Raw genomic sequence first — 72,089 nt, forward strand, 5'->3', positions numbered from 1 at the left:
TTCCTTTTTGATCATGCCGCATCCCTATAAAAAAGACATGTTGCTATATCATTGACAAAATCAAGCACTGGTCTGTATTTTACACTTTCTGACCGCATTGTCTTCTGTACAAGAGCCATGCATTGACACATGTCATGTTGGCGCGATGAAATGCTATTTTCTAATAGAACCAACGTCCTATGATTTTGTCGTGTACAATAGAAGCAGATCGTCAAGCAGATCAAAACCCCTGTCCCCTGTAAAAGCGTTGAATTTTACTGTTGGAGGCTGTTTTAAAGTTTACGTCGTCTCTAATGTTGAATAGCATTAAACTCGCATTCTTCGTATTGAGGTACATTTGTTTTCTTTCACCTGACTTGTGAAGGAGAGTGTTCGAGACTAGTGAAAAATTTATCTTAAGAAGTTAGTAAATGAGAGGAACACTGTTCTCAATCACGTGAAAACTGCCATCAAAAAAATACGAAGACTCTATAAACCCATCCCTTTTGGCAGTTAAACCTGTGCATATTTGACTTCTAAATGCAGACTCGGTAACAACCCATTCGGTATCACGAAACTTAATGCTGTTTGGTACTTGTTAAACGATTATTTCTAATGTAGTAAAGCGTCAAAGTCGACATTGACGATGTTCATAATAGTGTACTTGGAGGCGTCCCTGTCAGTGATCTCCTTCACGTGCTAGCTGCTGCTGTCCTTCAACCACTGCAGGTTTTCCACTGCTACTTGGTTGGGTTACTGGAGGATAGTTCGGCTGTATTTTGAGCACTCACTGCTCTGTCTTCAGCAGATTGTAGATTCTACAACATTGAATTAGAAAAAGCCAGCCTTAGGAATGATTCATACACATGGAAATGTTCGAGTAGACAGAAGCGTATGTAGAGAAAAGCCAGCAGGGGAGAACAGAAGATTGAAAGATGCTGTATGAACAATCTGCATAAGCAGAAACATTTCTGGCCATAGGAGAATCAGTAAGTGTCTAAACATTCATGGTGGTGTCTGTTTGTTCTATATCGTGTCTCCCTACCACTTTCGCGCAACGACGCTTTGAGCGTGTTTTTTAGGGAATTGACTAGTTTGAACCTGGGACCTGTTGCTGGTAAGGAGACGCCAGACCACACATGACATGTAGAATTCAGAAGAGTTCAGTGAGACTAGCGATGATATAACCAAATACTAAATGATCTTAGCGTCAGTTCCACTGCACTCCCTGTAAAAGAATCTTAATACTAACTAAATTTAGTGGAAGGGGTTCAAGGCTTTCCTACTTTTAGTTGTTTGTTGTTGTTGTCTTCAGTCCTGAGACTGGTTTGATGCAGCTCTCCATGCTACTCTATCATGTGCAAGCTTCTTCATCTCCCAGTACCTACTGCAACCTACATCCTTCTGAATCTGCTTAGTGTATTCATCTCTTGGTCTCCCTCTACGATTTTTACCCTCCACTCTGCCTTCCAATGCTAAATTTGTGATCCATTGATACCTTTGAACATGTCCTACTAACCGATCCCTTCTTTTTGTCTTGTGCCACAAACTCCTCTTCTCCCTAATTGTATTCAATACTTCCTCATTAGTTATGTGATCTACCCATCTAATCTTCAGTATTTTTCTGTAGCACCACATTTCGAAAGCTTCTATTTTCTTCTTGTCCAAACTATTTATCGTCCATGTTTCACTTCCATACATGGCTACACTCTACACAAATACTTTTAGAAACGGCTTCCTGACACTTAAATCTATACTCGATGTTAACAAATTTCTCTTCTTCAGAAACGCTTTCCTTCCCATTGCCAGTTTACGTTTTATATCCTCTCTACTTCGACCATCATCAGTTATTTTGCTCCCCAAATAGCAAAACTCCTTTACTACTTTAAGTAAAGCTCTCCGAGAGAGCTACAATGTCATCGGCGAACCTCAAAGTTTTTATTTCTTCTCCATGGATTTTAATACCTACTCCGAATTTTTCTTTTGTTTCCTTTACTGCTTGCTCAATATACAGATTGAATAACATCGGGGAGAGGCTGCAACCCTGTCTTACTCCCTTCCCAACCACTGTTTCCCTTTCATACCCCTCGACTCTTATAACTGCCATCTGGTTTCTGTACAAATTGTAAAAAGCCTTTCGCTCCCTGTATTTTACCCCTGCCACTTTTAGAATTTGAAAGAGAGTATTCCAGTCAACATTTCCAAAAGTTTTCTCTAAGTCTACAAATGCTAGAAACGTAGGTTTGGCTTTCCTTAAACTTTCTTCTAAGATAAGTCGTAAGGTCAGTATTGCCTCACGTGTGCCAACATTTCTACGGAATCCAAACTGATCTTCTCCGAGGTCGGCATCTACTAGTTTTTACTTTCGTCTGTAAAGAATTCGAGTTAGTATTTTGCAGCTGTGGCTTATTAAACTGATAGGGTTATTTTCACATCTGTCAACACCTGCTTTCTTTGGGATTGGAATTATTATATTCTTCTTGAAGTCTGAGGGTATTTCGCCTGTTTTAAACATCTTGCTCACCAGATGGTACAGTTTTGTCAGGACTGGCTCTCCCAAGGCCGTCAGTAGTTCCAATGGAATGTTGTCTACTCCGGGGGCCTTGTTTCGACTCAGGTCTTTCAGTGCTCTGTCAAATTCTTCACGCAGTATCGTATCTCCCATTTCATCTTCATCTACATACTCTTCCATTTCCATAATATTGTCCTCAAGTACATCGCCCTTGTATGGACCCTCTATATACTCCTCCACCTTTCTGCTTTCCCTTCTTTGCTTAGAACTGGGTTTCCATCTGAGCTCTTGATATTCATATAAGTGGTTCTCTTTTCTCCAATGGTCTCTTTAATTTTCCTGTAGGCAGTATCTATCTTACCCCTAGTGAGGTAAGCCTATACATCCTTACATTTGTCTCTAGCCATCCCTGCTTAGCCATTTTGCAGTTCCAGTCGATCTCATTTTTGAGACGTCTGTATTCCTTTTTGCCTGCTTCATTTACTGCATTTTTATATTTTCTCCTTTCATCAATTAAATTCAATATTTCTTCTGTTACCCAAGGATTTCTACTAGCCCTCGTCTCTTTACCTACGTGATCCTCTGCTGCCTTCACTACTTCATCCCTCAAAGCTACCCATTCTTCTTCTACTGTATTTCTCTCCCCCATTCCTGTCAATTGTTCCCTTATGCTCTCCCTGAAACTCTGTACAACCTCTGGTTCTTTCAGTTTATCCAGGTCCCATCTCCTTAAATTCCCACCTTTTTGCAGTTTCTTCAGTTTTAATCTACAGTTCATAACCAATAGATTGTGGTCAGAGTACACATCTGCCCCTGGAAATGTCTTACAATTTAAAAGTTGGTGACTGAATTTGCGTAAATAGATCTCGCCGGAAAGAAAACCTCCTTTGTTTCAGTGACTGCCATCCCAACTAGCGTATCATATCAGTGACACTCTCACCCCTATTGCTCGATAACACGAAACGGACTGCCTTTTTTTGCAATTTTTCGGATGTCCTCCTTCAATCCCACCTGGTAACGATCCCATACGGCGCAGCAGTATTCCAGCAGAGGACGGGGAAGTGTAATGTAGGCTGTCTCTTTCGTGGGTTTGTCGCATCTTCTAAGTGTTCTGCCAACAAAGCGCAGTCTTGGTTTCGCTGTCACCTCAATATGATCTATGTGGTCTTTCCAATTTCAGTTGCTCGTAATTGTAATTCCTAGGTATTTAGTCGAATTGACAGCCCTTATATTTGTGAGATTTATCGTATACGCAAAATTTATCGGATTTGCTTTAGTACCCGTGTGGATGACCTCTCACTTTTCTTTGTTTAGTGCCAATTGCCAGTATTCGCACCATACCGAAATTCTCTCTAGATCCTTTTGTAATTGGAATTGATAGTCTAATGATTTTACTGGACGGTAAATTACAACATCATCTGCAAACAATCTAAGAGGGCTGCTCAGATCATTTACGTAAATCAGGAACAACAGAGGGCCTATGACACTACCTTGCGGAACTTGATACACAGTGACTGGAGGTGTAGATCCTCACACTCGACAATTCCTTGTATTCACCTTACCCGCCGGAGAAAAATGAGCTTCGTCTGTCCTTACGATGGTCCAGAGCCAGACTTCATCAACTTCAATCCTTGTGAGAAAGTGGAGACCGAAGTCGACACGTTGCTGTGCGTCCTGTGGTGCAAGCTGCTGTACGATATGAATCTTGTACAGATACCAGTTGAGAATGGTTCGAAGCACTTTCCGTACAGTGGACCACGGGATGTTGAACTATTGTGACACAGCACGCGCACTGCCTTACGATTGGGAATTGCGCTCAGCGTTGTCTGCCATAGCAACAGATATTTCAAGAACCACCTGTGGTGCAACCGGTCGTCGGCCTCTTCCCAGAACGACGCCCAGTTCTCCAGTGGATTCCAACTTCTTCATCGTGCTCCGCACAGCGGGTGCAGGTAGACGACCCTTCGGTAATCCTTTCAACCGGCGATGTTCTCGAAGTGCATCTGCAGCATTACTGTTTTTTTTTTGACAATAGAGCTTCACCAAAAATATCTTGCTGGTTCTGTACAAGCTCATGTTGACACGTCAACAAGTGCACTGCGACTGGTCAGGTGTGTGAGACTATGAACCACGATGACTGATCACGGCACCTGGTGGCCATAGTTGGAACTGTACGGTGGCGCTGTGACGCATGAGAATCAAGCATTGCTTACTCTGGACATTAAAGCTATCACGTTTGTTACACGTACAGTAATTAACTTCCATGTTATAACGTGTTCAATAGAGAAAGTTTAATTATAAACACCTGGTATTATCAGACTCATCTTGGAAAGTATGCTCTCTGATTACTAACACTAAATGACAAGTTGAGGCACAATATCTTTCTTGTTGCGTCTGCCACTGGAGCTAGAGGAGTATGTCCATGACACTTTCGAAGTCTTCCTCGAACTTCATCTATTTCCTCTTTGAGTACTACCTTACACTGGTTCCAGGTTGCTGAACAGTATTAAAGTATCGCTTGTATGAGGGTTATGTAAGCTACCTCCTTCGAGGATGGACTACACTTCCTGACAGTTCTTCTGCTTTACCTGCGAACAGTGATGTGGAGGGTGCATTTCAGTTCACTCATTACACATTTAAGCATGCGACTGCTTCCAGTGGTTTATCGGCGATCGTGTAACCACACAATAATGAGCCTTGTCACGTATTTATGAGTGATACGTCACATCTATCAGTGTTGAGGCTCAACTGCCGATTCTACCATCAAGCATCGATTCTCTGCAGTCTTCTGCTATTCCCATATAATTTTCTAGCCTTTTAATTTCTCTATATCTAATATCTTCAGCCAACAGCCTCATGAAGCTTCCGACATTATACACTAAACATTTATGTGTGGTATCGTCCAGAGATTGTGGGTTCACAGCAACGTAGGCACTTGAACCGTTATCACAGACATCTGTGAGAGCTCACTACAATCCGCAACAACGAATGGGAGGTGCTGCAGAAGATCATGTCTCCGTCTCAGCAAAAGCAGTGCCCTCGCACTGAGGTCAATGGAGCGTTGCGCGTGCAAAAGCTCAGCACCAATTCGAGACCTCAGCTACGCCGGCCAGCATCGTAGTATACGGCGGACGACTAGTTGAAGTTTCAGACGAATTTGTACTGCCGTTACTGTGCAACATTGTACCCCAAAAGATGAGTTTCTTAATAAGAGCATCAGAGGATGCTTTGGTAGTCAGTTACCCAGTACTCTGGTGGGAAGAAAGTATATCCGCTTAAGTAAAGCTTTTATTCATTTACACTCCTGGAAATTGAAATACGAACACCGTGAATTCATTGTCCCAGGAAGGGGAAACTTTATTGACACATTCCTGGGGTCAGATACATCACATGATCACACTGACAGAACCACAGGCACATAGACACAGGCAACAGAGCATGCACAATGTCGGCACTAGTACAGCGTATATCCACCTTTCGCAGCAATGCAGGCTGCTATTCTCCCATGGAGACGATCGTAGAGATGCTGGATGTAGTCCTGTGGAACGGCTTGCCATGCCATTTCCACCTGGCGCCTCAGTTGGACCAGCGTTCGTGCTGGACGTGCAGACCGCGTGAGACGACGCTTCATCCAGTCCCAAACATGCTCAATGGGGGACAGATCCGGAGATCTTGCTGGCCAGGGTAGTTGATTTACACCTTCTAGAGCACGTTGGGTGGCACGGGATACATGCGGACGTGCATTGTCCTGTTGGAACAACAAGTTCCCTTGCCGGTCTAGGAATGGTAGAACGATGGGTTCGATGACGGTTTGGATGTACCTTGCACTATTCAGTGTCCCCTCGACGATCACCAGAGGTGTACGGCCAGTGTAGGAGATCGCTCCCCACACCATGATGCCGGGTTTTGGCCCTGTGTGCAGTCCTGATTGTGGCGCTCACCTGCACGGCGCCAAACACGCATACGACCATCATTGGCACCAAGGCAGAAGCGACTCTCATCGCTGAGGACGACACGTCTCTATTCGTCCCTCCATTCACGCCTGTCGCGACACCACTGGAGGCGGGTTCAAAATGGTTCAAATGGCTCTGAGCACTATGGGACTCAACTGCTGTGGTCATTAGTCCCCTAGAACTTAGAACTACTTAAACCTAACTAACCTAAGGACATCACACACATCCATGCCCGAGGCAGGATTCGAACCTGCGACCGTAGCAGTCGCACGGTTCCGGACTGCGCGCATAGAACCGCGAGACCACCGCGGCCGGCACTGGAGGCGGGCTGCACGATGTTGGGGCGTGAGCGGAAGACGGCCTAACGGTGTGCGGGACCGTAGCCCAGCTTCATGGAGACGGTTGCGAATGGTCCTCGCCGATACCCCAGGAGCAACAGTGTCCCTAATTTGCTGGGAAGTGGCGGTGCGGTCCCCTACGGCACTGTGTAGGATCCTACGGTCTTGGCGTGCATCCGTGCGTCGCTGCGGTCCGATCCCAGGTCGACGGGCACGTGCACCTTCCGCCGACCACTGGCGACAACATCGATGTACTGTGGAGACCTCACACCCCATGTGTTGAGCAATTCGGCGGTACGTCCACCCGGCCTCCCGCATGCCCACTATACGCCCTCGCTCAAAGTCCGTCAACTGCACATACGGTTCACGTCCCCGCTGTCGCGGCATGCTACCAGTGTTAAAGACTGCGATGGAGCTCCGTATGCCACGGCAAACTGGCTGACACTGACGGCGGCAGTGCACAAATGCTGCGCAGCTAGCGCCATTCGACGGCCAACACCGCGGTTCCTGGTGTGCCGTGCCGTGCGTGTGATCATTGCTTGTACAGCCCTCTCGCAGTGTCCGGAGCAAGTATGGTGTGTCTGACACACCGGTGTCAATGTGTTCTTTTTTCCATTTCCAGGAGTGTATGTAATAAAGTGAACTAATAATTCAAATGCTCTAGTGTGATGAGCCTTCCGCCAGAACATTCAAAGAGCACACATTTGTGGCCAGACCTGGTCACATCACTATATACAATGTCGGAACTGATGCCAGTACCTCGACTCCCATTAGAGACACCTGGCGTAATTTTTACACGAGAAGATAGCTCTCCATTGAGAATACCATGCTGTATTATGTTTTCTAGGAACTCGTCAATCCTTTTACAAAACTGGTTTCATATTCGTACTTTCTTACACTGAACAGGCAGAGCATTATGACCACCGACCTACTATCGATATAAACCAGTCCAGGCGATAGCAGCCTCACCTTGCGAGGGATGACTGCTAGTCAGAGTAGAACGGGAAAAGCACCCGATGTGTTTGAGTTTGATTGAGGACAGATGATGATGGCCCGGAGGTTCGGTATGAGAATTTTGGAAACTGCACTATTTTTCGGGTGTTCGAAGAGTTTTGTAGGGAGTGTCTTCAACACGTGGTGAATCCTAGGTGAATCCACGTTCAGACATCGTGGGGTTGGGCAGCCACCCCTCATGTCGTAGGCTGGGCAGACTGGTAAACAGAACAGGACGTGAACTGTGGCGGAGCTATTATCAGACTTTAATGCTGGGCAGAGTACAAGTGTGTCTGAGCACACCGATCACTCCTAACGAAGGGCTCCCGGAGCCAAGAAGCCGTGCATATTCCAATATTAACACTACGACGTCGGCAACCACCATTGAAACGGGCACGTAACCATCGGCACTGTGCATTGTCACAGCGGGAGAGCGTTGCATGGTCTAACAAATCCCGATACCTTCTTAGTCATGCCGATGGGAGTGTATGAATCCATCTTTTTCCAGGGGAACATCTCCTTGACACCTATACTGAGGGCCGGAGACAAGCTGGCGGTGGCTCCTATTATGCTTTGGGCAGAATTCCCGAGGCCATCCAATGGTTCTGTGGAACTCGTTAAAGGCATAATGATGGCTAAGGACTGTCGTACCCTGGTTGCAGAGTACAAACACACCTCCATGACGATTATGTTTCCCGACAGCAGTGGCATTTTTCAACAACATAATGCTCTATTTCGCAAGCTCAACAGTGTGATGGAGTGGTTCGAGGAATTCAGTCGCGAGTTCCGGCTGATTTTATGGCCTCCAGCTTTTCAGATCTGAACCCGATCGAATATATCAGAGATGTGATTGAACATGACGTCAGAGCTCACCGCTCCCCTCCGCAGTATTTACGGGAATTAAGTGACTTGCGTATGCGGATGTGGTGTTAACTCCCTCCTGTGACTACCATTTCACGAATTGCGGCCGCTGTTGTTGGTACCGAAGGTGGACAAACCGGCTACTAGATAGGTGGTCATGTGTTCTGGCTGATCAGTATATTTCTTTTGTATGGTGACAATGGAAAAATGCATAGAATACCTTCGAGAAGTCAAGGACACGGCATTAACTTGTTCACAAGTATATGTTACCTTCTGGGTATCGTGGACGCTAAGCAAGTTGGGTTTCAGACAGTCGTTGTTTGCGGAATCCATGTTGAGTGGTAAACAGGAAACAAACTGATATCACCGGTGGAACCTGTAGTAATATATGTTTCTTGGATGACCCTTCTTGAAAACTAGAATGACCTGTGCATTTTTCCAACCGCCAGGAAAGCTTCAGTTCTCCAGTGACTGACGGTACACAGCCGCTAGAAGCGGTGCAAGTACTTTCTCATACTCTATGTAGAATCGTAAATGTATTCCACTTACTCAAGATTGTAAACGGTCAGGGGCTAGCTTCGTGTTGTTTATAGAGTTGGAAAGTTTTCTTGGCCTTTAGATTTTCTTTTGATGAAGGGGTTGTGTACCAGTTTAATACTGGGCTGTGACTTTATGAAGAGTGTAGGTTTAATTTTAGATTATTGTGGAGGGGAGTGTTACTGTAGCCAGTGTGTCCACGGAATGTGATGTGGATCAGTTAGCGCTGGACGACGCCCAAGGATTGCTGAGGGTGGTAGAAGAATTTCCGGAAGTGCTCACAGATCAGTTTGAGTGAGACTGAGTACCATATTCAGTTATGGGATCAGATTGCAGTTAGACAGGTCTCATTTAGATTGTCACCTACCAAGATGAAAACCTTGCAGCAGTTAGTGGAACGTGTTTTCAGAGACAGGATGATAAGACCTCCAACATCTCCGTATGCCTTGCCAACTTTTCTGCTATCTAAAATAATGGATTACAGTGCTTTGAACAGTAAGCCTCTCAGTCGTTTCTAGGTCCCCAGTTCAATACACACATACATACCGTTTGGTCTATCCACTGGTGCGGCGGCGCTGCCCAGACTGCTCGGTTCTGTTCTGGAAGACATTTTGTTTAAGTTCATTTACAATTAACTTGATGAGGGACCATTTTGGAACCCTTGGAGAATTTTAAGCAGGTCTCGCAGAGGTTGAATGAAACGGGGCTGACCATATGGCCGTCAAGGGTCAACCTAGTGTGAAAGGAGATTTCCTTTCGGGGTATCCTGTTTGCAGAGAGGTAATGCCATCCATAAATTTCGACCCCCACCCCCACCCCACCCCACCGGGAAAGAAAGGAGTAGCTAGACTCTTAGGAATGGTGAGTTTTTTCCTAAGTTTGTGCGATGGCTCGCCGAAGTTGCCGCCCCTTTAAGTCAACTTCGGAAGAAAGATGAACTTTTTAAAAAGTTGTTCTGTACGTCGCCTTGGGCAACGCGCCCGTGTTAGCGGTTCCCGATTTTAAACAGGGCTTCATCGTGCAGACCGACGCATCTAACTCAGGGGTGGTTGCCTTGTTAAAAGCACACAACGACGAGCGTAGACCAGTTGCATACATCGCTATTCCAAGTATGAGTTAGAAGATATTGAGGTGTTGTTTGCACTTGAAATGTTTGGATTGAACCTGGACCACAGGGGATTACGTCGTGAGGCTGACAATAAGACTGTGAGTGGGGGTCCTCGCGCATCCTAGGAAGGCTGGTAGAATGGAACGCTGGGCGGTATGAATCTCAGCCTTTAGATTCACTTATAAACTTACGAGGGGAATTAAATTTTCTCGTTATGAGAGTATTCAAGGGCGATCTATTTTAATTGTTGAAATTCATTCAAAAGCCAATATCGCACAATTTTTTTTTATTAAAGAGAACCAGTTTCTATAGTCGTAGTTGTCATCCTCAGGTCTTAAGGATGTTTTGTAGTAAAACATTGTCCACTTTAGCTGAACCTCACGCACAAGATGTCAACTGAATAAAACTCATGTGCTGAGCTTCATGCACTAGACATCTTGAGCATGAGATTCAGGGTAAAAAGAACAAGTTTTACTACAAAAAAATTTTAAGAATGAAGACGACAGCTCAGACTGTTGAAACCGGTTGTCGTGGATAAAAAATATTTTATGCGACCTTGGCTTTTGAATGGTTTTTAACAATATAAGGGGAACGGAAATTGCTGTCGCAGACGGGCTGAGCAGGACGTTTGAGGTAAAAGAGGACGGCCTTCACCCACCGGAAGTCACTGAGCTCGAGGACTCTGCATGCGCCGTACTAACCGAAGTGCTGGAGTTATCTGATGACAAAAAGGAGTTGCGCAGCCGAGGGTGAGCAGGTGAAGGGCTAAGCAGGTGTATGGCTATGAACTTCATAAAGGGATAGTCTGGTACCATGCGCACCAGGATGGTCAATGGAGAATTTATCTTCCTGAAGTCTAGATCCCAACGGTGTTTTTATGTTATCATGGGTACACTTGGAGTTAATATGTCCATCCATAAGGTAAAACAAGTCCCGACTTGGCTCTCACTCTTTGAAGATGTTTGATGAATGGTGGGACATTGTCAAGCGTGCCAGCTTGCAAAGCCTAGTTTCAATGGCTGTAGAGCATCTGTTTATTGAAATTTTAAACATTTGATTGGCTATGATCCAGCAGCCGTACACTATTTACTTACAGGACGTACATACAGTCACTTGCGTTGTACAAAATTATGTCAGTTGACCACGGTTTCGATTGCATTAGGACAATATTCATCAGAATAAAAAGTTACCTTGAATACATGTAATCACAGCACGGATTAAAACATCTGAGCAAAACATGGTGTGATTACATGTATTCCATGTAACATTTTAGTGTCATAAAGGTTGCCTTAGTGCAGTCGAAACCGTGGTAAGTTGGCATAATTTTATGCAACTGAAGTGCCTGTATATATGTCTTGTAATTAACCTATTTATTGATTATAGGGATCTTTTAACCCGCGCCCAAAGGGGAAACCGATCCATCTTGCTAGTGGGTGATGCATTTTCTCGTTTTGTTTCGTTGGTGTCTAGTGCAGAGGTAGGCCTTTAACTGGCATTTTCTCCCCCCGTCGGGGGTTCGAGTCCTCCGTCGGGCATGGGTGTTTGTGTTGTCCTTAGTATAAGTTAATTTAAGTTTGATGACCTCAGCAGTTTGGTCCCATAAGACCTTACCACAAATTTCCAAATGACATTTTCTCGCTCTTTGGTCCGCCCAAAGTCTTGGTGAGTGATAACGCCCCCGTGTTTGTGTCTAAAGAGTTTAAGAAATTTTGTTTTTTCATGTTGTAACTCACTTGACCACGACGCGTTATTATACTCAGCTGTCTTTCTCCGACAGATTTAACAGAAATTAAAAATCAATGCTAGTTATACACCACGCTGAAGCTCAGAGCAAAATAGAACCGTAGCTTGCTATCGCTAAATTTGGCCTTTGATACAGCTACTCATGAAGCACATAAGACTAATCCTGCCTCCTTAATATGTGCCTGTTTGTGAACTTTCCTTTTTGCGATATTTTGTCTCTTAAACATTTATTCAAAGGAGACTTGTTCAAAAATTATTTAGGGGACTGGAACAAGGCAATAAGGAATATAGAAAGACCTCGTCAGAGAGAAGCTGTATGTTATAACAGCAGTCGACGGCGAGGTAACTTTAATGTAATAAAATGGAAAAGCTTTTTAATTTATCTATTATATTGCTACCAGTTTCGGTGTTTCAGTGCACCTTCTTCAGGCCTTAACTGACATTGAGGGAGTTACCTTCAGTCGTGTACATGGTTACCAGTGGCAGAGTCTATGAACTGGTTTTCGCATGCTACCTGTAACAACGACGTTGTTTTTCCAACTATCAACTACCAACTCTGAGTTGGTACGCCTGAAGATGGTGCACTGAACCACCAAAACTTGAAGGGCCATATTATATTTAAAAAATCGTAAATTTTGTCACGAATTAATTTGGTTAGGTCAACTGATATTTCAACGGTTATAAAATTTCTGTTTAATTTTTGAGGTAACAGAATTTTTCTGTTTTACTTCTATTTTATTTTATCGGTCTTTGCAAAGAAAAGAAAAGAAGGGATACAAAGGAAGGTCTGATGAGTTTAGTCGCCAGCGAAAGTGTTGAAAACCACAAGAGTGTTCCCAGAGCCACTCTGTAGGAAGTCTGGGCGTTTGGGGTGTCGCACAGTCGTGCTGGAATTGTCAGAGTCCGTCGGAATGCGTAATGGACAGAATGGATGCAGGTGATCAGACATGATGCTTAGGTACGTGTTACCTGTCAGAGTCATATGTTGACGTATCACGGGTCCAATATCACTCCAGATTCACTCGCCCCACACCATTACAGAGCCTCCACCAGCTTGAACAATCCCCTGCTAACATGCAGGTTCCATGGATTCAAGAGTTAGTCGACTAAGGCACTGAGCTCTCCATTCTGCTGTTACAACTTCCCTAATGATAACCTGACAACACAACACTCTCCATGTCCTTTTATTCTGAGGGGGTTCCTTCCCCCCCCCCCCCCCCCCCTGTTCTGACTTTTGCTGGTCAATCCCACATTATCTGGTGGTGTTCGGATACTTTTGATCGGATTGTGGATGCCATTTCTAATAATTGTATTGTATTGTATGTTAACTGGGGGCCTAGAAACGAGGGAGAGGCTCCGTCCCTGCCGCAGCCGCAATGGTCCACACCCCCACGACGACTACCGCAGTCCACTTCACCCCTCCGCCACCCCACACCGAACCCAGGGTTATTGTGCGGTTCGGCCCTCAGTGGACCCCCCCCCCCCCCCCGAGAATGTCTCACACCTGAAGAGTGCTTGGTAAAGTAATGGTGGCGTACGCGTACGTGGAGAACTTGTTTATGCAGGTGTCGCCGACATAGTGTAGCTGACGCGGAATAAGGGGAGCCAGCCCGCATTCCCAGTGGCAGATGGAAAACCGCCGAACTATCCACAGAGTGGGTGGCTCACCGGACCTTGACACAAGTCCGCCGGGCGGATTCGTGCCGGCGACCAGGATCTCTTTCCCGCCCGGAAATCCGTGAGTGTTTCTAATAATAGTATAGCATGCTACCACAACAGGATAAGATGGATTTATACTTCTGAATTGCTGAACACTGACAGGTAAACACAGGATACCTATTCTTGCTTGTGGACGCTTCATCACAGGTTCAAAACAAGTGCACGCGACTCCAGATAACACAATGCATTCGGGGCATTTAGAGTACATTCAAAAGATAATTGAGGATAAATAAAACTGGTTAAACTAACAACTGAAGCTTTATTGTAGTACTGGAAAATTGATTTCGGTCATTATTACAGTGTATCCAAAATTTAAAGAAGGCTTTACGGATTGGAAGGAAAAGGGGACACGGATAGATGTACGAGCTGTGTGATCTGGAGCCGTTGCAGGGGCCGTGGTCGGAGTGAGACGTCAGCCTAGGCGTGGTGGTCGTGGCCGCTGGCGCCGCCGTGGTGTCCCGAGTGGTCGCCGCCGCTGCCGCCCCCGGTGCTGCCGCCGTCGCTGCCGCCGCCCCCGCGGCTGGTGACGCCGCCGCTGCTGCCCCCTTCACTGCCGCCGCCGGTGCTGTCGTCGCCCACGTGTCCCGGCTCGTGGTGACCCTGGACCAGGGCCAACACCACCAGCACGCCGGCCAGCACCACCTGGTGGACACGAAAGCAGGCAACTCTCTCACTTTGCTGTCCACACTCCTGAATCCTGATTTCCTATCTATGGCCATTTTATACGGGAAATGTATTCGCAGTATGAACCACCATCGACTGTATATTGGAACGACGAAAATTAAAATTTGTGCCAGACCGCGAGTGGATCCCAGGTTTCTCGTTTTATGCGAATGGACGCCCTCATTGCTTCGGCTATCCGTGCACAATCGCGGTCAGACCCGAACTTCAATATGTCGTCGTCCATGCGTCATAACCTGCACTCGTACGTTACGTGTATTACTCTCCAGGAAGGACATACTTGTTTAGAGACGGGGGCCTGGTATTAGCGAATAATTACGAAATAGCAGTGCCTCCTTCAAATGGTTCAAATGGCTCTGAGCACTATGGGAATTAATATCTGAGGCCATCAGTCCCCTAGAACTTAGAACTACTTAAACCTAACTAAGGACATCACACACATCTATGCCCGAGGCAGGATTCGAACCTGCGACCGTAGCGGTCGCGCGATTCTAAACTGAAGTGCCTACATCCGCTCGGACACAACGGCCGGCGATGCAGTGTTCCTTCGGACATGTATCCATTTCATATGATCATTTTGCCAGAGGTGAGTGAAACAAAAATTTTCATCGGTCTTTACAAAACGTGGACGATATCTTGATAGTTTTATTATCTACCAGCATTCGATTGTTGATATTTAATATCCCGTCAAGATATAGACAGAATTATAAATGGTAGAAGCTGACCTCAAGGAAGACGAGTTTGGGTCCTAGAGAAATCTAGACACACGCGAGGTCATACTGACCCTACGTTTAGGCCGGCCTCTGCTGCTCCTCGGTCGCAGGTTCAAATCCTGCCTCGGGCATGGATGTGTGTGAGGTTAGTTAGGTTTAAGTAGTTCTAAGATCTAGGGGACTGATGACCTCAGAAGTTAAGTCCCATAGTCCTCAGAGCCACTTAAACGATTTTGATCCCTACGTTTATCTTAGAAAAAGAGACTGAACAAAATGAAACTTACGATCACAGCATTTGTAGGTCTGGAGGAAAAATAGAGTGACTGGAATACACACTTTGAAATTTTGAGGGAAGCAGGTGTAAAATACTGCGAGCAAAAAGCTCTGTGCAACTTCTAGGGATACCAGGCAGCATTTATAACAGAGGACAAAAGGGGAGAAATAGCCGTGAAAGGAGTCAGTTATCAGTTAATATTCAGTAATAAGAAATAAAAACTTAATAGTTTTCGGGTGACATGTAATTCAAAAGAGGTTATGAGGTGAAAGACGAAAGAAGTAAAACAAAGGTAATGGAATGGTGTGGACTTAAATCAGGTGGTGGGGAGTACATTAGTTTATGGAATCAGATTCTAAAAGTAGTGGATGAGTTTTGCCGTTTTGGCAGCGAAGTAACTGACGATGCCAAAATAGAGAGGATATAAAATGCAGACTGGCAACTGGAAGAAAAGCATATTTGCAAATGAGAAATTTAGTAACATCAAATACAAATTCAAATGTTATGAAGTCTTTCCTGAACTTTTTACTGCAATGTGATACCACAGAAGAATGATGGAGATTAGTAGGTCTGCATGCATCATCGGGGACTCCGGACATCGTGACAAAGGCGTCACATCTAAAGTACTGTATAGTCGTAGACTGCGGGCGTCTGCCATTTTGGATCCTTCGGGCTTCTCTCCATACATTTACTGCAGCTTTTTATGTAGCGCTTGTTGCTATGGAAGAGAGCTCAACTACCTCATACCCTGATAAAAAAAAAGAAAAAAGAAACGTAGCCGAAACACGTCGAAAAATAACTTTTATGGAAGACGATAAATCCCAGTGTTCGTGTTACTGTCAGCAACAGCGACAGTGATAAATTTCGCAGTTCCTGTTACGTCTGCGAGCTCAGACACTTAGTGTTGTAAGTAGTCCATTTACAATCTTCAGCAATAGTAACAGAAAAATGTAGCCTACGTGTTGTGTACATAGTTCCGCGTAGTCACTGCGTACACAACTTTCCCAATAGAGCGCGCCCCGCTAAGCACAACAGCGCAGGCCCAGCGCTCGTCCGTCTCTGCACTACAAGATGGCGCTGACTTAGAGACAGACCAAATTCTGCTTCCGCCGATCCGCGTATTGATATGTAACGCAGCCAGTGAGATTACTGCTAACGTAGAACCTTTTCTCCTCGCAGATCACACTCGCGCAATGATACCTGAACGCTCGAGGTATTATAACGAGTGTAGAGACCTCCTATTAGTCAGTCTGCATTAGTCTATAGTCAAGTTTCAGTATGCGCCTAATAAGATTATCATATTCCTGTACATAGCCATGAAGAGGAATGTATAGACACTTTGTCAATTATCAGAGATATGTGAGAATAAGATTAACGTACCAAGACCAAAGGAACTTCAGATTGTCAATTGTAAATAGCATCAAGAATCCAGTTAAGTAATTATATGATAGTTATTATTTTAATAAATATGTGTGAAAATTAATGAAGTTCTGTTTAAAGTTGGTCACAATCAATCTGCTACTCTAAGCGTGCAAGTGACATTTCTATCGTCTGACCTAACGGCAGAAGATAAACACGCCACGATAAGACCATGAGACATATTGCTGACACTCGCCTACTTCGTTAGAGCGACAAGTCAAATAATCTGATGGTGTGTGTACCAAAGCTCTTACAGTACGCACACCACACTACATTAACTATGATACATCGTTCTTACAAGGAAGAGACAAAGTTTCAGAGTTAACAAAAACTCTGCAGTAGCATTCTTTAACGAAATTTAAAAGGAACTAGCTCAACCAAACCATTTAGCACCACGGAACTCATGCTTCTGCGGTACCAGGGTTTGTTTACGAGTACAAATTAAAAGTTCATCTCCTTTAAGAAACCTTATTACTGTAGTTCTGTAAGCTCTAATTTATTGCTGTGACAGATTCGCAACTTTTTTTGATAACTGTGTAGTAATATTATTGTATTTTTGTGTAGTAATTTTTTCTGACTTAGAGTATTACATGAAACATGAAAGGACGCTCTGGTGAGTCAAAATCTCATGCCCAGATGTTTATTTGCGAGTTGCTGCGCCTATGCAACATCGATTGCAGCTGGATTCGGCTGGCCCTTGGCAGGTGGGCCGGTGGTTTGTGAGTGCAGAGCTGGTCTCCCTTAAAGTCCGAGATTTGTTCCGTCGGGTCCAAATCAAGTGAAATTGGTGACCAAGACGTAAATGTGAGTTCGGTGTTACGCTCCTTGAGACTACTGGAGGTCGGTTTCAGCCTTGTAACTTGGACGGTTATGCTGCGGGAAGACGTCGACAATGATGGGGTGCAGGTGAACCGCAATAATGTTCACGGAGTCCACAGCTGTCACCGTGCTTTCGATTTCTACCAGTGGTCTGATCAACGTCCAAGCGAATGTCCTCAACCGCACGATACAGCCCCTTGCTGTCAGCGATGCGACGCATGTTTCGAACAGCCGATCGCCTGATGACATATTCGGATACGACAATCGACCTAGTGTAACAAGAAACTTGATTCACCCCAGCGTATATTGATTTACTGTCCAATCGCGGTGACCTCACTCCCACTGCAATCGTAATTGACGACAACATGGAAACACGTAGCGATCATGTGTTGTTGAGCCACATTTTCGACAATTTACGGTTAACGGTGTGCTCCGAAACTTGCCTTCTCCAGCAATATTCCTCCTGAAGTGCTCTACGGAACCAGGCGCAACTACTGGTTCCCTGTTGTACTGGGTGAGGCTTATTAATGTCCGCATACAGCAGACCAGGTTCACCGTTCCCTGGGCGCTCATTTACAGACGTTGGGCCACAACAGTTTGTATTTTGTCAAAGTCTCTTGTGTGAATAAATTTATCCATTTTTGGTGTGCATCATGTCTGTAAGGATGTAGAAGCTTATCTCACTAGGGGTAAGATAGATACTGCCTACAGGAAAATTAAAGAGACCTTTGGAGAGAAGAGAACCACGTGTATGAATATCAAGAGCTCAGATGGCAACCCAGTTCTAAGCAAAGAAGGGAAGGCAGAAAGGTGGAAGGAGTATATAGAAGGTTTATACAAGGGTGATGTACTTGAGGACAATATTATGGAAATGGAAGAGGATGTAGATGAAGACGAAATGGGAGATACGATACTGCGTGAAGAGTTTGACAGAGCACTGAAAGACCTGAGTCGAAACAAGGCCCCCGGAGTAGACAACATTCCATTAGAACTACTGACGGCCTTGGGAGAGCCAGTCATGACAAAACTCTACCAGCTGGTGAGCAAGATGTATGAGACAGGCGAAATACCCTCAGACTTCAAGAAGAATATAATAATTCCAATCCCAAAGAAAGCAGGTGCTGACAGATGTGAGAATTACCGAACTATCAGTTTAATAAGTCACAGCTGCAAAATACTAACGCGAATTCTTTACAGACGAATGGAAAAACTGGTAGATGAGGACCTCGGGGAGGATCAGTTTGGATTCCGTCGAAATGTTGGAACACGTGAGGCAATACTGACCTTACGACTTATCTTAGAAGAAAGATTAAGGAAAGGCAAACCTACGTTTCTAGCATTTGTAGACTTAGAGAAAGCTTTTGACAATGTTGACTGGAATACTCTTTTTCAAATTCTAAAGGTGGCAGGGGTAAAATACAGGGAGCGAAAGGCTATTTACAATTTGTACAGAAGCCAGATGGCAGTCATAAAAGTCGAGGGGCATGAAAGGGAAGCAGTGGTTGGGAAAGGAGTGAGACAGGGTTGTAGCCTCTCCCCGATGTTATTCAATCTGTATATTGAGCAAGCAGTAAAGGAAACAAAAGAAAAATTCGGAGTAGGTATTAAAATTCATGGAGACGAAGTAAAAACTTTGAGGTTCGCCGATGACATTGTAATTCTGTCAGAGACGGCAAAGGACTTGGAAGAGCAGTTGAACGGAATGGACAGTGTCTTGAAAGGAGGATATAAGATGAACATCAACAAAAGCAAAACGAGGATAATGGAATGTAGTCAAATTAAATCGGGTGATGCTGAGGTAATTAGATTAGGAAATGAGACACTTAAAGTAGTAAAGGAGTTTCGCTATTTAGGAAGTAAAATAACTGATGATGGTCGAAGTAGAGAGGATATAAAATGTAGACTAGCAATGGCAAGGAAAGCGTTTCTGAAGAAGAGAAATTTGTTAACATCGAATATAGATTTATGTATCAGGAAGTCGTTTCTGAAAGTATTTGTTTGGAGTGTAGCCATGTATGGAAGTGAAACATGGACAATAACTAGTTTGGACAAGAAGAGAATAGAAGCTTTCGAAATGTGGTGCTACAGAAGAATACTGAAGATAAGGTGGATAGATCACGTAACTAATGAGGAGGTATTGAATAGGATTGGGGAGAAGAGAAGTTTGTGGCACAACTTGACTAGAAGAAGGGATCGGTTGGTAGGACATGTTTTGAGGCATCAAGGGATCACAAATTTAGCGTTGGAGGGCAGCGTGGAGTGTAAAAATCGTAGAGGGAGACCGAGAGATAAGTACACTAAGCAGATTCAGAAGGATGTAGGTTGCAGTAGGTACTGGGAGATGAAGCAGCTTGCACAGGATAGAGTAGCATGGAGAGCTGCATCAAACCAGTCTCAGGACTGAAGACAACAACAACATGTCTAGAATGATCCCCGACCGTCTCTGTTCCGCTTACATAATTTCCTTACTGCGGCAGGCATCAGTGAAATGAGCATTAAATGAAAATTATCTCCCGACAAACGTATAATCCAAACATGAAACATCCTTGATTGACAGGTGACACCGCACACTTGCATTATTCTATTACTGTGTAGTTGATAAGCTCACTGGACAAAAAATTAGTCAGCCCACTGCGCACGCACAAACGAATCGATATGCGTTTACAGAATGCTCAGGGATCACATCAAGTGCTCAAGCGCGCCTGCGCTGCCTCAGCGTGAGCGTAAAGCAGTAGTGATCAGTGAGACATTTACGTTTCCAGCGCACATTTTAGGTACATATGGGTGAATTTAAGGACGTGACAGAATGTCAAAAATGGAAAGTCGTATTGGTCGTGCTTATACAGCGTGTGATGTTGCTGGATTTGTCGGTTTTTCGCCGCAAAAAAAACTATTCAACGTGTCTACGAGCAGTGGTGTAACACACATGACCACAAAATATGACGTCGGAATTGTGATCGAAAAAAGATCCTGTCTGAGACGGACGGGAAATGCGTTTCATGGCTTGTGAAACAAAATCGCTTACAAATCCGACAGGAATTGATGCAGGCAGTGAATGAAGGTCCATCCCAACTTGTTATCTAGAGAACATTGGGACTAGAGCTGCATGCAATGAACGGTTTGAGTCCGTCACCACGTAAGAACCCACTGCTCACTCCCATTTACAAACACAATAACAGCAAAGTTCGTTGGGATTGAAGAATACGTGACCGGTTTTCTGAACACTCCCCCACCCTATTACATCTCGATTGGCCTGCAGAATCATCTGCCTATAGAAAATCTGCGGGTCATATTGGAACAGTGGGTAAAACGCCGACACCACCGTCCCAGCAGTTTGGTGGAATTGCGAGATCAGATCCGCCAGCGTATGGCTTAACCTGGATTTGACGCAATTGCATAACATTGAGGACTCACTTCCTCACCAAATCGAGGCAGTCCAGCTGGGGATAAATAATATATTAAGAGATGCTTGTAATGATTTTTCTAGCGGTGACAAATGTTTTGTCCAGGGAGCTTATGTGAACTATCTACAGATAATTGTGTGTAGGTTCTGTGCTTTCTGCAATCATCTACAACAAACAATGGTTCATGCGAATATGGCACGTAGTACCTGCAGTTGGGATTGCTCATTCTAGCACAGAAACATCTGCAAAAAAAAGCAACGATTAAAAAAATTGACGCGTTAAGAATCTGACCTCACAGTATTACGGAACAACTTTGGTCACGAATTTGTACTAGTTAAAACTCTCTGTTCATGATATCTCGACAGCGAATCTAAAATATTAAGATGATTTACATCAATGCATAAAAACTGCTCTTCCTGCATCTCTCATCAGAAAATGTGTAAAGTAACGTCTTCTTCTGGTCAAAAAAGTGCAGGCGCAATCGCAGTACTGTGGTGATATTCCAGTGGAATCACTCGGCAATACGACTGCGTAACACGACCTGTGTTAAAATACACGTGTTACGGGGTGACCAGTAATATCGGACGAGTCACGTCACGCGACTGTAGGCAATCACGAACTTAAAACGGTGAAAAGGAGAGGGTTAACAGATAGCTATACGTTCGATACATAGACTTTGTCACTTAAGGCAGGTCGTTAGACTGCTGCAGGAAATAACCTGGTCCGGCGGCTGGATCGGCAGTTTGAATATTGTCGGTGAAGTATCTATACGCCGATTCTCAATTACAACAGCTCATCTCGACTTTAGATTCGATCTCTTATTGTGTGTGTCACGACGAAAATTATTTAGCCTTACTTCATTGATTCTGGTCCAAGCTCATGTTACTTGAGGTCGTAACGTTGTCTCTACCGCGTCTTCGGCCATCGGCATAGAGTTGACTTCTGCTTGCAAACTACGTGCTAGGCGTAATGATCTGAGTGGTTCGTGTCAAGCTACGATACAAAATTACGTATTATTCTTCAATTCTTTCTTTCGAAGTTTTCCTTTGACTGGTTTGAAGCCATACATCATATCCCTCATCTGCCCTACTCTCTTCATTTCCATTTACCTGCTAGAAATAACATTCTCGACAATCTTCTGCACAAAGTCTAATCTACATTGGCGCCTGAACTCTACTGTTCCTTTCAGTATTAACCTAAGTACTTATTAATGTACTAATAAAGATCTCGATAACAAACCCATTTACCTAGTTTCCCTCTGAATTTGTTATACTATTTTGATACCCTACTCAATTCGTGTCTTATTTCGCCAACTGCATTAAAAAGGTACACAAATGAGTGATAATTTTTATTCTGTTTTAGCGTTTATTACTAACTTGAATTCGCGAAAGAGGTAGAGAATATACAAAACGACTTTGCGCTATTTTTCATGGGTTTATTAAGTCAGATCTAGAACGTAGAGAAATGCTCAGATAAACTTATGTGGAAGATGTGGACACGCCTGGAATAGTCAAGAATCAAATTAGTTCACGCACTGAACATTTAGCGTGACGGTACGTAGATGAACGAGGACATAGGCGGGGTTTACGGACACCATTTTTGCTGTATCTCGTCCTGCAATAGAACATTAGAAGGAAGATGGTAACACAAAACTGATCTATCTTGTATGGTCCGTCCTTAACCAACCAGCTTCAGATTTTACGGGATGTCAACTATTTTGCTAAAACGAATACCCAGACATTACATGGAAGTCCGAAATTTCATTAACCATAGCATTTTTGTCCTCACGTCCTTATATTTAATTTTAACACATACTGCATCATCATGTAACGTACACCTAAAACTATTGATCTTAACAATAATGCTAAGCAATACATTACATAATCTGTCCACATAACAAAATTTTTCCTTTCGTTAAGTGCCTCAGTTAGGGTGCCTCAGGTAAGTGTTCCTAAATGACAGTCTGTAGCTGAACTCAGACTTCTACTTCTTTAAAATGCGGGTGGCCCCCGCTGTTATTGCTTGCATATTCATTACATTATCGTCGTCCGATGTGCCCTTGGTTTTCATACGTTCCTTCACGTTTGACGCAGTTTCAACAGCTCCATAGCCTTAGTGATATGAACCTGCTTGTTTCAGTCGAAAATATTTTTCGTATGTCTGATAGTGATTATTACGTTTAAGAGCAGTATGGCGCCATTTGTCGCCCGAGCAGAAAGAAAATTTCCCTAGGTCTCCAATCTCCTGCGAAAATTCACCTAATGAACCGATGTTTAACTAAACACTCTAAAATATACCTTCACTTAAATTGCGCGTGACTGGCCGTGGGGGACATACGACGCAATTCAGTTGTTACTGGCAGCAGTAGATTAATCACAAGTATTTGGCTTCTGTTCAATAATTACCGATTTGTAAGATTTGGGAGGTAGTTCCAGCACAAAATCTAAAGCGTAATGTAATTCATATAAAGAGATAAGATGGGAAAACACTGCACAGGCAGTAATGGCTCTGAGCACTATGGGACTCAGCTGCTGTGGTCATTAGTCTCCTAGAACTTAGAACTACTTAAACCTAACTAACCTAAGGACATCACACACATCCATGCCCGAGGAAGGATTCGAACCTGCGACCGTAGCAGTCGCACGGTTCCGGACTGCGCGCCTAGAACCGCGAGACCACCGCGGCCGGCAGGCACTAATACAGTGAAAGTTATACGAGAGTAGGTATGAAAATGTTATCCAACTACGGTATCCACTGCGCACATTAGTGTCTTCCAGTATCCTTGCAAAACTGTTGGTTACGCAAGTTCTGTTTACTTTACATATTCGCGTTACCGGAAAGCAATGAAAGTACCCACTCAGAAACCTTGAGAGCTGCATTCTAAGTACGTGTAACCTGTCATGTCAAGGGCAGAAGGTGCACGAGATTGCCTCGTCCGACATCTCGAACATGAAATGCACGTAGCGTAAGCCTGATATAGCAACATTCGTCGGAGTATAACGTTCTACCATGCTGAATGAGCCTTAACTTTTAGGTGCAGTTCACTGATACGAGTGGACAGTCATTTGCATGTTTGTCTTTATTATCAGCAAAATTTATCAAAAAATTATACTATGTTTGTAAATTCACAGTCAACTTTCGTTTCGTGCCTCATGCATCTTAAGCAATTTGCTGTTGAGGACGAAAAGTATAGCGGCATAACTTGATATTTCTCGAACATCATTTATTTCTAGCAGTGCCGCTCAGATGGTCTAGTGCTCTTAGAATGCCAGGTACGTCACATTAATTTTGAGTTTTACTGCCCAAGGATAACCATTGGCCTCAGGAAGAAATTTACCCTTTTCTGAAGAAGGGAAATAAAGGAAATAACAAAAATTTATAAGAACATATAGCATCGTTTACTGGTTTTTAACTCGACTGTTTCGATTCCGGTAGATGGTAAGATATAAAAACCGTGAAGTGTGTCGAACTCTAAGAATAGTTTGATATATATCGTCGAAATACCATAGGGAAATTAAATGAAACGTATAAAAGAGCAATTAAATTCTGAGGCACCTTACATAAGCTGCGGTAGGTGTATAAGTGGATATAAGACTATTAAAACCATAGCAGTAGGTTACTGCGTTTTATTTCTAACAAAGAAGATTAATATCTATTTCATAAGAGTTTTGACTTTATCACGTAACAGAGAATCGCATACAAAAGATCTAGAAAGAGGTTTAGAAACAGAGACTGGTTGGTAGTTCGTGATTCTGAAAATTATCGGTACAGAATTTCTTGCTCTATCACAGCCACCAAACTTTTCAGAACATACAGAATACAGACATTGGTTCTATTTAAGCGGTTTGTACATTCCTTAATTTTGACACGGGAAATCTACGTCAAAATATGAGATAACAGGTTGAATTTTGCATCCAGATGGGTTGAGAAAGAAATTTTAAGTAAGAAATTTGTGAGCTTCGGACAAGTGACGAAAGAAACATGGCACGAAAATGTAATAATTCTTGACATGTCCAGTCAGTTCCACAAGAAAGTGTACGCCGTTATTTGTAGGAAATAAGACAATATAAGTATACGTTTACATGAAAACACATGTTATTACTAATTGCGCAATTACCTAAAAGTTAATCCAATCGCCGCCATTATAGCTTGGCAGCTTTTTGGAATGCTTTTCAGGAGCTTTACTGCGTATTCTCTCGGTATCTCCATATCATCCTGATTTTATATTACAGCTGCTTCAAAGTACATATTGGCCTTCCTTTAAGTTTCATGTTAATGTACGACCAAACCTTTGCGATCGGATTTGCATCTGGAGACATTGCGCCAATCCATGTTGGGCACTCCATTGTCTTGTTTCCATGCTGTACAGAAAGGCAGCACCAGTTTGCCTCGTTCGAACGAAATAACGTCTTATCGGACCTCATAAGGCATTTTTGATAAATACTGCCAATATCTCAGCGTTTAAATTGGTTGTACATAAGTGTAAATAGCCAAAACCACGTTTAGAGAAACATCCCCAACCATGCACTTTTACTGGGTGTTTGACTGTTCGTTGAAGCAACCCTTCACGCTTCGTACACCAGGTTTTTGAAAGAGGAGACCAGGCCCTTTGGATGATTTACAAGAAACAATGCCTCGTGACGCTTCACGTATTTTGCACTCCTTTTAAATTGCAACCGGCAACACGAAACACTGTTGACCTATACGCTGTGCAATTACAGATTCGATACCACTACCGGAGATGTTGCTGCTGACATTACATTATGGTGTACACTTTCTTGTGGAACTGACTGTATGTTCAAGATACATTTCAAAGCTAAACTTTCAGCTCTCACTTTGACTCATGAGAGGCATCGTGTAGCAGTTCGCAGTAGTATTGCAAGGACACTTACCAAGTACTTGTTCATGTCGGTAGTAGTCTGCTGTCACTTGCCTCTTGCAATGAAGCCAACTGTAGCAGTGAGCGGAGCTACCGCCCCTTTTATAGGAGGCAGGCGCTCGATGTTGGCCGGAAGGTATATGCAGGAAAGGAGGGGACGAACTACCCAACAGCTAGAACATTCACAATTACGACCCACTGCACGTCGTCCACGCTATGGCGCTTCTCGGAAGGCGACCGTGAACAGGGAAATATGATCTCCAAGGGCATCTCTTGCCCCGCCCTTGAAGCGGGGAGTCCCCGGTCAAGCGCGATGTGATGTCTGTGTACGTCTTTTTAAGGTTAGGTTATGTCAGGCACTGCTCTAAACCATCGAGGTTAAAAGTGGAATTTAGGTCGTGGATGCATCAAATTCAATATAAAATATTTGTAGAGGTAGCAGAAAGTGGTACCATGTTCATGAAAAACGTCGTAAACTTTTACATGTCACTCATTAACGTAAGAAGAGTTACTCTGGTTCTGCTACTTATTTCCTTCACTAGAATCATGGATCAGAAACTAAGTCGTTTGCTCAAATTAAGAGGAAGGTAAGCGTTGGTCGTAATATTGATGTTTTATTGATAGCAAAATCGATTTCAGATCACATAGTGATCATCTTCGGTGCTGTACACATTAAACTCAGACACTGGTATCAAGTTATCAATAACCAAAACTTCTCAGTTTTGGTTATTGATAACTTGATACCAATGTCTGAGTTTAGTGTGCACAGCACCGAAGATGATCACTATGTGATTGAAAATCGATTCTGCTATCAGTATTACGACCCACGCTGACATGGTCGTTGTGCATACAGCACTCCATGGAGTCGCCAGTCAATAAGTTGTTTGCGTTACGGATAAGACCCAGTGTAGGTCAGACTATTAACCACGACGAATGCCGCGCATACGAAACACGAGGAGAACTGTTGTGTCGACAGATGCGCGACAACAAGTGTACCGTGATAATGTTGTGAGAATTAGAAATCAGTGCAGTGAATAATGAGATGTAGTGGCAAGAAGAAGATGTAATACAAAATGTATAATCGAACACAGTGCACGGCAACAACGACAAAGAGAAGGAAACTTCTTTGCACATTACCGAAGGAACGAGCAGCACGGACTACATGAATAGGAAAGGAAGTAGAAGAAAAACAGGAAGAACAGTTTTAAGAATAAAATGCTTAACTTGTAGGGCTTTGAAGGATGAAAAGAGTAATAAATCAGGCAATATAAAGATGAAGGTGGACTAAAAAATAGGGGAGTGCAAAGAAATAAGAGGAATCGAAGTTATTACATGACCCTGATTGTTTAATATGAAAATAAGATTCGAAGAGGGTATAAAGATTACTTACTATGGTTAAGAAAATAGTCTTTTGTTCATTCAGACACTGGATTAAAGTAGTAAGTGACTCTCACTATTATTGTAGAAAGAAGCTATCAATTTCATTTCATATGTCAGACGTTTATTGCTTTCCTACATTCATTTTGGGAAAAAATCAACCGAAACGTCATAAAAATGGATATTGTTATAAATAAGATGTTTGAGAATTAATTTTACAAATTTTCTAGAATTTGAGAAATTTTTATTAAATCATAGTGAAAAAATGTTAGGATAGTTGGCTATAGTCTCACTTTCTTTCGGCTAACATTTTTCTCTTTGCGCTGTTTAGCGGACAGCTGATTTATGTCACACGCTTCATACTGAGCGGACCACTTTAGTGATACAGCCGTCTCGTAGAGCGATGACTTCCGAAGTCTACGATTTGGTGTACAACTTAATGAGGTCGTGTAGTGAAGTTCCATCGTGGGACGTCTCAAACGTTGAAATTCTCTTAGTTAAGTAAAGACTGTGAAAAATTACAGCTCTAGATAATATCTAGTTACAAAAAAGCCAAAATATCAGACAAAATAAAGGGAATACACTTAGCATACTGTTATTACATAGAACTGATTGTTAAAGGAACAGAAGTTTATCAGATCATTTGATAAAGTGTAAAATCGCCAGAACAGACTAATGAGAAGAAATAAGTTGCAGTTTTTCGGTCGATCGACCGCCTACGTCGATTCCATTGGTCGATAACATTGGTTGTACTCAGACCGTACAAGGGCTGATCTGAAAAATTCTTTCGTTGGTATATATACCTGGACTTACGCCAAAAGGTGGTTGGGTTTCGGGTTCCGCTGAAAAGGTCACGTGTCAACTATATGCAGGACGCGGCTACACGGGTATCACGGGCTGTGTGGCGTGGACTGGGATGTTTTTTAGGTTAGAGGGTCTCGGGAAAACACAAGAAGGGCTTCAGTCAAAAAAGGGTGCAGACCAAACACAGGAAGAACGTAGATACAGGAACCATCTGCATATCAGTTGTAAATTGTCGTTACTGTGTTGGGAAAGTACCAGAGGTCCAAGGGCTAATAAATGGCACTGATGCTCAAATCGTTATAGGCACTGAAAGTTGGCTAAAGCCGGAGATAAACTCAGCCGAAGTTTTTGCGAAGAACCTATCCGTGTTCCGAAACGATAGGCTAAAAACAGTTGGCGGTGCCGTATTTGTTGCTGTTAGAAGAAGTTTATCTTATCGCAAAACTGAAGAAGATAGTTCCTGTGAGTTAGTACGGGCAGAGGTCATTGTTGGCAACCGGAATAAAATAATAATTCTATCCTCTTACCGACCTTCCAATTAAGATGATACAGTTGTTGAAAGTTTCAAAGAAAACTTGAGCCTGATTTCAAACACATGCCCGATTCATACGATTATAGTTGGTGGTGACTTTAAAATAAACTCGATATGTTGGCGAAAAATACATGTTTAATTCCGGAGGTACGCATAAAACATCATCCGAAATTGTGCTACACACATTTTCCGAAAATTATTTGGAGCAGTTAGTACATGAGCCCACGGTTGTGAAAACACCCTTCACCTTTTAGCAACAAATAATACTGAGTTAAATAACGAGCATCAAAACCGATACAGGTATTAGTGAACATTGGGTTGTCGTGGCGAGAAAGAATACTATAACCCCCAAATCCTCCAAAAATAAACGAAAAATAGACGTATTCAAAAAAGCAGATAAAAGTTCACTTAACGACTTCCTGAGAGGCAATCTCCACTCCTTCCAAATTAATAATATTAGTGTAGACCAGGTGTGGTTTAAATTCAAAGAAATAGAATAGGCAGCAGTTGAGAGATTTATACCAAATAAATTAACAAACGGCGGATCTGATCCTCTTTGTACACAAAACGGGTTAGAACACTGTTGCAGAAACAACGAAACAAACATGCCAAATTTAAACAGAAACAAAATCCCCAAGATTGGCGATCTTTTACAGAAGCTCGAAGTATAGCGCGGACTTCATTGCGAGATGCTTATAACAGTTTCCACAAATAAACTTTGTCTCGAAACCTGGCAGAAGATCCTAAGAGATTCTGATCGTATGTAAAGTATGGTAGGGGCAAGAAACAGTCAACGCCTTCTCTGCTCGATAGCAATGGAGTTACTATCGAAGACAACGCTACCAATGCAGTGTTACTAGACACAGCCTTCTAAAATGCCTTAACAAAAGAAGATGAAACAAATATTCCAGAATTCGAGTCAAGAACAGCTGCCAACATGCCTAACGTAGAAGTAAATATCCTCGGAGTAATGTAGTAACTTAAATTGCTTAATAAAAGCAAGTCTTCTGATCCAGACTGTATACCAATTAGATTCCTTTCAGAGTATGCTGATGCATTAGCTCCATACTTAACAATCATATACAACCGTTCGCTCGACGAAAGATCCGTACCCAGAGACTGTAAAGCTGCTCAGGTCACACCAATATTCAAGAAAGGTAGTGGGAGTAATCCACTAAATTACAGGCCCATTTCATTAACGTTGATATGCAGCAGGATTTTAGAACATATATTGTGTTCTAACATTATGAATTACCTAGTGGAAAACTGTCTATTGACACACAGTCAACACGGATTTAGAAAACATCGTTCTTGTGGAGCACAACTAACTTTTTATTCGCATGAAGTGTTGAGTGCTAATGACAAGGGATTTCAGATCGATTGCGTATTTCTGGATTTCCGGAAGGCTTTTGACACTTCACCACAGAAGCGGCTTGTAGAGAAAATGCGTGCGTATGGAATATAGTCGCAGTTATGTGACTGGATTTTTGATTCCTTGTCAGAGAGGTCAGAGGTCTTGGTAAGTGCTAGAAAGTCATCGAGTAAAACAGAAGTGATTTCTGGCGTTGTAGGCCATTTGATGTTCCTTAACTACATAAAAGATTTGGGAGACAAACTGAGCAGCCGTCTTAGGTTACTTGCAGATGACGTTGTCGTTTATCAACTAATGAAGTCATCATAAGATAAAACCAATTGCAAAACCAATTAGAAAAGATATCTGAATGGTGCGAAAATTGGCAGTTGAGTCTAGATAACGAAAAGTGTGAGGTCATCCACATGAGCGCTAAGAGGAATCACGATAAATCAGTCAAATCTATAGGCCATAAATTCAACTAAATACCTAGGAATTACAATTACGAACAACTTAAATTGGAAGGAACACACAGAAAAAGTTGTGGGGAAAGCTAAACAAAGACTGCGTTTTATTGGCAGGGCACTTAGAAAATATAAAAGATCTACTAAGGAGACTGCCTACACTACGCTTGTCGTCCCCTTTAGAATACTGCTGCGCGGTGTGAGATAGTTACCAGACAAGACTGACGGAGTACATCGAAAAAGTTCAAAGACGGGCAGCACGTTTTGTATTATCGCGAAATATAGAAGAGAGTGTCACTGAAATGATACAGGTTTTGGGCTCGACATCATTAAAAGAAAGGTGTTTTTCGATGCGACGAAATCTTATCACGAAATTCCTATCACCAACTTTCGCCTCCGAATGCGAAAATATTTTGTTGACACCGACCAACGGAGCTCAGAAACGATGACCACTTTAAAATAAGGGAAATCAGAGCTCGCACGAAAAGATATAATTGTTTGTTCTTTCCGCGCTACACGTTATTGGAAAAATAGAGAACTGTGAAGGAGGTTCGATGAACCCTCTGCCGGGCACCTGAATGTGATTTACAGAGTATCCATGTAGATGTAGATGTAGATGAAAACTTCTGAACGACCTTCACCTCACATTCTTGAAATTTTCCTTCTGGTTTAAAAATCAGTGCAAAATCTTAATACTACATTAAGAGACACAGCGACTACGTTTACTGACAGGCAGTTACTGACTTGATTCTAAAGTACCGCCACGTCGTACCATAGACCCGAATAAAAATGTTTACTGTTATGGTAAACGCTACACACACCGAATGGGTTGTCCAGATTAAATTTATCGAGGACGCGTAGATATGAGGAGAAACAAAGAACCCCGGAAAGTAAGAGCATCTGCAGTGTTAGGTAACTAATTTGGCTCGGCATATGGTGGCGCAACTTCAGCACATCATTTCCAAGAACTCGCACCTACGAACGACGCAACTTGGTAACCTTTCGGGTACTTCCTCAAAGGTTGTAGAGCTGACCACCTTGAAACGTTCTTCCCAGTCAATTATCCCCAGTCCGCTGAGGAGTGAGACGCTATTCAATTTCTAACTGGTAAACAGTCCTATTATTAGAAACTGAAAACTAATGTTGAAACAAAGTGTCTTGTTCAGTTTGTAGTGTAGCGATTTCTCTGTTTATAGAATATGCTTTGTAGTCACATGTTCGTGGTACTATTTATATTTCGTCTTTTGGTCGGATTTTTCATAAGAAAAAAACCAAACGTGCTTAAATGAAACACCCATAGCCCCTTTGGATAAATTACTGAAAGCAAATAATTATGCGTCGGAATACAGGAAGCCACATCAAAATTGGTCAGGTTTTATTCTGAAACCTGTGACAGTGAGCAATGAGTCGTCCCGAGACTGCTCATTCGGTAATTAAATGATATATTTATGAACACATCCAAAAAAGGTTTTGCATCACCTGGGTTCCGAGAGTTCCGGAACCTGTACAGAAAATTGGAATAGAGATCAAGATAAACATCATTCCCGCCTTTTTATTGCTCATGAAAACGACACATTGCATGTTGTACCACCATACAGCGAGACCTTCGGAGGTGGTGGTCCAAATGGTTGTACACACCGGTACATCTAATACCCAGTAGCACGTCCTCTTGCCTTGATGCACTCCTATATTCTTCGCGGCATACTAGCCACAAGTTCATCAAGGCACTGTTGGTCGATATTGTCCTACTCCTCAACGACGATTTGGCGTAGATCCATTAGAGTGGTTGGTGGCTCACCTTGTCCATAAACAGCCCTGTTCAATGTATCACAGGCATGTTCGATGGGGTTCATGTCTGGAGAACATGCTGGCCACTCTGGTCGAGCGATGTCTTTACCCTGAAAGAAGTCATTGGCAAGATGTGCACGGTGGGGGCGCGAATTTTCGTCCATGAAGACGAATGCCTCGCCAACATCGTTGCACTATCGGTCGGAGGATGGCATTCATGTATCGTAAAGTCCTTACGGCGCCTTCCATTACCAGCTGCGGCCCCACATAATACCACTCCAAAACAGCAGGGAACCTCCACCTTGCTGCACTCGCTGGAGAGTTTGTCTAAGGCCTTCAGCCTGACTGGGTTGCCTCCAAACACCTCTCCGAAGGTTGTCTGGTTGAAGGCATATGCGACACTCATCGGTGAAGAGAAGGTGATGCCAATCCTAAGCGGTCCGTTCAGCATGTTGTTGGGCACATGGTACACCGCGCTGCACGGTGTCGTGGTTGCAAAGAGGGACCTCGCCATGGGCGTTGGGAGTGAAGCTGAGCATCAGTCAGCCTATTGCGCACAGCTCGAGTCGTAACACGACGTCCTGTCGCTGCACGAAAAGCATTATTCAACACGGCGGCGTTGCTGTCAGGGTTCCTCCGAGACATAACCCGTCATCCACTGCAGTGGTAATCCTTGGGCGGCCTGAGCGAGGCATGTCATCGACAGTCCCTGTCTCTTTGTATCTCCTCCATGTACGAACAACATCGCTTAGGTTCACTGCTAAAGAACATGGACACTTCCCTCGTTGAGAGCCCTTCATGGCACAAAGTAACAATGCGAACGCGATCGAACCGCGTTATTGACCGTCTAGGCATGGTTGAACTACAGACAACACGAGCCGTGTACTTCCTTCCTGGTGGAATGACTGGAACTGATCAGCTGTCGAACTCTCTCCGTCTAATAGACGCTGCTTATGCATGGTTGTTTACATCTTTGAGCGGGTTTAGTGACATCTCTGAACAGTCAAAGGCAGTGTGACTGTGATGCAATATCCACAGTCAACGTCTATGTTTAGGATTTCTGGGAACAGGGGTGATGCAAATTATATATATATATATATATATATACGTGCCACAAGTAATTATCCGAATGGTAAGGAAATCGGTGGTTGTGACGCACGTGTACAAGTGGCCTAGAATCTCACTAAATGAAGCAGGAAAGTCTTCAGTGATGAGCCCCGCTTGGAACTGATCACCGATGACGAGAGAAGACGTGTTGGAGACGCCCCAGGCAGCGGTGGGAAACCAGCTGGACTTCAACAGCCATATGGCCTGACAGGCAGGAGTGATGGTCTGAGTTGCCTTTTCTTTTGTAACAGAAACCATTTGTTTTTCATCCGCGGCACCCTTACAGCACAACACTAAGTCGACGATATTCTACACCCCGTTTTGTTATCCTTCATCCTGGGCTTATGTTTAAGTAAGAATATTCCCGCCCACCTGCACACTCCACTGCAGAGTGAAAATTTTAGTCTGGAACAATACTGTTTGCACGTCAGGCAATTTCAGACGCCTCCTGTAGTGCATTGTTGATAAATGCCTTGCGAGTGTAGCCTTATTGGTCACAGGAGAGAAGAGAGGATGGAACTGTATTGCTACACCAATGGTAAGGAAATCGGTGGTTGTGACGCACGTGTATAAGTGGCCTAGAATCTCACTAAATGAAGCAGGCAATTTCAGACAGAAGTTTATAGAATTAAAGAGTAATGTGATATGCAAAGTAATTTCTGACAAATGTTTATGAAATGTCATAAATACACTTAAAATCTAACGGACTGTGAAAAAATCCTTTATTTGCAGTACTCGAAAATAGCGAGAAACCTGAGCATTGTACAGCGGTCACCTCTACCTAATGGACAAACTGCGAACCTACGGTATATCAGACTAACTGTGTGAATGGGCTGAAGAGTTTCTAGCAAACAGTTCACAGCATGTCGTTCTGAACGGAAGGAAGTCTTCAAAAGTATTAATAATGATTTCAGGCGTGCCCCGAGAGAGTATATATATATATATATATATATATATACAAGTTGATCAAAAAGTCAGTATAAATTAGAAAACTTAATGAACCACGGAATAATGTAGATAGAGAGGTAAAAATTGACACACATTCTTGGAATGACATGGGGTTTTATTAGAACCAAAGAAACACCCCAAGTTGCTAGACGAGTGAAAGATCTCTTGCGCGCGTCGTTTGGTGGTGATCCTGTGCTCAGCCGCCACTTTCGTCATGCTACGCCTCCCGGGTCCGCAGACATCAGTCCGTGCGATTATTGGCTTTGGGGTTACCTGAAGTCGCAAGTGTATCGTGATCGACCGACATCTCTAGGGATGCTGAAAGACAACATCCGACGCCAATGCCTCACCATAACTACGGACATGCTTTACAGCGCTGTTCACAACATTATTCCTCGACTACAGCTGTTGTTGAGGAATGATGGTGGACATATTGAGCATTTCCTGTAAAGAACACCATCTTTCCTATGTCTTACTTTGTTATGCTAATTATTGCAATTCTGATCAGATGAAGCGCCATCTGTCGGACATTTTTTGAACGTTTGTATTTTTTTTTGTTCTAATAAAACCCTATGTCATTCCAAGCTTGTGTGTCAATTTGTACCTCTCTATCTACATTATCCCGTGATTTACTCAGTTTTAAAATTTATACTGACTTTTTGATCACCCAGTATATATATATATATATATATATATATATATATATATATATATATATATATATATATATATATATAAAATCATGCAGGGGATCGACGTTTGGTGCAGAGACAAAAAGTTGACTCTCAACACAAACAGATGTAACGTACTGTGAACATACAGGAGACAGAAAGACCCTTTACTCTATAATTACACGATTGCAGAACAATCATTGGAAGCAAATGCTTCCATAAAATGTCTAGGAGAATGAGTATGGAACGATAAGAAGTGGAACGACCACATAAAATTAATGGGAGGTAAGGCAGAGGCTAGGTTGAGATTAAGTGGAAATATTCTTAGGAAATGTAGTACATCAACAAAGGAAATTGCTTACAAAACCCTCGTCCGACCAATACTTGAAAACTGCTCGTCAGTGCGGGATGCGCAATAGATAGGAGTGATAGAAGAAACAGAGAAGATCCAAAGAAGAGCAGCACCTTCCGTTACAGGTTTATTTAGTAAGGACGAAAGCGTCAGGGAGATGCTCAGACGACTTCAGGGGCAGACGGTGCAAGAGAGGCGTTCTAGATCACTGAATGGTCTGCTGTTAAAGTTACGTGAGCGCACATTCCTACAAGAGTCGACCTGTACATCTTTTACTCCTACTTACGTAATTGCAATGCAAAGAATCGTGATAAATACCACTTTTCTATGCAGTATTTGAGAACAATTTCATTTCACTATATCTCTTTTGCATTACGGTGTAGTGTGAGAAAAATAATTATGTGTCCATGTATTTCTTTTGTTTCTTATAATATTTGCATCACGCTTTTTTGTGGAAAATCGATCTATCAAACCAGTATTTAAAGATTCTCGTACCATGAGACACACAGACATACTGTAAATCAGAATATAGATGGAAAAGCAGTGACGTGCATTTAATTTTTTCATTAAAGACTGTCTTTATTTCAGCTTGTAATATAAATGATCAATGAAATCTGTAAAAGAAATAATTCATTACAAGTATCTCATACCACTTCTAAACCCATACAGTTTCATGTATGTTCTACACTCCTGGAAATTGAAATAAGAACACCGTGAATTCATTGTCCCAGGAAGGGGAAACTTTATTGACACATTCCTGGGGTCAGATACATCACATGATCACACTGACAGAACCACAGTCACATACACACAGGCAACAGACCATGCACAATGTCGGCACTAGTACAGTGTATATCCACCTTTCGCAGCAATGCAGGCTGCTATTCTCCCATGGAGACGATCGTAGAGATGCTGGATGTAGTCCTGTGGAACGGCTTGCCATGCCATTTCCACCTGGCGCCTCAGTTGGACCAGCGTTCGTGCTGGACGTGCAGACTGCGTGAGACGACGCTTCATCCAGTCCCAAACACGCTAAATGGGGAACAGATCCGGAGATCTTGCAGGCTGCTATTCTCCCATGGAGACGATCGTAGAGATGCTGGATGTAGTCCTGTGGAACGGCTTGCCATGCCATTTCCACCTGGCGCCTCAGTTGGACCAGTGTTCGTGCGGGACGTGCAGACCGGGTGAGACGACGCTTCATCCAGTCCCAAACATGCTCAATGGGGGACAGATACGGAGATCTTGCTGGCCAGGGTAGTTGACTTACACCTTATAGAGCACGTTGGGTGGCACGGGATACATGCGGACGTGCATTGTCCTGTTGGAACAGCAAGTTCCCTTGCCGGTCTAGGAATGGTAGAACGATGGGTTCGATGAAGGTTTGGATGTACCGTGTACTATTCAGTGTCCCCTCGACGATCACCAGAGGTGTACGGCCAGTGTAGGAGATCGCTCCCCACACCATGATGCCGGGTGTTGGCCCTGTGTGCCTCGGTCGTATGCAGTCCTGATTGTGGCGCACACCTGCACGGCACCAAACACGCATACGACCATCATTGGCACCAAGGCAGAAGCGACTCTCATCGCTGAAGACGACACGTCTCCATTCGTCCTTCCATTCACGCCTGTCCCGACACCACTGGAGGCGGGCTGCACGATTTTGGGGCGTGAGCGGAAGACGGCCTAACGGTGTGCGGGACCGTAGCCCAGCCTCATGGAGACGGTTGCGAATGGTCCTCGCCGATACCCCAGGAGCAACAGTGTCCCTAATTTGCTGGGAGGTGGCGGTGCGGTCCCCTACGGCACTGCGTAGGATCCTACGGTCTTGGCGTGCATCCGTGCGTCGCTGCGGTCCGGTCCCAGGTCGACGGGCACGTGCACCTTCCGCCGACCACTGGCGACAACATCGATGTACTGTGGAGACCTCACGCCCCACGTGTTGAGCAATTCGGCGGTACGTCCACCCGGCCTCCCGCATGCCCACTATACGCCCTCGCTCAAAGTCCGTCAACTGCACATACGGTTCACGTCCACGCTGTCGCGGCATGCTACCAGTGTTAAAGACTGCGATGGAGCTCCGTATGCCACGGCAAACTGGCTGACACTGACGGCGGCGGTGCACAAATGCTGCGCAGCTAGCGCCATTCGACGGCCAACACCGCGGTTCCTGGTGTGTCCGCTGTGCCGTGCGTGCGATCATTGCTTGTACAGCCCTCTCGCAGTGTCCGGAGCAAGTATGGTGGGTCTGACACACCGGTGTCAATGTGTTCTTTTTTCCATTTCCAGGAGTGTATTTGGGAAACGAAGTGAAGTAAAAATTGAAGGACTGGGGGAACAGAACAAAAGAAGAAGCTGCCTCGTAGAATTTTACGCCATGTGTAACTTAATTATCACTAATGATTGGCTTAAGAATCATGAAAGAAGGGTTCATACGTGGAAGAGACCTGGATACACCGGAACGTTTCAGACTGATTACTTAACGATAGGACAGAGATTTTGGAACCAGAGTTTGAGCTCTAATACTTTTCCATGGACAGATGTGGACACAGATCGCAATTTATTGGTTATGGGCTACAGATTAAAACTGAACAAATTGCAAAAACATTGGAACTTAAGAATAAGGGACCTTCACAAGTCAAAAAAAGCGGAAGTTGTAGGACGTTTCAGAGGCAGCATTGGCCAAAGATTGACTGAAACAGTGGAAAGGAATAAAATAGAGGATGAATGGATCCCTCTGAGAGACGGAATAGTAAAGGTAGCAGGGAATCAAATAGGTATAAAGACAAGACTTAGTAGAAATCTTTGGAATCACAGGAGTTATTCAATTTAACTGATGAATGGAAAAAATAGAAAATGAAGCAGGCGGGAGGAAATGCAAAGGACTAAAAAGATGATGAAAGGAAGTGGAAGATGGCTAAGCAGAAATGGCTAGAGAACAAATGTGAGGATGGAAACGCATATGTAACCAGGGAAAAATAGTTACCACCAATAGGAAAATTAAAGAGGCCTTTGGAGGAAAGACAAGCCACTATATGAATATGAACAGCTCAATGGGAAAATCACTACCAAGCAAAGAAGGAAAAGCTGAAAGGTGAGAGAAGTTTATGAAAGGGGTATGCAAGGGAGATGAAATGGAAGGCACTTTTATAGAAAGGAAAGAGGACGTAGATAAAGATCAGACAGGAAATATGGTACCGCAAGAAAAATTTGACAGAGAACTGAAATGCCTATGCCGAAAGAAGTCACCTTCAAGGAGAATATAATAATTACAATTACAAAGGAAGCTGCAAGTGTCAGATGTGACTATTAGTGAACTATCACCTGAATAAGTAAGGGTTGGAAAATACTAAGATCAGTTACTTACAGAATAGTGGAAAAACTGGTAAAAGGCGGCCATGGAGGAGATAAGTTTGGATTACAGCGAAATGTTGAAACACGCGAAGTCGTTCTGACCCTACGACGTCTCTTAAAAATTAAGTAAGCCGGACCTAAGTTCATATAGCATTTGTTGACTGGAATATACTCTTTGAAATTCTGAAGGTAGCAGGGGTAAATTATACAGGGCGAAAGGCTACTTAAAACTTGTGCAGAAACCAGTCGTCAGTTATCGTAGTCGAGGGGCATGACAGGGAGGCGGTAGTCGAGAAGAGTGGGAGACACGGTTGTAGCTCATCCCCGATGTTATTCAGTCAATACATTGAGAAAGAATTAAAGGAAACCAAAGAAAAATTTAGAGAAGGATTTATTGTTCATGGAGAAGAGATAAAAGCTTTGAGGTTTGCTGACTGCAATTCTACCAGAGATAGTAAAGTACTTGGAAGAGCTGTTGAACAGACTGTACAGTGTATTGAAGGGAGGATATGAGATGAAAATCGACAAAGGCAGAACAAAGTAATTGAATGTAGTCCATTTAAAATAGGTGATGCAAAGGGTACTAGATTGGGATATGAGCCACCAAACGTTGAAGGTAAATAATGCTATTAGGACAGCAGAATAACTGATAATGGCCGAAGTATAGGGAATAAAATCTATAGACTGGCAATGGCAACGAGATTAAAGAAGAAGAGCAATTTAATTTCCAATTTAGATATAAGAGTTTGGAAATCTTTTCTGAGGGTATCCGGAGTGTAACCTTTTGTGCAAGTGAAACATGGGCCTAAACAGTGCAGAAAAGAAGTCATTATAAGCGTCTGAAATTTGTTGTAAAAGAATACTACTCATTGGATGGGTAGATCATGTAAATAATGAGGAGCTACCGAATACAGTATGGGAGACAAAAAATGGTTGCGTAATTTGACTAAATGAAGGGATAGGATGATACGATACATTCTGAGATATCAAGGGTCGCCGCCTCAGTACTGGAGGGAAATGGGGTGGGGGGATAAAAATCGAAGACACTAAGAGAAAAATACATTAAGCAGATTAGAAAGATTGTGGGCTGCAGTAGTTATTCGGAGTTGAATAGGCTTTCATCGGATATAGTAATATGGAGAGGTACACCAAACAAGTCTTCTGACATTGCAAACGCCATCTCTTTCCCACCTTAACCTTAGTATTTTTAAGGTAATTGTTAGGATAATTGTTGTAAGTCATATTTGGTAATACCGATATTATAAACGCGTCTGGGAGTGATGTGACACCATTCTGATGTGTGTGTTTACTTGGATAGCTCGAGTGAGAGTGTAAGACCTATGCCGTAGATGTGTCTATTGAGAAAACGTGAGCAAACCTACGAGATTCATAGCTACTGATAGATTCTTATGAGTACATTTATTCAAATTGCCAGTAGACATGTATCTGAGCGACAACGAGTAGTTCTTTACGAGCGCATTCATGTTAGAACATGCATCCGACGATAGATATTTGTTGTGCACGTTTTCATGACATACATTATTCAGTCTGTAAGATAAAATCGTGACAGCGCGAGAGAATCATCTAGAATTAGTTGCAGGAAAAGTTAGCTCAACGCTGCGTCTAGGAAACGCAAGTACACAAACGGCGAAAGACATTTCCACTGAGTGGCTCCTCCTTACATACTACGTGTTACATTAGCAAATTGAGAGATTACCGTATTTTTATATTTTATTCTGAAATCTGTAATGTTATCGAAACAAATTCAACGCTTCAAATTTGAATGTTGAAAAAGTGAAAAATTTGCATAACGTAACTGGAAAATGCTTCAAACTTGCAGGCCATTGTTTTGATCTGAGTCTTTCATACACTGCGCCTGTGATCCAGTGTCTGATATTTAAAATAAACACTTGAGATATGTGTGTATGTCTTCACTAAAGAGACTACAGAATTTCACAGGCCAGTGCTCACAGAAATGAGAATTATTGTTAAAATAATAGAGTTTCCAGTTTGTAAAAATGGCGAAAGATTCTGTTATGAACTACACAACAGAGTATCAAAAACATTGTCAACTGTCCAAAAATTTATCGTTATATTGTTAAAACTAACATTTCGTAAGGAAAAACTACAATCCACAACCGGTTATTACTAAAAAATGTTCATTAATATTAATCACGAGGAGCGTATAAATTATGACGAAGGAAGACAAAAGTGTGACTGCAGCAAGTAGTTTCATGCATATGTATACTGCAATAGTTAGGAACAGATGAAGAGACTTGCACCAACGTGGACCGAAAACCACAACGACAGCAGCAATAGAATATGGATGTGGAATTTACTACCGTGATATATGAAGAGTTCATGTAACAACTTCAAAATCGTCTGGCTGCCTGCGAATCTCACCTATACCTATTGGAGACATAACTACCATTACGTAACCGGCGTGCGGGAGTTCAAATTTAAACGCCACTAACTGCTGAAGTCATTTAGAAGTGAAACAAGGAAGTAAAGGGAGGGCAAGGAAGAGTGCCTGGAGGGAAGAGCTGAAGAAATCGGAAAACGATCGGTCGTTGGAAGGACTGATTCAGCATGTAGAAAAGCCAAAGCAGCCTTCCTTAAAATCGAAATCGAGATCGTCAATATTAAGGCCGCAATGGGAATTCCACTGTTACGCGCAGAGGAGAGAACACACGGGTGGAAAGAGAACACTGCAAGTCTCTACGAGGAGCAGGAATTTCGACGTGATTGACGAAGAAATGGAAGCCCGTGTGGAAGACATAGGGGATTCAGAACTACAGTCAGAGTTTAAACGACCTTTGGAAGACTTGCGATAAAATCTGGCAGAAAAGATAGGTAACATTCCATCGGAATTTCTGATATCGTCGATGGATGTACCAAACAAGTGCGCGATTCAAATTCGTCTGTAGAATCTAGGGGTCTGGAGCCATATCAACATACTTTTCCGAAAGCATCAACTAAAGAATTCGGAAGACAGAAAGGACAGATGAGTGCGAGAGAGTGCGAGAACTATCGCGCAGTCAGCTTAACAGCTCACACATCAAAGTTAGTGACAAAAGTAGTAAAGAGACGAATGGAAAAGAAAACTAAGTATCAGATGACGATCAGGTTGGCTTTCGGAAATGTAAGGACACCAGAGAGTTCTGTTGTTGCATTGGATAACTGAAGCAAGCTTTACGAAAAATCAGGGTAGATTCATAGCATTTATCGACTTGCAAAAAGCGTTCGCCCATATAAAACGATACAAGATATTTCAAACTCTGAGAAAAATAGGTGTGAACTGTAGAGAAAGAAGAAGAATACATCTTATGTACAAGAACCAAGTGGGAACAACAAGAATGGATGACCAAGGACTTAGTGCTATGATTAAAAATGGTGTAAGACAGGGATGCAGTCTTTCATTCCTACTATTCACGTTATATATTGCAGAATGAATGATGAAAATAAAAGATATTTTCAAGTGTTACATTAAAATTAAAAGTAAAAGAATATCAGTTGTATGACTCAGTGATAACATTGCTATCCTCAGTGAGAGTGAAGAAGAATTACATAACCTCCTGAATGAAATGAACATTCAAATGAGTGTAGAATATCGATTGATCGTAAACCGAAAAAAGACGAATGTAATGAGCAGTACAGAAATTATATTAGCGAGAAACTTAACATCAAGGTTAGGGAACACGAAATAGACAAAGTCAAGGTATTTTGCTACGTTGGACGCAAAATAACTCTTGATAGACAAAGCGAGATGGACATAGAAAGTAGACTAGCATAGAGAAAGTGAGCATTCCTGGTCAAGAAAAGTCTGCTAATATAAAGTATGGGCCTTAATCTTGGCAGCGTAGCATTTTATGGCAGTGAATAAGGGGCTGTTAGAAACCCGGAAAACGAGACACTAAGTGTCTCAAGTGTGCTGCTGTAGAAGGATATTGAGAATTAGGTGAACTGATAGGAAATGAGGAGCTTTTCTGCAGAATCGGCGAAGAAAGGAACAAATAGCGAACAGTAAAAAGAAGAATAGAAATGGAGACTGGACATCAGTTAAGACCAGAATGAGATTTTCACTCTGCAGCGGAGTGTGCGCTGATATGAAACTTCCTGGCAGATTAAAACTGTGTGCCCGACCGAGACTCGAACTCGGGACCTTTGCCTTTCGCGGGCAAGTGCTCTACCACACAGTTTTAATCTGCCAGGAAGTTTCATATCAGCGCACACTCCGCTGCAGAGTGAAAATCTCATTCTGGAAACGTCCACCAGGCTGTGGCTAAGCCATGTCTCAGCAATATCCTTTCTTTCAGGAGTGCTAGTTCAGCAAGGTTCGCAGGAGAGCTTCTGTAAAGTTTGGAATATAGGAGACGAGATACTGCCACAAGTAAAGCTGTGAGTACCGGTATAGTCGGCACTGTAGCTCAGCGTGTTCGGTCAGAGGGTTAGCTGCCCTCTGTAATAAAAAAACTGAGTGAATGGATCAATAACGAACTTCAACGGGCGTCGGGTGACGTTCGCCACGAACAATTGAAACGAATAATATCGAACAAAATGAGAAAAAAAAGATGGTAGAGCAGTTGCCCGCGAAAGGCAAAGGTCCCGAGTTCGAGTCTCGGTCGGGCACACAGTTTTAATCTGCCAGGAAGTTTCATTTCAGTTAAGACGACTGATAATAGCTTCGACGTTGGTAGAGAGAACTGTAGAGGGTAAAATCTGTTGGAAAAGAAAGAGATTGGAATACGAGGGTCACTCCAAAAGAAATGCACACTATTTTTGTAAAAATACAATTTTCATTCTGCATGTTTGAAAGTTCTACAGTGTGTAGATACATCCTTCCCGCTTGTTTTCAAACTTAATTCAATCTGCTCCCGTGAATGGCGCTGTCACAGCATGTCTTCAGGATGGCTGCTGCACTTTACGTTCGTCAGAAGCAACGTGCTCTCATAGAATTCCTGTGCTGTGAAAACACGACAGTGCGAAACATCCACAAGAGGTTGAAGAAGGTGTGTGGAGATGCTGCTGTCGATCGCAGTACACTTAGTTGGTGGGCAAGCAGGTTACGTGTTGAAAGCGGGCATGGAAATATTGAGGATTGTCCTCGCAGCAGCAGGCCTCGTACTGCACACACTGCAGACAATGTGCAGAGAGTTAACGAATTGGTGACTGCTGACAGTCGCACCACAGTGAACGAATTGTCACGCTACGTTGGGATAGGGGAAGGAAATGTTTGCAGAATACTGAAAGTGTTGGCGTTAAAAAAGGTTTGTGCCAGGTGGTTTCCCAGGATGTTGACAGTGGCTCACAAAGAAACCAGAAAAACGGTATGCAGCGAACTTTTGGAATAGTACGAGAATGGTGGAAATGGATTTGTTGGAAGAATTGTGACAGGTGATGAAACATGGCTCCATCATTTTTCACCAGAGACGAAGAGGCAATCAATTGAGTGGTATCACGCAAATTCAAATAAATTCAAAACCACACCTTCTGCTGGAAAAGTTACGGCTACGGTGTTTTTCGATTCCGAAGGACTCTTGCTTTGGGACATCATGACAAGTGGAACCACCATAAATTACGTTGCATATGTGACAACACTGAAGAATCTTCAAGATCGACTGAGTCGTGTTCGACCACATCGGAAAAAGCAGGATGTTTTGCGGTTGCACGACAATGCACGTCCACATGTCAGTCAAAAAACCATTGAAGCGATCACAAAACTCGGATGGACAACACTGAAACCCCCGCCTTATGGTCCTGACCTGTCTCCATGCGACTATCATCTCTTTGGGAAACTGAAAGACTCTCTTCGTGGGACAAGGTTTGAAGAAATCATTGAAAAGAGTACATAGGATCGTAGCATAAGTCTGACGGGCACATAAGCCGTTCTGAAAAATCCGTAGTTACAGGTTTAATCGGTGCGATATGGTAGTCGCTCAGTCACTTATGCGATGCGAAGCGGAAATCTCCGGGTCACCCAGACAGCCAGAGCACAGACAATGGCGAAACATTACGCTGAAGGCAATGCCGCGGTCATTGAGGACTCACACTACCAACATTGCAGAACTATCGCTGAAAGCGGCGTTTTCGATTGTAGCTTTAACGTACTGTATTGATAAAGGAAGTGAATTTCCTGTGTGAGCAAACGATCATTGTGAATCTTTTGTGAAGAAAACTTTTTGGATTACTTATTTCAATTTTATAGTTTATTCTGGCATTTTGGCTACTCTATCATCAGATTACGCATAGGTTTTAGTATTGACACATAAGCTTTGCTTACAAGTTCTAAGCTTTTTGATATCTGACGATTGCCGTAGTCGAAACGTCGTATTAAATCATTTTACCCTTAACGTAATTCTAGCAGTGCGGAACTTAAATCTGATTTCTAATACACACAGGAATAAATTCGGCATTACAACTACTCATCACGATGTAATGAATTATACAATGAGCTGAATCTCTCAGGAGAAACAACAGAATTTCTTCTCAGCCTGGTAAGCCAAATCTGAACATGGTACTTTCTCCTGACTCACTGAAGATGGTATTCTTAAACTGCCTCTCAAAGCCATGGAAGGACCGTTGTTGAACAAGTGTGGCGCCCTCGCCAACTGTGTTGGTGTTACTTCAGAGAGCAACATCGTGCTGCTTGAAGTGGTAATACGACAGGCTGACGTAGGAGATTAAAACTTTGCAGATGTTATTTTACGTCCTTGAGATAATAACCTCCGATACCACTTCGACGCAGTTCCAAAGATGTCATTATAATTTCTATGTCTCTTTTTCTTGGCGATATTTCTGATACCGAGTCGGGGAAGTTTTATTACACAGGTCTGTAAAAAATGTGTCCCCCAAGAAAATATTACCAGTTTTACAATCGTCGCTAAAAGTATTTATGTCTACGATGAGAAGTGCAACCAGGATATCCTATTAACAGACAAGTTTTGTGGTAGTTTTTACCTGTACAAAAAAGGAAGAAAAAAGCAGGAACACGCTACTGCAACTAACTATCTGGAGGTTGGATGAGTCGACGAGATGCCCAGTTTTCATATTTTATGCAAAAAATGTCCATTTCCAACGCTCCTGTCGCCCACCTTTGCTGAAAACGAGGGATGTTATTCTAAGTGTTAAAGAAACGACGATTTGGAGGCTACGGTTTGCATATCGAACCCTCTTTGGTCCTTCTTAATGCTCTGTCCGAAGCTTGGATGTCAGAATATCTTCTACTCCTAGCTGTTCCCTGTTTATTTCCTCATACCAATCTACTCTTACATCATCTCTGATCTTGAGTACTGCAGTGTAGTTTCTCATTTTATTGTCTTGTTTTGAATCATTCGCTTCATTAAACTAAATGGAAAACTATTGCGTCACTAGAGACGGTGAGTTAATTCATCTCCTTATTTCCATGTTGTTAGTGTAGAGATCTTTATTCCCTGTTCTTCAAAGAGTTTGTTGTTTGCCATCCTCCTCCTGCATCATATTTAAAATGACTCCAGACGTCGCATGGTTATATAATCCAGGTTTCCGAACCGTAAAAGGTCACGTTCATACAAAGGTCTGAATAAGTCACTTTTTGATGCTCACAAAATAGTTTGTCGATGCAAGCAGTTCCTTTCCCTTTGCCTGTGCAATTATGCTCTTTATGTCGACATTTGAAGTGATTTCACTTTCTAAATAGATGCATTGTGTATATTATTCAATATAATGTCTACTGCGACATTTTGGAGATGGTATAAAACAATTTTGGTCTTGTTTGTTATAATTTTCATGTTATTTTCTCTTTCAAAAAGTTGTACATACTTGCCAATGTTATGTGCCGTTTACCTTTCACCCTAACACCAAAACGCTCATACCATATGAAAACAACACTGACTCTACAGCTGGCGAATGACATGGTAAATTATTTACAAACACTGAGAGTATTGGAGGGGATAACGAACAGTCTGGAGGCACTCCACAACTAAATTTCTTACATCCTCGAAAGTAATTCCTATTTCCCTAACATATTTCCAGCATGTTCGCCTGCGAGTAAGCTATGACAAACCACATGTAGATATCGTCCTGGATACCATATCTGCATAATTTTCGAAGGTCGTGGTTGATCATATCATAGTCTTAAAATAACTTTAGAGACAGATCAAATTCATTTAATTTTTCTATTGCTATACGGCCTTGATTCAGTAAGTAAAAGAGAGGTATTTGTTTTCATTAAAATCTCTTTGAGCAAACATAAGTATTTACTTTCCGTTTTACATTATATCTTCTTTGAAACACAATGATTTATTATTTAGGAAAGTCTAGATAATAGTCTGCTTTACATATTTGTATGTCTAGTACTGAAAGTTGTTTTAATATTCAATATTACAGGTTTGTTACGAATATTCCAGTCACAAGAGAATCACTGCCTACTTAGTTTAGTTGATATTCTAATAGTTTCAGCTGGGATAGCATTGGATACAGAAAAATTATAACGTAATTTGTGGGGATTCTCGCATCTTTACTTTTATTGTATTTACTTTCAATTTAAATATTGGGTTACATTTGTTTAATGATTATTAAATTTAATTTGTCTGCATTTTCTATGGGATAGCCTACAGTTCTACATCCATCTACTAAGGCAAAATTACTTTCTCCATCATCATCATCGTCTTCTTCAGCACCTGGGTATCCACTCCTAGACATATATTTGAAGTTCAAAAAGTCATCCACGCAGGAGAATCGTGAAAACGTACCGTCGTTTGACCATCGAACATACCCCCATATAGAGGAGCATAGCAATAAGCATCCCTAGTGTAGAGAAAGAACTGAAAGAACTGAAAAAAATAGTTCTCTAGGTCCAAGTGAAAACCCAATTCAGTTTTTCAAAGAGTACCCTACGGTATTGACCCCTTCCCTAGCTTACATTTATCGTGAATCTCTCGTACAGCCCAAATCTCCAAGAGACTGTAAAAACCACAGGTGACTCTTGCATGGAATAAGGGCAAAAGAATGGACCTTCAGAATTACAAGTCATTATCGCTAACATCAGTTTGCTGCAGTAAATTTTCCTGTGACTGAGAAACTTATGTGCACAGATCAGCATGGGTTTAGAAAGCATTATTTGTGCGAAACTCAGCTTGCCCTTTACTCACATGATATACTGCGAATTATGAATGAAGGGCCACAGGTGAATTCCGTACATCTGTGCAAGCTTCTTCATCTCCAAGTACCTACTGCAACCTACATCCTTCTGAAGTTGCTTAGTGTATTCATCGCTTGGTCTCCCTTTTACCCTCCTATACTTACAGAAAGCGTTTGACACTACCCTATTGCAGGCTGATAAAGAAGGTACGAGTATGTGGAATAGTGGACTATGTGAGTGGCTTGATGACTTATTTAGTTATACAATCCAGTATGTTTTTCTCAGCGGAGAGTGTTCATGAGAGACAATGGTATCGTCAAGAGCGTCCCAGGGAAGTGTGATAGGACCGGTGTTGTTCTCTACATACGTAAAGGAATTGGCAGATGGGGTGGGCAGCAATCTGCGGTTGTTTGCTGATGATACCGTGGTGTACAGTATAGTTTCGAATTTGAGTGACTGTAGGAGGATACAAGACAGACAAAATTTGCAGTTGATGAGATGAATTGCAGCTAGCTCTAAATGTAGATACATGTAAATTAATGTGGATGAATAAGAAGAACAATCCCTTAATGTTCGGACACAGCATTAGTAGTGTCTTGCTTGACACGGACACTTCGTTTAAATATGTGGGCGTAACGGTGTAAAGCGGTATGAAACGAAATGAGCATGTCAGGATTGTGGTAGGTAAGGTGAATGCTCGACGCTAGTGCGACTTATTCTTGAATACTACTTGAGATCTGTACCAGGTCGGATCAAGAGAAGACATTGAAGAAGTTCAGAGGCGGGCTGCTAGGTTTGTAATTGGTAGGTTCGAACTACATGCAAGTGTTACAGAGATGATTCGGGAACTCAAATAGGAACCGCTGCAGGAAAGGCGACATTGGTTTCGAGGGACACAATGGAGAAAATTGAGAGACCCAGTATCTGAACTGGATGCAGAACGATTATATATTGACTCCAACATACACCGCGCGTAAGATTCAAGAAGAATAAAGAAATTAGGCTTCATACGGAAGCATATAGATAGTCGTTTTTCCCACGTTCTGTTTGCGAGTTTAACAGGAAAGGAAATGACTGGTAGTTGTATGGAGTACTCTCCGCCACTCACTATGCGGTGGATTGCGGTGTGTCTACGTAGATGTAGATGTAGGCCGCTTTCAAAGAATCCCATATCGATCTTTGCTGAGCGATTGTTTCAAAGTTCGACATTTTTTTTTTTTTTTTTTTTTTTTTTTTTTTTTTTTTTTTTTTTTGGGAACGTTTAGAACATATCCACTCACACTGTTCATCTACTGGTTCAGAAAAGGTGGAGAGTCGAAATAGTAATTGTGTAGATAGATATGGGTTTTATCGATGATCTTCAGGATATGGATGTAAGAACAAGTACTTGTACTGGGCAGTGTTGTCACTCCCTGAGGTGATGCTGATACCAAAGGAGGGAACCACCTACTACCACCAAGTCATTATGCCCAACTTTATTTCTGGCCACATTATTGGTAAAGACTATTATCAAGATCGATTTTAGTTACTTCACCGCTTTTTAAGTAATTCGCTATCCTTTTTATGCTACTGTAGCATTCCTTTAAATTTTCTATATCATCGTACGTATACACAGTCTGAAAAAAGAAAGGTGAAGTATGCAGGAGGGAACGAAATGAAACTTCATGAATTGAGAGCGTATGTGAAATTATTCCAGTGATTACTAAATGTAGTCAAATTTAGGAAGAACGTGGCAGTACGTGTCCTCTTACAAGCACGATATTGCACCCCCTCTGGCCTTGGTGTATGGGTTGATTCAGTTTAAAATGATGGTACTAAAAACAATAATGGAATGACTACCATTTTATCAGACAAATAGAAAACACCGTTCAATTTTCGTATTTTCGTAATTCTGTATTCACTGACATTGTTATTCTTGTATGGTGCCAAATTATTGTCCGCTGCCCTCAATTACCGAAATTACTGTCTCTGTACACTTAGTGAGCAAGCTTTCAGATGAATCGAAAATTGTCCTAAATTAAGGAATTATAAGCGAAAGTAACATCATGAATAGACTTGCTGATGTCTGCACAAGAGCCCTGACACAATCTCGAAGCGCATCATATTTTGGTAAGTTGAGATGAATGCACATGTGGTGTGATGGCAATTAACACGTCATTGCCCAACAGTAGTATGCAGGATAATGGTAGTTACCCTGTCAACTGACCACCATTGCCCCAAAATAGAATATGAGGTAGTGGTATCATCCTGTCAACTAACCATCATTTCCACAATAGTATCTGGAATAACGGCAATTGCCTTACGTCAGATTGCCCTAGAACAGTATCCACCAGTTGTTTGGGATAAAGGTGGCCACTATTGGCACTGACAGTCATTCCCCCAATAGTATCCACCATTTTTCATGATATATGGAGGAATTTCTTACAATGTTATGTAACAGTGTTGATTATGAAAATAATTTGTCACAATTTTCCCCCTAACTGATGTATGGTGCAGTTTGATATAATTCCGCTACAATATGGCAATATACGGGTAAATGTGTTATAACTTTGCAATTTAATGATGTGAGGAGACATCTGTTACAATTTAGATGCAATAGAGCAGTGTATGGGAGAATTTATTACATATTTCTATAACATGGTGACATGCAGTGGAATTTGTTGCATTATGTTTCAGTTTTGCTCCTGCATGATTATGTATGGCAAAATTTTTTACAATTTTTGTATTGTGGGTATCCACATCTAGAGAACTGAACCATGATGAATCAGATCGCTTCAGCTATATGATAAATCTTTATTTCTGATCCAGCTAGTTTCGTACAGTTGTATGTTAACAAGATTAAAAACAAATAAAGATCATGTTTGGCTTAAAATGAAATTGAACTATACATGAAGCTATACAGGAACCTCATGTACTCACACTCGTAATTTATTCCAAACGATAAGGAGTAGTTGACCCAACATCCTTTGTTCCATTGTGTTAAAACAGTTGAGCCATCGAAATGTCGGTATTCCAATAAAGCAAAATGAAAGGTACATCATTGCAATACAGGAAAACTAGACTAACAATAAAGGGATGTCAGAGACAAAACAAATGGTATATGTAGGTGGCGAAAGCTACGTTCACAATGGCAAGGTAAAACAAATCTCAAAGCAGGTATTGAATGAATATACAATAAGTCAAGTTCAGATAAATTGCTCCATTCAGAATATACCGTCATCAAAATACAATAATTGGGGGAAGGAAAACATACAGTCTTAGATTGACATACCTAAGGTTTAACATCGCGTGACAACATGAGGTCCGCAGTGACTGCCTAGACGAAGCGAGCTGAACCGGCGTCGGCACCGATAAGGCGATGGCCTGTTAGCTGCCGTGTTTTTCGCTGTAGTGAGTCTACTGCCCACTCCACCCAAAGAATAGGAATCCAGATACGAAAAAACTTGCGAAAAGGTTCAGCAATTATAAACGGTAGCGGTTGCCCTAGTTCACCGGTGTAGACCATCCCATTTCCTTCCAATAAATTATTCTTGCCCCAGGAGGATTTACAAAAACAATTGTACATGTGATAATGTATACATCTGTAAGCTCTGAAGTACAAAGTATCTACTCAACGGTGTTTCGTCATCAGTTTCACAGAATCAAAAAAATATCGATATTAGCTCTGTCAATTTGTTATTGTTACCGAAAAACAGATAAGAGAAAAAAAGAGCAAAGTACTCTCGCTTCTGGAATGCAGTGAAAGTTAGTCTTTCTGTCGAAATATCAGAGTTTCCTGTTTGGCATTTTCCGCAACAGCGGAAAATGATGCCATCTTCTCATCTTTTGTTCACTGAAATTCTCTTATGTGCCTAGCAAGTAATGACATAATCTGAACAGTAATATTTCGGAAAAGGTTGGTTGCCACCTTCATTATATTAGGCTTAGAACGTTCTTCATAGTAATTCGCGATATGATCACGTATACAGACAAATTCCACTGCAGCTTTTTCTGTCCCTAACATACTACTGTCTCGTAAATTTTGTTTTTCTTTAGCGCTACTGCGTTTCATAATATTGAAAACTATATGTGGTAGAGAGCGAAGTGAAAATACCGTATATTCACTCTATATCCATTTGTGTGCTGAGCAGTAGCCTTGATTCGTTCTTTAATGTAATGTGGAAAGAACTGTCCATTTCAAGTACCATTCTTATGTATAGAACTGGAAACGTACTTGAGATATTTTCTCGAATTGAAACTAGACACTTGGAATGCGTAGCCGCTGGCACGTGCTGAGGAAAAACGAAAATATTTGTAAATTCTAACACTGATGGGAAATACTTTAGTCGTTCCAAGGTTAACAACAGAAATATGTGGAACTCTAATGTCGCCGTGTGCTTTGTGATGAAACTTACGAAGCTGGAATAAATTCACAGTAACTAGCGCAGATCAGATGTTGAACAGCAAATGCTGTTTGTTCAGTCTCCCTACTTCCGGGCTCTGCTTTTGCTGTTTGATTCGTATATCTTTGGTTGTTGCTTGTAGTCTTCATGTTCCAACTTAACACACTTTGAAATTTTCCTTGTTTTATACCACTCTAAAATGCAAACATTTTAGGAGCTAATAAAAAATATTAATATTATTGATATTTGCAGCCTCTTTCCTCAGTTACTAGCAGTAACTTCAGTGATGTTTCATCATAATGAAAAGAAAAATTCAGTCTTTTGCAACTGAAATTTATTCTTGAGTAGTATACATGTTTCTTTTGTTCCTGTTAGGCATCTTCAGTGGTGTATAGTACATATAAAATTATTTAATTGTACATACTTTGATGTGATATTTGTAATGATTTTTTTGCCAGTTTGTTTAGATCTGTCTGTTTCTCTTTACAATTACGTTTTTTTTGCTTACCATCACTTTTGTCTCCTCTTCGTCGAGTCATTTGTTGTTCGATAAATGCATATGGTACAGGTTTAATCGAGTAAATACTTCTTTGATCATAACGTATTCTGTCAGTAAATAATTCCTTGACATAATCTATAGTGTAGAAAACTGCACATGTTTTCACTGCCCTTGATCACACTCGTGAGTAAGAGCAGAGCAAACGTGTACACTTTTGTGCAGTGTAGGTTATGTTTAAAGAAGTATTTACTGGCAAAAACCATTAGCTAGATATAAAGAAACCGTCAGAGAATCACCAGAAAACTTACATTAGAATAAGTATAAGTAAAAACTTTTATATGAAATATAATTTTATATGTAATATAATTTTATACGTAATATAATTTTATATGTAACATAGTGAACTGAAGATGCCTAACACGAATACCCGAAACATAAAGTACTCAAGAATAAATTTCATTTGCAAAAGACGGAACTTCTCTCATCTTTATGATAAAACATAATTCAAGCTGAAAAGGATATTAAGCTAGTTTTTTGTAACGTTCATAACATAAAAATTCTGACCGTGCTTACATGCGCGTGCTTTCGACTCTTGTGGATACTAGTTGGGTGCTGGTATACAGGGGTAAGCGGCTATGTGCAGCCTCGAAATGTTTAGGTCTGTGCTGCCTGTGATTGATTTTTCTGGGATGGGAGGTGTTTTCCAGAACCGCTTGGCAACATACTTTTGAAAATCTGTAACAGGATGCAGCACTTTTCTGAGGACGAAGTAAGCTCCACCCCGTCTACATTGGTGAACGAGCAGTTGCATGTACAAAATCTGATTAAAAGCACCCAGGCATCTATTATTGGACATTAACTTGGGATGTGTCCTCGCTTAGCCTTTATGACGGATTGAACTCTGCTGGGAACACGCTGAATGAGGTGTCTGAATGTCTGAGGTGGAAGCTGAAACCAGGGAGGTAGTGATGTTCGAAGTTGGGGTCTGAAACATTCGAAACCCTAACTCATCCCAGAGGTTTTGCATTGGGTTGCGTGGGAACTAAGAGCGGTCCAGTCAATTTGAGGAGTTATGTTTTGTGACAGGATGCATTGTCATGATGATACAAATGATCATATTCCTCCACTGTACACAGTAAAAAATGCTGTAAAATGTGATCGTATCCTACCGCACTCAGCGTTTTCATAAGCGCAATAAAGTGTCACACGCTAACCACGAAGTACATCTCAATACTGTAACATCACCTCCTCCTTACTTCAGTTATGGTAATAAAGTTCTCCAGGCATTCAACAAACCGAAATGCTTCCATCGGATCTCCACAGGTTATAGCGTGGTTCGTCATTCCAAATTTCGTTTTTAGTCATCCACTGTCGAGCGGTGGCTTTTAACATTGACTACACAAATATGTGGCTTATGAAGAGCACTTAGAACATCGGTTCCAAGCAATTTCTAACAACCATCCTTCCCCGCAAAGCTGTAATGTCCCTGTCCCTCACAGCATGTGGCCGTCCTGGTTTTGATTTTGTTATGGTTATCCCTTCGAGTTTCCACCATATCAAAAGTCAGATTGGGCGACATTAGATCGGTTGAAAAGTACATGACGGATTTGTTACTCGGGTGACATCTAGTGAGCAGTCCATGTTCGAAGTCTCTGTGTTCTCGTGACCTACTCATTCTGCTGTTGCCGCTTTCTACTGTGAACACAATACTTCCAGCCTTCTTTCATACTGGCGGGCTTATCTAGCGTGATGTCTAGTGGTCAACTTCGTATTACATGGGGCTGTCAATGTACTGCTCATCAGATAGTTACATACAAGTTTGGAATAATTGTTAATGCCCTTCAGTGAACCTCTAGATACACTCCTGGAAATTGAAATAAGAACACCGTGAATTCATTGTCCCAGGAAGGGGAAACTTTATTGACACCTTCCTGGGGTCAGATACATCACATTATCACACTGACAGAACTACAGGCACATAGACACAGGCAACAGAGCATGCACAATGTCGGCACTAGTACAGTGTATATCCACCTTTCGCAGCAATGCAGGCTGCTATTCTCCCATGGAGACGATCGTAGAGATGCTGGATGTAGTCCTGTGGAACGGCTTGCCATGCCATTTCCACCTGGCGCCTCAGTTGGACCAGCGTTCGTGCTGGACGTGCAGACCGCGTGAGACGACGCTTCATCCAGTCCCAAACATGCTCAATGGGGGATAGATCCGGAGATCTTGCTGGCCAGGATAGTTGACTTACACCTTATAGAGCACGTTGGGTGGCACGGGATACCTGCGGACGTGCATTGTCCTGTTGGAACAGCAAGTTCCCTTGCCGGTCTAGGAATGGTAGAACGATGGGTTCGATGACGGTTTGGATGTACCTTGCATTATTCAGTGTCCCCTCGACGATCACCAGAGGTTTACGGCCAATGTAGGAGATCGCTCCCCACACCATGATGGCGGGTGTTGGCTCTGTGTGCCTCGGTCGTATGCAGTCCTGATTGTGGCGCTCAACTGCACGGCGCCAAACACGCATACGACTATCATTGGCACCAAGGCAGAAGCGACTCTCATCGCTGAAGACGACACGTCTCCATTCGTTCCTCCATTCACGCCTGTCGCGACACCACTGGAGGCGGGCTGCGCGATGTTGGGGCGTGAGCGGAAGACGGCCTAACGGTGTGCGGGACCGTAGCCCAGCTTCATGGAGACGGTTGCGAATGGTCCTCGCCGATACCCCAGGAGCAACAGTGTCCCTAATTTGCTGGGAAGTGGCGGTGCGGTCCCCTACGGCACTGTATAGGATCCTTCGGTCTTGGCGTGCATCCGTGCGTCGCTGCGGTCCGGTCCCAGGTCGACGGGCACTTGCACCTTCCGCCGACCACTGGCGACAACATCGATGTACTGTCGAGACCTCACGCCCCACGTGTTGAGCAATTCGGCGGTACGTCCACCCGGCCTCCCGCATGCCCACTATACGCCCTCGCTCAAAGTCCGTCAACAGCACATACGGTTCACGTCCACGCTGTCGCGGCATGCTACCAGTGTTAAAGACTGCGATGGAGCTCCGTATGCCACGGCAAACTGGCTGACACTGACGGCGGCGGTGCACAAATGCTGCGCAGCTAGCGCCATTCGACGGCCAACACCGCGGTTCCTGGTGTGTCCGCTGTGCCGTGCGTGTGATCATTGCTTGTACAGCCCTTTCGCAGTGTCCGGAGCAGGTATGGTGGGTCTGACACACCGGTGTCAATGTGTTCTTTTTTCCATTTCCAGGAGTGTATAAGACACAACTTGAAGGATAAAGTGATCTGACTTTAAAAACGATAGTGACAGGAATATTAGGCAAGGCTGCAACGAACAAGGGGTAAAAACATTACAGTGATGTCTTACCGAACTGTTAGCTATTACTTTCATTATTGCAAAGCACAACTGAAAATATCGAAGACGATTCTGAAAATTCCAGATAATTCCTTTGGTGTTTAATTACATTCAAGTCTCTGCCTTTGGACTGCTACTACTAAATGGATGTTGTTCCTCTCCCGCATGGAAGGTCTCGGAGAAAATTGCATCCGAGTGCGACGCCCTGAAAAATCGCTTACGAAAGATACGTTTCAAGGCAGCATCCCAGTGAAACATGTTCCTGAAGATAACAGATTCCACATATCACTTTACCTCGTTAAGCGGTCTGATTCAAAATTCAATCACGTGGCAGGTTCATTATCCAGATACACGGGAAAACATGTAATTTAATCATAAATGAAGGTAGAATCTGTTCCCGAAGGAACAGATACAATTGATGACAGTGTACCTTCTCTAGAATGAAATGATAATTAAATCGACACTCTAGCTGCAAACAGGCGTTGACATACATCATTGGGTACATGTTGAAAATGTGTGCTCCGACCGGGACTCGAACCTGCTTATATGGAAGACGCTGTATCCATTTGAGATAGAGAGGATAGCACGTTTGCAAGGACTTATCTCTTGCACACTCCCCGTGAGACCTATATTCCCAACTTATTGTCCACACCACTACATTCGTAGTGCATCTAATAGATGTTTGCCCATCACACTCATTACTCGTGACAGATTAATCTACCAAGTTCTGTGCGAGTCGGAGCATAGTGTGTGCGTTCGCACAAGAAGGTCAATGGCCGAGAAGCCATATTTTAACTATATATGAAGGTAGTATCTGTTCCCGAAAGACCAATGATGTATAACAACATCTCTTTGCATCTAGGATGTCGATTTAGAATAATTTAATGCTTGCAGGTACATTAAATTGCCTGAAACTATTATTGGAACACAACATAAAGTACGCAGTTTATTCTTGGAGACTGGATTCACACAAAGGAATCAACTAACCTTAATTATTTTCCGAACACCATACCTCCACATGAACGTAAATAATATGCCACATGGGAGAAATACATTTTTAATGTGAAATAAGCTGTATGAAAATCACGCGTGGTATGGGATGCTAATCTCTGAAATAAATTTCGGATCACATGTGCTAGAGAATAAGTCCTGAATTGAGCAAAGACCCACATTTCGGATACGAAATTACAAACCGATAAGCCGTTAAACGAGAGCCCATTAGAAACCGACCTAAAACGCAAGGGCCGTGGCAGTACGCTTTCTCACCAAAATACATCAGAGTAGACTGATCAAAAGTTTCCATGTTGTAAACCTGACGAAATACTTGAATAACTGATTGAGTACGTTGCGTTATAAGTCAGCACACCAGCCACACCGAAAAAAAACCACCCTTTTCCGACTGACTGACCAAGGCACAAACATGTTAGTTTCTCGGAAGAAGCCGTCGAATATTCACACTAACAAAGTTGCAAAGCACCCGCGCTCGGCAGTCGACACATTGAGTAACAGCGTAAGAAAACAGATGACCAACAATGCGGACTGCAAGTTTAATATCAATGAAAAAGTGCATTTTATTAAGCAGCCGCCTTTCAAGGGTTTTTAACGTGACCCGCAAATGGCTAATGAAATTATCTGCATAATGCTCCTGAGAATGTTGGCTGATATCCTTAAGTGTGAAAAATAAATATATTTAAATAGACGTGGAGAGGTATGGAACACGAGGGGAGGAGGAAGAAGGTGAAGGGGCAGCACTTTCGAAGGTAGCAGGCAAATAGTGGGCACTGTAGAGCAGAGGTGATATTGCAAGACTGTTGAGTGTATTACGTGAGTTGTAACAATCTTCAGAGAACAGTAAATTTGCTCTGACAGCACTCTGAAGTGCGTTCAAATGGGTGAGAACGATTTTCTGCTTAAGCTGTCGGTTTTCTACACGACTGTCGCATTTTAGCATTTTAGTGATCATTCGCTTCATGATTAGGAAGACACTAAGTAACAAAACATTGAGCAAGTTATTAACTAACTTGAGATGATGTTTAGTGAGCGAATCAGGGTTGGCAAGACCGAAAAAAAACCTCCCTTTGTTACCATGAAAGCTAGAAGCATCTTGTACGTATGTGTGTCTGTAAACGATTTAGCAAATAACGTCGGATGATGCCAACATGCACAGCGAAGTCGCGACGCTAGAACATCGTAGCGAAATGTTAGGACACCTGCAGAGTATCAACAATTGGTTCAGGGAGTGACAATTGACCCACAACGTAAACAAATGTATTATTTAGCGAATAGATACACAGAAAGACTTAAAATACCAAAGAGTTTGCGTGCGGGACGATGTGAAGCGGAACGGCTACATAAAATTAATGAAGAGTAAGGCAGATGCCAGGCTGAGATTCAGTGGAAGAATCATCAGGAAATGTAGTGCCTCAACAAAGGAAGTAGCTTACGAAACTCTTGTCTGATGAATAGTTGATTCTTGCTCGTCAGTATGAGATCCGTACAAGATAGAAATGATAGAGGAAATAGAGAAGATCCAAAGAAAAGGAGCATATTTCTTACAGGTTCTTTTATCGAGCGCGAAGGCGCCACGGAGATGCTCAGGGAACTCCAATGGCAGGCGCAGCAAGACTGGTGGATCGCGCTATGATCTACTCTTTAAAGTGCCAAGAGCGTACTTTCCTAGAAAAAGCAACCAATATATTGCTTCCTCCATTACGTATATCTCGTGAAAAGACCATCAACGTAAAACTAGAGACATTCGAGCCCACACAGGGCTTACCAGCAATCGTTCCTCCCGCGAACAGTACTCTCCGGCACACACCTCCGTGGCATCGCATACCGTAACCGTTTTTAAATACAAATTAAACAGTTAAAAATTACAGTTAAAAATACAGTTAAAATACAGTTAAAAATACAGTTAAAAAGTTATAACGTATGGGTGGTGTCTTCTACATAAATTCCTACTATAGCTACTCTTGAAAACAAAATGAAATAATTGTGCTGGTTAAAATCTTACATGATCTTATACGACTTCCAGAAACATTAATTTGACCACCTGCGAAAAGTACGAATGGCCACTTTTTCTAGACGTGTAGAGTCAGTGTGTTTCTGGAAGGTACGTACAGGAATGTGAAGCCGTGTCAAATCCAGTGACGTGGCGAGCTTCGTTAGGTTTCCTGATTGAGGATCCAAGGCGCGAACAACTAGATCGGGGCGATCCCACAGACTGTCTACTGAAATTTTATCTTATGGCTAGGGGAGTACGGTAAACTCATCCTGGTGCTCTTCGAACCACGCACGTACACTACGAGCTTTGTGACAGAATACGCTTGCTGCGTAGGCCCACACGCAGCAACTTTCGCTGAACGGTCGTCGAGGAGATACTGTTAGTAGGCCCTTGCTTCATCTGGGTGGTGAGTCGTTCAGCAGTTGGACGTCTAGTCGCTCCATCGCATCTCCGCAGCCGTCGTTCTCCCCTGTCACCTACGACCCGTGGTACTCCACAGTTGCCCGGCGCTAGCTTTGGATAACGCCATTTTGCCATTTTGCCACGCACGGTATACTTTAATCACTGCCGCATACAAGCAGTTTACGTACTGAGCCGTTTCGGAGAATTTTTGCACCCTTGGCCCGAAAGCCAATGATCATACGCTTTTGGACGTGAGATAAATCTCCCCATTTATGCATTATGACAACGACTGGAGTCTTTCCCGCGACTACCTCTACCGTTAGTGCAGCCACTCGCCATCTGTGAGTGGTTATGGCACGTTGACGTCGAACATAAGCGGGGGTCATATCAATGTGAGTAGACAGTGTATATATTTTGCAACAGCTGTTGTGAAGATTGCGGATAATCTTACTGGTCAATGCTGAGGATAGTTGCAAGTAAAATAAACATTTATGTTCAGGGTCATACGACCATGATCTGCAGTTTGCTGCCTGTCGGGGTGACTAAGCGGTTCTAGGCGCTAAGTCTGGAACCGCGTGACCGCTACGGTCCCAGGTTCGAATCGTGCCTTGGGCATGGATGTGTGTGATGTCCTTAGGTTAGTTAGGTTTCAGTAGTCCTAAGTTCTAGGGGACTGGTGACCTCAAAAGTTTAGTCCCATAGTGCTCAGAGCCATTTGACCCATTTTTTTTTCAGTTTGCTCTGTTGTCATGGTTAACAGCGTATCCGGCGTTTCCTGATCAATCATGCACTTCATTTCACCCAACTATTAAATGGTGTTTCTTACACATGTTTCATCCCACTTTCTGACGCTTCAAAATTCAATTTTTATACTTGTTCCAGGAAATTCATTTGGACAGAATTGAATTTCTTCCGGTCTCAGTAGGAGATGGCAGCCAGAACCAACCGGACTGTTGCGACATCATTTGAACAAACGTGCCGAAGCTGCAGAGCGACAAACAGACCTTATGCATACAAGTGAAGGGAGGCTTGCGCTGCGTACGTGACTACAGCCATTCCAGAGATAGACATCAGAGGAGAGAACGTGACCTCTGTGAACAATATATTGTGTACCATCCGCGACCCAATGGAGGAAAGCTCGTAGAAGTAAGGAGGCACTGCAATGTGTCGCTCGTCGCCCTGTATCGGACTTAGACAGTTGTTAGCCTTCTAAAGAGATAAATTCTGAAGAATAGTTCACCGACGTATCTGCATCAGTTCAGATTTATAGAATTAGATAAGGAGCTCTAGCTTTGGAATGGTGTCTGGAGTGGAGCTCCATGAGCACGAATCCATTCCGACTTTGATTTCTATGCTACTTCCTTGAGATTTACATCGAGTTCTATACTTTAAAATACTTTAAGCTTGTATCCAAGCTACTGTCACCAGCAGCCCACGCTACGTTCACTCGCGGATTGTGTGGATTGAAGTAAGACCCTCTCCGTAAAGTCGCCTATCTCCCTCCCGGGACACGACATTATCTCCAATGCGAACTTACCATACATGTAGAACACGGGAGAAATCACAAATAAAATGTGAAAACGCCTATACAAGCAAATAGTTCATGTTGTAAATTGCGACATATTTCAGATGTAATACATCATTATAGGAATGGAAAGTGTTATACTGTGAAGCAGTAGTCCGGTGTTTAACCACATTTGTGGAGGTGTTCAAAGGATAACAAGTGTTAAATTAATGAACAACCATTCATTCGGAATTGCTGTCTATCATCATCAGTATGAGGCGTGACCTACATGGAAGATAATATACTGTTGTATTCGTTCTGTCTTGGAAGCGAACAGTCTCTGAAATCCAGAATGAGATTTTCACCTTGCAGAGGAGTGTGCGCTGATATGCAACTTCCTGGCAGATTAAAACTGTGTGCCGGACCGAGAGCACTTGCCCGCGAAAGGCAAAGGTCCCGAGTTCGTGTCTCGGTCTGGCACACAGTTTTAATCTGCCAGGAAGTTTCAGTCTCTGAAACCGTTGAAACGAGAAATTCACACTCAGAAGAACTCTGGCAAAAGACCCAAACGGACTGAACACCAGAGATTTTCTTTTCAACAACATTCACATTTTTATCGAAAATACAAATACCACTTTGTAACAACAACAAGCAAATTGTTGAAACAAATATTAAATGTTAAATAATTGAAATAATTTAAAAAGGGTCCTAACAACAAATATCTGGGTCAAATTTGGTAATAATGAAACTTTTAAAAACATCTAAACATTAGGAACAAATATACGCTCTCCTTTAACCTAAAGTCAGAAACATGAATTCGTTACACAACATGGAATTAGGCTAAGAATTTGAAAACTGCCCTTAACAATACCAAAATCACAGCTCTGAAATTGTGAGTGAGGTTCACTTACGCTTATTTCTTCTGTAAGATACAAAAGAATACAGGTAACAGGACACATGCTAAAGCGAGGTGACTGAGATGCTAATCATTTCTGCACAACTTACTAATCAACGTGGTCTGTGAATATGAACGTCCTGTCTCAAGTCGTACAAGGTGCTCTGTTTTTTTGTTTTTTTTTTTCATTCTGAAGATGAATGTATGAATTTCCATGTTTTATCCAATTGTGCACTTGCGGTGAGACGACGACAATTGTTTCCATTATCAACCGTATCGTCAGAATTCCCTCTCTAGTGAATTCACCTTTTGTAAAGCCAAACTGATCGTCATCTAACACATCCTAATATTTCTTTTCCATTCTTCTATATACACTCCTGGAAATGGAAAAAAAGAACACATTGACACCGGTGTGTCAGACGCACCATACTTGCTCCGGACACTGCGAGAGGGCTGTACAAGCAATGATCACACGCACGGCACAGCGGACACACCAGGAACCGCGGTGTTGGCCGTCGAATGGCGCTAGCTGCGCAGCATTTGTGCACCGCCGCCGTCAGTGTCAGCCAGTTTGCCGTGACATACGGAGCTCCATCGCAGTCTTTAACACTGGTAGCATGCCGCGACAGCGTGGACGTGAACCGTATGTGCAGTTGACGGACTTTGAGCGAGGGCCTATAGTGGGCATGCGGGAGGCCGGGTGGACGTACCGCCGAATTGCTCAACACGTGGGGCGTGAGGTCTCGACAGTACATCGATGTTGTCGCCAGTGGTCGGCGGAAGGTGCACGTGCCCGTCGACCTGGGACAGGACCGCAGCGACGCACCGATGCACGCCAAGACCGTAGGATCCTACGCAGTGCCGTAGGGGACCGCACCGCCACTTCCCAGCAAATTAGGGACACTGTTGCTCCTGGGGTATCGGCGAGGACCATTCGCAACCGTCTCCATGAAGCTGGGCTACGGTCCCGCACACCGTTAGGCCGTCTTCCGCTCACGCCCCAACATCGTGCAGCCCGCCTCCAGTGGTGTCGCGACAGGTGTGAATGGAGGGACGAATGGAGACGTGTCGTCTTCAGCGATGAGAGTCGCTTCTGCCTTGGTGCCAATGATGGTCGTATTCGTGTTTGGCACCGTGCAGGTGAGCGCCACAATCAGGACTGCATACGACCGAGGCACACAGGGCCAACACCCGGCATCATGGTGTGGGGAGCGATCTCCTACACTGGCCGTACACCTCTGGTGATCGTCGAGAGGACACTGAATAGAGCACGGTACATCCAAACCGTCATCGAACCCATCGTTCTACCATTTCTAGACCGGCAAGGGAACTTGCTGTTCCAACAGGACAATGCATGTCCGCATGTATCCCGTGCCACCCAACGTGCTCTAGAAGGTGTAAGTCAACTACCCTGGCCAGCAAGATCTCCGGATCTGTCCCCCATTGAGCATGTTTGGGACTGGATGAAGCGTCGTCTCACGCGGTCTGCACGTCCAGGACGAACGCTGGTCCAACTGAGGCGCCCGGTGGAAATGGCATGGCAAGTCGTTCTACAGGACTACATCCAGCCTCTCTACGATCATCTCCATGGGAGAATAGCAGCCTGCACTGCTGCGAAAGGTGGATATACACTGTACTAGTGCCGACATTGTGCATGCTCTGTTGCCTGTGTCTATGTGCCTGTGGTTCTGTCAGTGTGATCATGTGATGTATCTGACCCCAGGAATGTGTCAATAAAGTTTCCCCTTCCTGGGACAATGAATTCACGGTGTTCTTATTTCAATTTCCAGGAGTGTATTATTCTTGTCAGCAGCTTGGATGCATGAGTTGTTAAGCTGATTGTGCGATAACTCTCGTACTTGTCAGCTCTTCCAGTCTTCAGAATTGTGTGGATGACACTTTTCCGAAAGCCGGCACTTTATACAGCCGTACTTTCTGCGTCTGCCATCAGGAAACAAGTAATGGATTCCTTGCAGCATTCTGAGTCATCCTGCACTGTCTGTCGGAGGCTAGCAGCAGACGGACTAGAGAGATACCATCCCACGCGCAGCCTGCCGTAGACACCACCACACAAACGACTGTATGGTATGGCACCGTAACCGCAAGCAAGCTCCACTGAATGACGCTGCATTGTGTTCTGTTACGAACCGCTGCTCTGCGCTACCCCCGGGTGATAAAAATCGACGAGCATGGCGGCTACCTCGGTAGAGGTCACATTCTTCCAGTATTTTGGAAAGGCGCAGCGGGGTTACTCCCGAAATCTTGATGTGGAAAGCCATCGCTGTAACGGCAGATCACAGCTATTAGTGTTTAATAGATCTCTGTCAGCACAGTGTACGTCACGGACATCATGCGTCCTCATGTGTTACCCTTCTTGCTACGGTATCTTTGTGCCAGTTTTCAGCAGGGCAATGCTCGTCTACACATGGCACGTGTCCTAACATTTTGAGGTACTCTGATAGCCAGTATGATCACCTTATCTGTCACCTACAGAACATATTTGGTACCAGCTCGGAGGTAAATTCCATTAGAGTGATAGTATCGTGGATATCAAGCACCAGTTAGAACAACTGGGGGCTAGCTTGCACCAGGAGAAGATAAAATGGATTTGCGACATCTTTCTCGACCGAATGAGTATTTGCATCCAGGTGAGAGAGTGTGCAAACTCATACTGATACGTCGGCTCATACTCGCGAGTTCTTTGAAAATTTCGATGGATATTTGAACCACTGCAGCAATTGTAACTACTTGACATGATCAGCTTGGAGAGAGATATCTCTTAAAGATATCTGATGCAGATTTAAAAAAAAAAATGTCACCTTGATTTGCCAAGAAGGCAATCTAGGAAAAAAACAAAACGATTGCTAGTTTTAACCGCTTAAACGGTCATCTTCACATAAGGATACAAAAATGCGGTGTCTATATCAACAGAACTGGTAAAACATTTAGTCGTCACAGTGTTAAAATGTCAGTTTAAAATCGTATTTACAATATACCTATCTGAAACATACTGTTCAAACATCTTTGTAGCGAAACGAAATGTGACATCAGGTAAGTCGTGATGTGCGGAAACAGTGTCAGTCAAAGTGAAGAAGATCAATGCAGTGTGTTTGCTTACATCCATCCGTGCGACTTTTGATTTCTCTTACATTATGACAATGACCATTTCTTCCTATGCAGGTGGGCGTCAATAAAATGTTTTGGTGGACGACAACAAAAGGTTTCCACATTCGGAGGAGAACGTTGTTGATAGAAATTTCGCGTAAACGTCCTGCCGCAAAGAAAAACGGCTTCGTTTTAATGACTGCCACTCCAAAACTCGTATGTCATAACCGTGACACTCACTCCCTATATCTCGATATTATGAAACTAGTCGGTCTTCTTTGAACTTCTTCGATGTCCTCCACCAAAGCTATCTCAATGCCATCCGATGCGGAACACACCACGACAATTCTGCAGCAGAGGTAGGTACTTTCTTTAGTAGATCTGCTGCATCTTCTCTTATATCTGCCAGTAACTGGTTCGCTTTCCCCACAACATTATCTATCTGATCATTCCAGCCGACGTTATTCGTAACTGTTATCACTAAGTATTTAGTTTATAGGGCAGCCGAAATTTAGCGGCCGGCCGCGGTGGCCGTGCGGTTCTAAGGCGCTGCAGTCCGGAACCGCGGGACTGCTACGGTCGCAGGTTCGAATCCTGCTTCAGGTATGGATGTGTGTGATGTTCTTAGGTTAGTTAGGTTTAAGTAGTTCTAAGTTCTAGGGGACTGATGACCTGACATGTTAAGTCTCATGGTGCTCAGAGCCATTTGAACCATTTTTTGTTAATTTAGCGCATTCGTTTTAGTACGCATGTGGATGACCTCACATTTTCATTATTTAGCGTCAATTGCCACTTTTCCCATCCTGCAGATATCTTATCTAATTACGCAATTCCATTTGGTCATGCGACAACTTCTGAAAATCTGGAAATATGGAATCATTTTGGGATTCCCTGTCGATAACGCTCATAACTTCGTTAGAATAAGCAGCTAGCCGTGGCTGAATTCGTGTTGACTATTGCTCAATAAATTCTTTCTTCGAGGTAATTCATTATACCTTAACATGTTATGTTCCAAAATCATACTGCAAATAGACGTTAGTGATATGAGTCTGTAAATAAACGTTATACTGCTAATTCCTTTCTTGAGTTTTGGTGTGATCTGGACAACTTTCCAGTCTTTAGGTACTGACCTATCGTCGAGCGAACGGTTGTACGGGTGTCTGTTGACTGACAGAGATCGCTGACAGTTGAAGAGGGTCGCAATGTGTAATAGGAAGACATCTATCCAGACCATCACACAGGAATTCCTAACCGCAGTAGGATCCACTGCAAGTACTATGACAGTTAGGCGGGAGGTGAGAAAACTAGGATTTCATAGGCGAGCAGCTGCTCATAAGCCACACATCACGGCGGTTAATGCCAAACGACGCTTCGCTTTCTGTAAGGAGCGTAAACATTGGACGATTGAACAGTGGCAAAACGTTGTGTGGAGTGACGAATCACGGTACAAAATGTGGCAATCCGATGGCAGGGTGTGGGTATGGCGACTGCCCGGTGAACGTCATCTGCAAGCGTGTGTAGAGCCAACAGTAAAATACGGAGGCCGTGGTGTTACGGTATGGTCGTGTTTTTCATGTAGAGAGGTTGCATCACCTTGTAGTTTTGCATGGTACTATCACAGCACAGTCCTACATCGATGTTTTAACCAGGTTCATGCTTCCCACTGTTGAAGAGCAATTCGGGGATTGCGATTGCATCTTTCAACACGATTGAGAACATGTTCATAATGCACGACCTATGACGGAGTGTTTACAAAACAAAAACACCCCTGTAATGGACTGGTCTCCACAGAATCCTGACCTGAATCCTATAGAATACCTTTGCGATGTTTTGGAACGCCGACTTCGTGCCGGGTCACACTGGCCGACATCGATACGTCTCCAGACTGCAGCTCTCCATGGAGAATGGGCTGCCATTCCCCAAGAAACCTTCCAGCACCAGATTGAACATATGCCTGCGAGAGTGGAAGCTGTCATCAAGGCTAAGGGTGGGCCAACACCATACTGAATTCCAGCATTACTGATAGAGGACCCCACGAACTTGTAAGTCATTTTCAACCACTTGTCGGGATACTTTTGATCACATGGCGTATCTCCATGTTTAATCAGCTTCCAGTAGGTCTACATCTACATCAACATGATTCGCAATTAAGTGCGTGGGAGAATGTTCATCGAACCACCTTCATGGTATTTGGAGTTTCAGTGCATTCGGTTAGTTCTTGGAGCTCTGGTTCTTTCCAAACACAGCTACGACAATTTACAACCGCAATGCCAACTGTCGCTACGTCTACCCTCATAGTGTGTTTTCCCTGTACCCTGTCAGACGGACACCGTTTCTGGAATTTCCCGAGACCCTCAACCAACAAGCGTTCCGCTCGCTCCATGCACCATCCAATACCCTTGTAGCCGCTTCCTGGGTGCAATGGACGTCCGACGTATCAAGTGAAACCCAAAAACCTACCACCCTATGGTGCATTCCTAGGAATTTGCAGCGTACTCGATCACAGAGCCGTCTGAGTCTCTGCTTCAGACCGTCCACTCGGCTCTGTACGAAAGGTCTGCAGTCAGTCTTTACCAATTCTGCTACACACCTTACACGAGAGGAAATCTGTTCTGATCCCAAAGCGATATGGTTAGAAGCGATGTGAATCACCATCTGCAACTGGCTGCACTCTGTGCTGTACTTGGCTTCCGGAAGCACCCATTACACTTCTGGTTTAGCTCGCTTGGTATGCAAACAGGGTGCACACTGGACCTCTTCCCCTCCGTGGCAGCCATATTTTTTAGTGGCCCAATTCGCACCTAACATTGGTGCTTTTAACTACCAGTAACCGAACCATCTGTGGCTACCCAGGTGTTGCAATCTGAGACGCTTCCTCTGGAACAGGGCAAGTTACTGAATCTGGTTCAGTACTTGTATCAGACACAAATAGTGCCTGAAATCCATTCGTGAGACGAACCATAGAGGCGCTATGATCAGACCACCAGTAAGCAAGTTTTCCGTACCTTTCTACACTCCTGGAAATTGAAATAAGAACACCGTGAATTCATTGTCCCTGGAAGGGGAAACTTTATTGACACATTCCTGGGGTCAGATACATCACATGATCACACTGACAGAACCACAGGCACATAGACACAGGCAACAGAGCATGCACAATGTCGGCACTAGTACAGTGTATATCCACCTTTCGCAGCAGTGGAGGCTGCTATTCTCCCATGGAGACGATCGTAGAGATGCTGGATGTAGTCCTGTGGAACGGCTTGCCATGCCATTTCCACCGGGCGCCTCAGTTGGACCAGCGTTCGTGCTGGACGTGCAGACCGCGTGAGACGACGCTTCATCCAGTCCCAAACATGCTCAATGGGGGACAGATCCGGAGATCTTGCTGGCCAGGGTAGTTGACTTACACCTTCTAGAGCACGTTGGGTGGCACGGGATACATGCGGACGTGCATTGTCCTGTTGGAACAGCAAGTTCCCTTGCCGGTCTAGGAATGGTAGAACGATGGGTTCGATGACGGTTTGGATGTACCGTGCTCTATTCAGTGTCCCCTCGACGATCACCAGAGGTGTACGGCCAGTGTAGGAGATCGCTCCCCACACCATGATGCCGGGTGTTGGCCCTGTGAGCCTCGGTCGTATGCAGTCCTGATTGTGGCGTTCACCTGCACGGCGCCAAACACGCATACGACCATCACTGGCACCAAGTCAGAAGCGACTCTCATCGCTGAAGACGACACGTCTCCATTCGTTCCACCACTGGAGGCGGGCTGCACGATGTTGGGGCGTGAGCGGAAGACGGCCTAACGGTGTGCGGGACCGTAGCCCAGCTTCATGGAGACGGTTGCGAATGGTCCTCGCCGATACCCCAGGAGCAACAGTGTCCCTAATTTGCTGGGAAGTGGCGGTGCGGTCCCCTACGGCACTGCGTAGGATCCTACGGTCTTGGCTTGCATCGGTGCGTGCTGCGGTCCTGTCCCAGGTCGACGGGCACGTGCACCTTCCGCCGACCACTGGCAACAACATCGATGTACTGTGGAGACCTCACGCCCCACGTGTTGAGCAATTCGGCGGTACGTCCACCCAGCCTGCCGCATGCCAACTATACGCCCTGGCTCAAAGTCCGTCAGCTCCACATACGGTTCACGTCCACGCTGTCGCGGCATGCTACCAGTGTTAAAGACTGCGATGGAGTTCCGTATGCCACGGCAAACTGGCTGACACTGACGGCGGCGGTGCACAAATGCTGCGCAGCTAGCGCCATTCGACGGCCAACACCGCGGTTCCTGGTGTGTCCGCTGTGCCGTGCATGTGATCATTGCTTGTACAGCCCTCTTGCAGTGTCCAGAGCAAGTATGGTGGGTCTGACACACCGGTGTCAATGTTTTCTTTTTTCCATTTCCAGGAGTGTAATACAGAAAGTCTTTCGCCACCTGCCACAGCTTTTAATGACTACCCACTCAATCACGGTTGAGGAAGGATCCACCTCAGAGCGGGCAGTACCTCTGTCGGCCATAGTAGTGGATGGAGCGAAGAACACGTGGTAGGTGGTGCACGGTAGAAGGACCCCCACGTCTGGCCGCCCACAGTCATGCTCTTTGATAACATCCTCAAGCTGTGTGACCAAAGCCAGGACCTCCAGGGGCAGTGAGTGAATGGGTCAGAAATTGAGCTCCAATACGAACACAGCGGCAATTGTGCTCGAATCTGAACACCGCAGCAACAGTCCCTGACCACACTAAAGACGGTGGACACAAGAGCACCCGCCTTATATGTCGTCTTCATCGGTTCCCATGCCCTTATCACGCTTTCTGTCCCTTTAAAAAGGCCTGAAGAGTTGACAGTTCCTGTCGGACTAGGACGTGCAGCATGCAGTTACGGACTTCACGCAGCTGTGCACGGTGTTATACCAAATGGGTATCTTCAACGCAGTTTGTCAGTGGGATGATTGGCTCCATGTTCAAGGCGTCTGCTTGGCATACCGATTCTGGACTGTATGGCCTCAAACGGTAACATATTGATCGTCACTTATACATTAAAACTCAAGAGGTGGTTCAACAGAACTGACTGCACTGCCATCCAGTATATAACTTTTAGAGATGCGTTGCATTTCGCCATAGAGGGGCGTTTGAAAAGTGCTTGCAAAGTCCGAGAGATGGCACCATCAGTGCGTATCAAGGTCATGTTTAGTGTGTAGCATCTGGAAAGAACGCACACCAAATTTCAGCCATATTGGTCTATTTCTTTGTGTTTGCCCTTCGTGTGAATTAAAGAAGTCGAGTGATTGTCAAAAAATGGACGAAGAAGAATCTCGTGCTGTGATTAAACATTACTTTATGAAAGACAAAACGCCTTAGGAGACTAAAGAAAAACTTGATGAACATTACGGTGACTGTTGCTTCGAACTGAATGAACAGTTTGTAAGTGGCTTCAAAATTTTCGGATAGGCGGTGAGGATTATCCCTTGCGAATCCCAAAAGACAGTCGCTATAATTCTCATCGACTATCTGGAAAAGGGTAAAACTATTACAGGTGCGTATTATTCATCGTTATTGGACAACTGGAAGAAAAACGCCTGCGACTGGACTGCAAAAAAATCCTTTTCCATCATGACAGTGCACCAGCACACACCTCAGCAGTTGTTATCGCTGGAACCGCGTGCCTGCTACGGTCGCAGGTTCGAATCCTGCCTCGGGCATGAATGTGTGATCCCCTTAGGTTGGTTAGGTTTAAGTAGTTCTAAGTTCTAGGGGACTAATTATCTCAGATGTTAAGTCCCATAGTGCTCAGAGATATTTGAACCATTTTGAAGCTGCGATCGCAAAATTAATGGAAATAGGATTCCAACTCGTTTCACATCCCCCCAATTCTCCAGACGTGGCTCCCTCGGACTACTATTTGTTGCCCAGTTTGAAAAAAAATGCTGTCGGGACAAGGCTTTTATTCAAACGAGGAGGTGACTGTAGCAACTAATAGCTATTTTGCAGACTTGGACAATTCCTATTATTCGAAAGGGATCAACAAATTAGAACAGCGTTGGACGAAGTGTATAAGTCTAAAAGGAGACTATGTCGAAAAATAGAAAAGCTTTACCCCAAACACGTTAGCAGTTTTTATTTTTGCACGGACCTTTCAAACGCCAGAACAAATGTAAGTCTTCCATTCATCTTCCCTAATACTTATTACTTATGTGATGTTTTCTAAGAACAGAGGTAATCAGTCGTCATATTATAATTTTTTTATTAAACTAACTTCTTGACTATATTTGGCAAATTAATTTGCCATTCTCAGAAGGTCATACAATTAAGCTTACGTCGGAAAGCAATCTCCAAGCAAACTCTGGACGATAGAGTGACCGTCTCTTTTAATATCGCTTCTCAGTACCACGCTTGAATACTTATATGGTTTGACATGGTGTAACCGTTCACAACTAACCGCGTAGTAATTTACTATGTCAGTTCTCTCTTTGTTACAAGTGTTATGTCACATTCATACACATTTACGACTCTGTTGTGGGAAAAGTCTCTATCGTAGCTTTATCATCCCGTAAAAACCGCTTACATCACTCAGAGCTTCATTCCCAGTCATGATATGACAGATAGTTGGTTGGTTCTGAGCACTATGGGACTCAACAGCTGAGGTCAACAGTCCACCAGAACGTAGAACTACTTAAACCTAACTAACCTAAGGAAATCACACACATCCATACCCGAGGCAGGATTCGAACCTGCGACCGTAGCGGTCTGACAGAGAGTTGAGACCGTGGTATCCTTTAATCATCGTTTTCAAAGGTTCTCGTGGATAGACTAACTTCTAAACATGTATTTGTTTGAGGAATGATCTAGGCATACACGAAGACAAAGTAAAGAATGTAAAGGTACATGAACACAGAATGCGTTAGTGTCAACTTTGCTCTGTCCCGTGCGCACTGCCAAGCTCCCCTTAAGCTACTAAATCAGCAGTTTCCGTCCGCATACTAATACTGCGTAACCTGTGTCTGTAACAAAAGATTAAAAGCCTCTTCCCGTGTAGTTTGTAGCTTCCAGCACTCTCACAGGAAATAATAAACATGTTACTCATAATAATGATGATCTCATGACAATTTGATGAGGTAAAG

At 43.3% G+C, this 72,089-nt stretch overlaps 1 protein-coding gene across 1 annotated transcript; it reads right to left on the bottom strand.

Annotated features, from left to right (window-relative positions):
• Positions 1–13,982: 13,982 nt before the first annotated feature.
• On the bottom strand, positions 13,983–26,052 carry LOC126267985 (keratin, type I cytoskeletal 10-like). Its single transcript, XM_049973332.1, has 2 exons — positions 25,946–26,052; positions 13,983–14,385 (listed from the first exon to the last, which is right to left on the bottom strand). Exons 1-2 carry the CDS (start codon positions 25,958–25,960, stop codon positions 14,161–14,163), a joined length of 240 nt encoding a protein of 79 aa, XP_049829289.1. The 5' UTR covers positions 25,961–26,052; the 3' UTR covers positions 13,983–14,160.
• Between the last annotated feature and the right edge of the window lie 46,037 nt (positions 26,053–72,089).

This window comes from Schistocerca gregaria, chromosome 4, assembly GCF_023897955.1.
Source record: "Schistocerca gregaria isolate iqSchGreg1 chromosome 4, iqSchGreg1.2, whole genome shotgun sequence".
NCBI classification, from domain to species: domain Eukaryota; kingdom Metazoa; phylum Arthropoda; class Insecta; order Orthoptera; family Acrididae; genus Schistocerca; species Schistocerca gregaria.